This window comes from Garra rufa, chromosome 3 (assembly GCF_049309525.1).
Source record: "Garra rufa chromosome 3, GarRuf1.0, whole genome shotgun sequence".
NCBI classification, from domain to species: domain Eukaryota; kingdom Metazoa; phylum Chordata; class Actinopteri; order Cypriniformes; family Cyprinidae; genus Garra; species Garra rufa.
This window is the reverse complement of record NC_133363.1, coordinates 36306230-36378318: the sequence shown is the minus strand read 5'-3', so window position 1 is coordinate 36378318 and position 72089 is coordinate 36306230. Positions and strand designations below refer to the sequence as shown.

The 72089-nt window shown below is 37.0% G+C and overlaps 2 protein-coding genes across 3 annotated transcripts; one reads left to right on the top strand and one right to left on the bottom strand.

Moving 5' to 3' along the window:
• Window positions 1-49453: 49453 nt before the first annotated feature.
• cebpa (CCAAT enhancer binding protein alpha) lies at window positions 49454-51643 on the bottom strand. Its single transcript, XM_073837026.1, has one exon. The coding sequence runs from the start codon at window positions 51422-51424 to the stop codon at window positions 50558-50560; it is 867 nt and encodes a 288-aa protein (XP_073693127.1). The 5' UTR covers window positions 51425-51643; the 3' UTR covers window positions 49454-50557.
• A 1023-nt stretch (window positions 51644-52666) lies between these two features.
• cebpg (CCAAT enhancer binding protein gamma) lies at window positions 52667-57854 on the top strand. 2 transcript variants are annotated; one of them, XM_073836057.1, is made up of 3 exons: window positions 52667-53590; window positions 54607-54846; window positions 55851-57854. In XM_073836057.1, exons 2-3 carry the CDS (start codon window positions 54730-54732, stop codon window positions 56244-56246), a joined length of 513 nt encoding a protein of 170 aa, XP_073692158.1. In that variant the 5' UTR covers window positions 52667-53590; window positions 54607-54729; the 3' UTR covers window positions 56247-57854. The 2 variants fall into 2 exon arrangements, with proteins under 2 accessions (XP_073692158.1, XP_073692159.1); XM_073836058.1 differs by lacking the exon at window positions 52667-53590 and adding an exon at window positions 53614-54497.
• The last annotated feature ends 14235 nt before the right edge of the window (window positions 57855-72089 follow it).

Here is a 72089-nt window from a genome sequence, read left to right as displayed (position 1 = left end):
TTTTAAAAATTGCTTAGAAGAAAAGCAAATCAATCAAAATAAATTACTTTTTTTAAAAGACTGAGCAAAATGCATAATGGGAAATAGTCACAATGCTTTAGTGATTGACTAGTTAGCAAGGTCATCTAGTTTTTGATTAATTAATTATTTTAAGATTTGATATTTTAGCAATGACAGGCTAATTATTCTTAATATGCATTCCTTTTAAAACATCACAGCAACAATACAGTTCAAAAGTTTGGGGTCAGTATGAGGGTTTTTTAGTAAGGAAGCATTAAATTGATCAAAAGTGACTGAAAAGACATTTATGAATGTTACAAAATATTTCTATTTCAAATAAATGCTGTTCTTTTGATCACTGTATTTATAAAAAAAAGCATTTTCAAAGAGAATTTTCTTTCATACTGAGGAAAATTAATCATGCTTTCCACAAAACGTATTATGCAGCACATCCATTTTCAATTTTCGCCACTGATAAAAATATATAAATAAATAAATAAATGATTTCTAAAGGATCATGTGACACTGAAGACTGGAGTGATGGAGTAATAGGAAACAGTTTGTTTAAATTTGTACAAATAATTCAGTTTAATTAGTATTTTTGATCAAATATACAAATTGTGTGTGTGTGTGTGTGTGTGTGTGTGTGTGTGTGTGTGTGTGTGTGTGTACCTGGTATTCATCACGTTGTGGGGACCAAATGTCCCCACAAGGATAGTAATACCAGTAGATTTTGACCTTGTGGGGACATTTCTTAGGTCCCCATGAGGAAACAGGCTTATAAATCATGCACAAAGAGTTTTTTCGAGGAAGTAAAAGTCTCCTGTGAGGGCTAGGTTTAGGTGTAGGGCGATAGAAAGTACGGTTTGTACAGTATAAAAACCATTACACCTATGGAATGTCCCCATAAAACATGTAAACCCAACATGTGTGTGTGTGTGTGTGTGTGTGTGTGTGTGTGTGTGTGTGTACCTGGTATTCATCACGTTGTGGGGACCAAACAAGGATAGTAATACCAGTAGATTTTGACCTTGTGGGGACATTTCTTAGGTCCCCATGAGGAAACAGGCTTATAAATCATGCACAATTAGTTTTTTGGAGGAAGTAAATGTGTGCACAATCTCCTGTGAGGGCTAGTTTTAGGTGTAGGGTAGGTGTAGGGCGATAGAAAATACAATTTGTACAGTATGAAATGTATGTTGATATGATTCTTTAGGGTCTTAATGAAAAATCTCTAATATACTTTGGTTAAAAATTCTCAATAGTACTGTAAAAAAAACACTCTTTTACCTTGTCAAAATCAGCTCTGCAAAATATCAGGTCATTTTATCGCATGGGTCCTTTAAATGCAAATGAGCTCTGCTCGCCCCGCCCCTCTCTGCTGGGAGATTACGAGCTGTAATGTTTACTTTAGCCGCATTTAGCCACGTTTAGCTGCATTTAGCCGTGTTTATTGGCAAAACTTGCCAACAAGCACATAAAGGCCATTTGCAAAGATGCATAAAAAACCCTTATACTCACTTCTGCTGTGGGTGAAACTGTATCACAAATGATTCACACGAACATAGATGCATATGTAGATTGGGATCGGCGCTTTCCTTTTAAAAACGAAAGTAACGACTTCCGGTTTTTCCACCTCCTAAATGGCCGTGTTTTGAAGCAGCTCCGTGATGGCAGACTCCAAATGTAACTGCTGAACGAATAAAAAGGATGACACATGAATAATATTATGAAAGACAGAGTCAAAGAAAAGGATGAAACAAGGTAAACGCAACAAAAAGGACGAAACTAACATTGTCGCTTCTGAAAAAGACTCAACAGTGAGCGCGGATATGGCGGCGGAAATACTAACGGAGATGAGGGCCATGAGACAAGATGTTGCCGGTAAGCTAGAAAAAATAGACGCCTCTGTGAAAGAAGTGAAGGAAGCGGTTAAAAGTCTTGAGAACAGAATAGAAGAATCAGAGCATAGGATAGGCGCATCGGAAGAACGAGGGGACAGAACTGAACGATTGTTAGCATACATGCTAACAAAACAGCGTCAACTTGGAGAAAAATGTGAGGACTTGGAGAGCCGATCGCACAGGTCAAACATCCGCATCTACGGAGTCAAGGAAGGGGCCGAAGGAGAAATGACCATGACAGAATTTACAGACAACTTGTTAAAAAAACTCCTCGAACTCCCCGCTGACCGAGATTTGGGCATTGAGCGCGCTCACAGGTCTTTAATCACGGCTCCGACAGATCCTAAAGCGTCACCCAGGTCAATTGTTGTAAAATTCCTTCACTTTCCGACCAAGCAACAAATCCTGTTTAAGGCATGGAGAAAAAAAGGACTAAAGTACCAGGGCAACATCATCTCATTGGACAATGACTACTCCCTAGATATTCAGCGCAGACGCAAGGAATATAGAGACATAAAAAGGCAGCTAAAAGAACGGCAAATAAGGTTCAGATCACCGTACCCGGCGATGCTTAAAGTTTCCCTGGAAACCGGCGAGAAGACCTTTCACTCCGGGTGGGAAGCGGCGGACGGACTGAAACACCTGGGAATCACAGCCAATCTCTCAGAGTGAACTGATCGAAAAAGAACTTTCCCAGTTAGGATGGCTCGCTCAAGGACAGACCAGAGGCAGGCACCCCTCGCGTGCAGTACTAAGCGACATGAGAGCGCTGACTACGTAGGACGGCTGCGTTTCCTTTTGTAGTAAAAGAGATAATATACTTGTAAGCTACGCTCAATGTGCTGATATTTAAATTAACATTATGACTCAGTCTAAATAAGGGAGACATATATTTATATTTATTTAATTATTTATTATTATTTTCTCTCTTTCTTTTTCCCCCCTTATATACATTTTTTATAAGAGGTTCAGCGGTTAGAAAAATTTAGCCCAAACTGTTTGTGTTAAACTATATGTGCATTTATTTCATCCCTTTATTTTAGAATTATTATTATTATTATTATTATTATTATTATTATTATTATTATTATTATTATTATTATTTTGTTTTGTATTTTTCTACCCTTTTTTTGTATTTATTCTTCTATATATTTTTATTCATTTATTGTTTTCTTTTTTTTTCTTTTTTCTTCCCCCTTTAGCTTTCACTTTCTAAAGGGCTGGTAGTATTCATATTAGGATGAATGAGCCTGCCATTAATGGTAACTGTTACGGGTTCTGGGAGGAGGGGGTATTATGAGATGGATAAGCTTACAATAGCTACGCTGTCCATTTTTCTTAGCTGCAAATAACTCCTTGCAGTCGAAGGCCCAGGCCTCAAAGATTAGGTTCTGGATTCTCCTTCAAACTCTGCCTACAGTACTGCTTATGTCCTTGGTTTTCTTTAAGTCGAGTATTTGTCTGTGGCAGGGAGAAGCCACAGGGTGGATTCTTTTTGTGGAAGTCCAAAAGAAGGAAAATTATGTTTTGTGTATAGTTAGGAATTGTTCATGTTTGTTTGATGTGTTCTACGAATCAGCGGATGGGATGTTTTTTTTTTCTTTTTTGATGGAATTACTTAATGTTTCGCAACCCAAAGACATATTAGTCTTAGACACTGTATTATGACTTCAGTAAAGATAGTGAGTTATAATGTCAAGGGTTTGCATAGCCCTATAAAGAGAAAGAAAATTTTAAATCAGCTCAAACAAATGAATAGCCAAATTGTTTTTCTGCAAGAGACCCATCTCTCAGATACTGAACATGAGAAACTGGCTAGATCATGGGTCTCTCAGGTATTTTTTTCCTCGCACTCATCAGGACGTCGAAGGGGGGTGGCAATATTGTTTCATAAATCAATACAATTCAGTATATGTTCAAAATATACAGACAACGAGGGGCGATTTGTCTTGGTTAATGGCTCTATATCTGGGGCTATGATATCACTGTTTAACATATATGCACCCAATGAGGTTAACACTAAGTTTATGAAAAAAATGTTTAGTCTGGTCAATGAAAAGGCAAAGGGTCAGTTGCTTATGGGAGGTGACTTCAATTGTGTGCTGTCCCCACTAGATAGAAATCCCTTTTCGCACAAACCTCTTTCTATAATGAGTAAGGTAATGAAGAATAACTGTGCGGAATTAGGAGTAATTGACATCTGGAGACACCTACATCCTAGAGATAGAGACTTCACTTTCTACTCTCATCCGCATAACTCATACTCTAGAATAGACTATTTCTTTGTTTCTGGAGATGAAACATACAGAGCTATTGACTGCAAAATTCATAATATTACATTGTCAGATCATGCGCCAGTGTCATTAGTTTGGGACTTAGAAGGGGAAACTTATACGAAATTGTGGCGGTTAAACACTTCTTTATTAGGATATCTAGCTTTTCAAACATATATTGAATCAGAGTTTAAATATTTTCTAGATATGAATAACACAGGAGATGTTACTGCAGTTACTTTATGGGAGGCTGCAAAAGCAGTTCTGAGGGGTAGGGTGATTGCTTATGCATCTGCTCTAAAGAAAACTAAAATAGCTAAACGTACCGCATTAGAAAATGAAATCTGCAAGAAGCTTTGCTTGCAACACAAACTGAACATTACCGCAGAAAATTTTACTTTGCTTGCAGAAGCAAGAAAGAAATTAGATGAACTGCTCACTGACAATGTAGAGCGGAATTTAAGATTTCTAAAACAAAGTTTCTATGAGTACGGCTCTAGGGCTAGTAAACTCCTTGCATTCCAACTTAGGAAAAAGAGGGGGCTTAACACTGTTCAAAAAATCAGGAGTGGGGATTCTAATAATCCTTTTTTTTTTAAACCTAAGGAAATAGCAGATGCATTTGCTTCATTCTATAAAGAGCTATATTCAGAAAATAAAGATGAATTGGATCTAGAAGAGATTGATATTTATTTAAAAGAAATACATCTAACCCAGTTGAGCATTACTGACTCAGAAGCAATGGATGCTCCTATAACTGTGCAAGAGATTAATGAGGCTATTTTACAATTGAAAAACAATAAAAGTCCTGGAACTGATGGGTTTAACAATGAATTTTATAAGAAGTTTAGAAGTCAAATTTGCCCAATGTTAGCAGAGGCTTTCGATGATGCTCATAAAAATTGTAATTTGCCAGAAATATGGAAAGAAGCTATCATATCTGTTATTCATAAAGACAGAAAAGACCCAACGGACTGTGCTGGATATAGACCTATAGCTCTGCTTAATACTGATTGTAAACTGCTGACTTCAATTTTAGCAAAAAGAGTGAATACAGTAATTACATCTCTGATTCATAACGACCAAACTGGATTCATAAATGGCAGGCACCTACAAGATAACATCCGTAGGTTACTTAATATCATGTCTTATAGTTTAACTCTCTCTGAACCCTGTATGGCACTGGCGCTCGATGCTGAGAAGGCTTTTGACCGAGTGTCATGGCCCTTTCTGCTGAAAGTGTTAAAAAAATTTGGATTTGGTCCTAACTTTATTCAGTGGGTAAGGCTTCTGTACTCTGCCCCAAAAAGTATGGTTAGAGTTCATGGGTATATGTCCCAACCTTTTACACTTGAGAGGGGAACGAGACAGGGATGCCCACTGTCCCCTCTTCTTTTTGCTCTGTGTATAGAGCCATTGGCTGAGATAATTAGGAGTAACCCTGACATTCAGGGAATAAGAGTAGAAAGAGAGTTACACAAAGTGTCATTATACGCAGATGACATAATTGTCTATATTTCTGATCCTTTACACTCTGTCCCTAAATTAATGGAGTGTATCAACAAATTTGGTAAACATTCAGGTTATAAAATCAATGTTGGAAAAACTGAAGCTCTAGCCATGAATGCCCTTATTACAACACAGATAAAGTCCTCCTTTTCTTTCAGATGGCCTAAAGAGGGGATTAAGTATCTAGGTGTGGCTATACCCTGCAATTTGAATAAATTATATGATGGCAATTACACAAAATTATTAGAAAAAATCAGTTCTGATTTAAGGAGATGGAGTATTTTACCTTTTTCTTTATCTGGAAGAATAGAAGCCGTTAGAATGAATGTACTACCACGGCTATTATTCCTTTTCCAGACCCTTCCATTGTCCCCCCCGGTATCGATGTTCTCTCGTTTAGATAAGTTGATTTCTAGATTTATCTGGCAGGGGAGGCGTCCCAGAGTCAGATATAAAACATTGCAGCTACAAAAGTTTCGAGGGGGCTGGGCGTTACCGAACTTTAAGAATTACTGGATAGCATCACAGTTGCGAGCCATGATAGTCTGGTTGTCTGATAATGTGGGAACTAGGTGGTTGGAAATAGAGAAATTTAATTCCAGACCTTACTCATTAGCAGCCTTTCCATTTAACGAAGAAAAGAAGATGAGTATATATAAATTGGGAAATTGGTCAGAGGTTACTTGTTTAGCGTGGAGAGAGGTGCAAAAGATTTATAATCTTCCTATGGGTCTTTCATTGTTAACAAACATTACTCAGATAAAGAATTTCACTCCCTTAAAAATGGATACAGGTTTTAAGATATGGGCCCAGAAACAGCTGCAATATGTTCATCAACTTTTTGAAGGAGAAACACTTAAAACATTCGAACAACTAGCTACTGATTTTGCTCTCCCTAGGACTGATTTCTACAGGTATCTCCAGATTCGAAGTTACCTTTTTAAACATCCAAATTGGAAAAGGTTAAAAACTACCCCATCAGCAATTGAGATTTTGTTGATTAACGCTCAAAAGGGTAATAAGATTGTTAGACCAATTAGCTGTATATACAGAGCTATGGAAGACATGAAGAAAGACAACACGCATTATATTAAGTTAAAATGGAAGAAGGAGCTCGGGGTAGGGATATCGGACAAGATTTGGGCTGAAATGCATACTAAAACTCATAGAATAACGTGTAGTAGAATCTGGAGAGAATATCAATGGAAGGTGACAAATCGTTTTTTTCGAACGCCCCAAATCGTAGCCAAATTTAATTTAAGCCAACCCAGTGCCTGTTGGAGAGAGTGTGGAGAACAAGTAGCCACACATACACACATATTTTGGGACTGTCCTATTCTGCTTCCTTACTGGACAAATATATTTCGTCTCATTAATACAATTTTTAAGGTTAATTTGCCCAGAGACCCTTTAATAGCTATCTAAGGAGTTAAAACAGATTTAATAAAAAGTGAGAAGAGTAGATATCTCCTACTTGCAGCAAAGAAGAACATTACAATTAAATGGCTTCAGAGAAGGCCTCCGACACTTGAAGATTGCTTACAGACAGTGAGGGAAGTATATGGGATGGAAAAAATAACGTACAGTTTAAGACTTAGAATGAACCGGTTTGTTGAACAATGGAAACCCTTAATAAAAGAGATGGTTGAAACATGGGGAGGAAGTTTTTAAATACACCCCATATATATTTATTTTTTATTTATTATTATCATTATTATTATATTATATTTTATTTTATTTTCTCTTTAAATAGATCGGCTGGTGAATTCTGTCAATTTTGAATATTTTGATCCCATCCAAAGCTGTTGTTCTGTGTTTATTGTTTTAGATTGTGTTGTTATATATATTTTTTTCTATTGTTCTTCTTGTCATGCTGTGAAATGCAATTTTGCTATAAAACTTTGTGAAAATCTAATGTGAAAAAGAATTTCATGAACGAATTAAGATACTTTGTTATTCTCATCTCATGTCTTGCAAGAAGATGTTTGTTAATAAAAAATAAGTAAAAAAAAAAAAAAACGAAAGTAACGTTGTCCTCTGCCTCTTAAGCGGCTCAGATGTCAGGAGTAAATGACTACTGCTATGTTCATTATTACATCCAACAACAGAACACCTCAATCGCTCAATTAGAGTTTTCCTCTGCACCTGAGTCGCACAATGGCGATTGTATTCGGATTGTTTTAGCTCGGTGAGGGCGGGTCGAAGGTAAGGCGCTCATGTCAATCAACTGTGTTTCGTCACAACGACAAGAAGCTGAGAATGACCTGATTTTAAAAAGGAGATATTACTTTTAAAGATTAAAAAAATACCACTGGGTGGATTTTTATCATTGTAGGGTGGTTGTGTACACAAACTGCCAACACACGTTAATGTTCAAACAACATGTAAAAGTTAGTTTTGCATCCAATGACCCCTTTACTATCCTAATGATTTTTGGCATAAAAGAAAAATCGATAATTTTGACCCATACAATGTATTGTTGGCTATTGCTACAAATATACCTGTGGTACTTAAGACTGGTTTTGTGGTCACATATATACACACATTTTTTAATGCGCCTCAAGACCTCATGCATTTTGTTTAGCTGTTACTGAAAGAAACAATGTGTCTTATGTAAACACCCCCAGGACTTTGTTAAGATTAATTAGTTAACCAGCTGATTTTAATGTAGTTTTGCGCATCCCTACAATAAAATCACAACCATACATCTTGCAGAAGTCTTCTGAGGGTGTCTGTGTGTGTGGTCATCTTTGACTAATTATCTGTTAGTCGCACATGCACAGATGCACTTCCTGAGATTTTTGAAAATGTATCATGTAGACGTGTGTAAGATTATACAAGATACAGGCCTACATTGAGATCTGTGAAGATTTTCTAGCAGATATATCTCAGAGGAAGTGTCTCTACACTTAAGGTATATAATAAGTAATGCATAAAGGTTCCAAAAGAGAGTTTTCACAGTGATGCCATAGAAGAACCACTTTGGATTCCTCAAAAGCCAGAGTTCTTAAAAGAACCATTTTCCTTAATGTTAAGAACGTTTTAATGATCTGAAGAACCTTTTTTTGCATTATAAAGAGCCTTTTGTGCAGTAGTTCCATGGATGTTAAAGGTTCTTTATGCAATGGTTATGAAAATTTTAAATATACATTATTATGATTACATTTGCCTTAAAGGAACACTCAACTTTTTTTTGGAAATAGGCTAATATTACGGCAGCAAACTTCCTTGACTATTACACCGGAATGGGAGTGTAGTTCCTAATCTTATCGGCCTAGAAAATCACAACTTTACATTTTCCGCCGGTCTTAGTACACGATATAACTGCAGAAGTGTCAAGATTTAAATAGGACAAATACCGAAACTCATTGGTTATTTTTGAACGCAATGCTATTGGTCTAATAGGATTCAATGATCTATGCTAAGCTATGCTATAAATGATATCGCCAGAACAGGAGAACGGCTGAATGGATTTCAAAACGGTAAAACTCAACTTATTAACTCGGGGGGAGTTGGAGAATGAGCCTATTTCCAAAAAAAGTGGAGTGTTCCTTTAAGTGAATGTAATCTACATAGATTCTGCATAAAAGCAGCAATTCTACACTGTTTTTCTTGACTTTAAACGGATTAGTTTACTTCCAGAATTAAAATTTCCTGATAATCCACTACGTCATTCAAGATGTTCATGTCTATCTTTCTTCAGTCGAAAAGAAATTAAGGTTTCTGAGGAAAACCTTCTTTTTCTCACCACATAGTGGACTTTAATGGTGCCCAACGGGTTGAAGGTCCAAACTGCAGTTTCAATGCAGCTTCAAAGGGCTCTACATGACCCCAGGTGAGGAATAAGGGTCTTATCTAGTTAAATGATTGCTCATTTTCTAAAAATAAATTAAATTTATATTCTTTTTTAACACACTCATCTTGCACTAGCTGGACCTCACACGTGACGTAGGCGGAAGTATTGACCCAGTGCTTACAAAGTGGACAAAAAGCAAAGAAAGTCAAACGGCCTTTAAAAAAATGTTGAAACGATGATGGACAATTTTGAAGTTAGAGGTTGGATGGAGTTTTTTGCCCTACCCTACATTTTTGAACCAAAGTACACAGATGAAGAACTAATGTGACTTTTCCAGCATGATTACATGTAAGACGAGCATTTGTAGTTAAAAAGTACATAATTATTATTTTTTTAGGAAATGGCCAATCGTTTCGCTAGATAAGACCCTTATTCCTTTGCTGGGATCATGTAGAGCCCTTTGAAGCTGCATTGAAACTGCAATATGGACCTTTAACCTGTTGATAACCATTAAAGTCTACTACATGGACAAAAAAAATCCTGGAATGTTTTTATCAAAAACCTTAATTTCTTTTCAACTGAAGAATGAAAGACATGAACATCTTGGATGACATTGGGGTGAGTAAATTATCAGGAAATTTGTATTCTATAAGGGAACTCATAATTTAAATGCTGTACAAAGTTGGCTTAAACAACTTATCATGCATTTTCCTGAACTGCTGTCCTATGATTGGAACTTCATTCTAGAATCATGGAATTACTTCCCTCTCATTTATGCTATGATTTAATGTTTAACATTTTGAAACGGTTTCAAATGCTAATGTTAATTTTTAAAATGCAATCCTGGACTTGGTAAATGACAGAAATCTTGAAAAATGAATCTTGAAAATATTTCAGCATAGAAAAGGATAAATAAAGAAAGTAGTATTTAAGAGAGTTGATGTAGTGTGGTCTCCATCAGTGATAGGGGCTATTTGTGTTTCATGCTTTACAAGATTTGCGGTGTGCCACAAAGTAGAAGTTGTCAAATCAAATTATCACACTTTTAGCTATCACCCATTCTGCAGTGTAGATTTCTAAACTCTAGTTCTCTATCTTAATGACAGTTGCTTATAGTCATGCCCTTTAGTGGCCTTACTAAAGCACAAGACCTTTGACGATATAATAAGATCCTTCCTTGCCATGTCGCTTGTAAATACAGTCTGCCTCTCAACGGAGTGTCCCAGACAGCGGAAAATAGGAGATCTGAAACAGGAACAGAGTTACACAAGATACACACATATATCCATCTTGTAGCTCAAATAATACATACAAATTACCAGACATACTTTGAACAGAGACAAGAAGGCTGCTGAACTCACTAGAATATATGCTGAAAATGCGGTATAAACCTACTAATCAAACAATATTTTACAAAAAAGGCTATGAAGCAAAATAATGGAAACATTACTAATGAAATAATGTTAGCAAAAATATGCAGTAACACTTATAAGATTCCATTAGATCTTATAGCACAATAAGGTTCCAACTAACCTGAACAAACAATGAACAATACATTTATTAGTATTTATTATTCTTAGATAATGTTAGTTAAAGAAAATACAGTTGTTCATTGTTAGTTCATGTTAGTTCACAGTGCAATGTTAACATTTAACTTTTGATTTTAATAATGCATTAGTAAATGTTGAAATTAACATTAAGATTAATAAATGCTGTACAAGTATTGTTCATATAGTTCATGTTAACTAAAGTGTTAACTTATGAACCTTACTGTAAAGTGCAAATATGCTTACACTACCATTCAAAAGTATGGTCATAGTAAATCAAAAGCTGTAGTAAATGCATTATAATGTCACAAAACCATTCTATTTCAAATAAAAACAGATTTTTTAACCTTCATATAGAATCTGATGTGTGGTAATAGTTGCTGAAATTCAGCACAGAAATACATTACATTTTACAAATGGAAAATGGTAAATGGTAATAATATTCGGTTTTCTTTTTTGCTCAAATAAATACAAGCCCTCATGAGAAAAAGAAACTTTTAGCAGTTAATATGCTGTACACTTTGGGAATAGTGACTTTACTTGTGGGTAAATTAATTTCTAATTAGATTTAAATGTGATCTTCCTCATGTAAATTAGATTTCACAGTGATCAAATTTGTAATAATTCTCTACGGTCACCACCTGATAACCATTTTGTAATTTACAGCAATTATTAAAATAAACTTCGAACATCACTTTATTTTCTGTATAGTTCTGTTGTGCAACTTCAGAGACACATACGCTAGAACACATACGCTGAAATTATAACATAAAAGAAAATGCAATGCTTGATCAAACATGCTCCCACCACCCAAATCCTGTATATCTCTTTGAATTTGGAGGCAGGGGACAGGAATGAGCTCATTTCTTTAATTAAACCTTAGATGTATTCATAAAACTATGCTTCTCTGTGGCATCAACAGTGTCGTATATACCTGGCATTCTGCCACATCTGCCTGAAGCACTAACCAAATGAAAACATTCTTTAGCTCAAGTTTTGAAATGTATATGTTACGTCTTACACACACAAGGATGCACTGTGCAAAAGGTCAGGAAGCATAAAATGACCCGAGTGTCCTGCATCTAGAGGACGACTCCTCATTCCCAACATCACAGACCTCAACATTTTCTCCTTTTCTCTTCATATTTATGTCGAGAAGTGAGAACCTAAATCATAAACCTGTGGGCGTTATCAAATGAGATCATCTCTCATATCTGCTGGTCTACTGAGAGCAACTGTAAATCATCCCTAACAGAAAAGCTCAGAGGAATGAGGCAAAAAAAAGTCTCGTATATAGAAATGTGTCTACGTGCACATCACAAACACAGGTGTGTTTTAACTCGTGCCTGCTTTCAGACCCATAATTACACACACTATATGTGTTAGCATGTTCATGCTCTCTTGCCCTCTCTTCAACTTTTCTTACTACGTAAATATACATCAATAAATGGCAGTTGATTTAAGGACTTGAACCCTGTGACTTTGGTCAGAAAGCATGTGTTTCTTTGTTTCTTTATTTGTTAATGTTCTCAAAAGATTTGGCTCAACGGTTCCAATTAGTAACAATTACAGTGATATAATCCACATTTTTTCCAAACGTTTGCAAGCAATTTCCTTTCACTGCACACTACACAGGCCCTCTCGTATATCGGACATGCGAAGGTCTTGAATAATAGACTCTCTTGATTAAAGGTTATAGGGTTACAGAAATCTAGCATGTGGCGCTGCGACACAAAACGTGCTAGTGATGTCAGCTCTGGTTCAACCTGAGTGTCCCATCTTCCTCCGGGATGGTTTTTTGGCAGGAGGTTGTACACACGCAAGTAATATAAGTTCAAGCAGAGTTTATACGAGAGGATAAAACTCCCAGCATGCACCTCTCACATCCCACCTTTTCTCTAATCAGATTAGCTATTATTCAAGCATTCCGCCACACACTGGTGAACTGAATTCACACATGGAACGTCATTCATTTTATACGAGCTATCAGGAGCTAAATCACTGGCATTAACACAACAATAGCATCTAATATGTATTAGAACCTTACAATCTAATCCTAACAGTAAGAAAACTGCATGAAAAACACACACGCACACACCCAAATCCAGGCCACAGTGTTCATGTCCTCATATGAACCACAAAATTGTTACAGATTCCCGCAACACAGCATTTTATGCATTAATCTGTTCTCTGAGGCCTGAGTATCTAAGCATGTGTCATTTTTTAAAAGGCCATATGTAGTGAACAGTATTTTAATCAAAAGTCCTAGTTGTTAGTCCTGCAAGGAGTAGTGAACTGGTCTCAATCAGTTTAAAAGTCTGTGAAGTAAACCTTCCAAAATAATTATATAAAAAAAAGAAAACTGAAAGTAACAAGTCACAAAGTCAAAATAAAACCACATTGGGATACTACATAATCTGAATAAACCAGATGTGGTCACTGACATTTTAGAGTGAAACAGAGCATTGAATATGAAAAAATAGAGGGCTTCTCGCCATCTCTAGCTCACAGCAGACTGACAGTGGGAAGAGAATGGTTAAAGGATTAGTTCACTTAAGAATTAAAATTGACAATTTACTCACCCCCATGATGTCATACAAGATGTTCACGGCTTTCTTTCTTCAGTCGAAAAGAACTAAAGGTTTTTGAGGAAAACATGCCATGATTTTTCTCCATATAGTGGATTTCACTGGTGGCCAATGGGTTAAAGTTCCAAAATGCAGTTTCAATACAGCTTGAAAGGGCTCTACATGATCCCAGCCAAAGAATAAGGGTTTTATCTAGCGAAACAATCTGTCATTTTCTAAAAAAAAAAAAAAAAAAAATGCTTTTTAACCACAAATGCTCATTTTGCACTAGCTCTCTGATGCGTGACCAACCCAGTGCAAAGAAAGTCAAACCAAAGACTATAGAATACCCAAGACATGTCACTCGTGTAGTTTTGAATGGGGAAAAATGCAACGCTCATTATGGCCGCGAAGCCCCGCCTTCTTAGTGAAAGAGCCAATAGTTGATTAGAAAAGTCAACGCGTCACCGCAGCTGCCGTTAGAAGTCCCGGTTGCTATAGAAACAATCGGCGCTCTAAGACGTGCGCTCAGTACTGCGCATGCGCACTGGCTCATCTAGCCGGAAAAATAAGCGTTTTTTCACGCTATTGGAGCACAAGTAACCATATTTATGAGGCAGTTCTTGTTAGATTTCATTGGTGATTCCAAATATGAAATTTAATCGTAAGTTTGGCAAACAGTTTTGGAGAATTTGATGTTTCCCCATTCAAACAGATAGGAGCTGCACTTGTATGCCCGAGAGGCGTTTCAAAGATGGCCGCCGAGTGACATGTCTTGGGTATTCTATAGTCTTTGGTCAAACGGCCTTTACATTTTGAAGTTGGAAGAGAAAATTTGACGTTTTGAGAATGCATCAGATTCGCATCAGAGAGCTTGCGCAAGACGAGTATTTGTGGTTTATACTTTAGTGGTATATACTTTTTTTTTTTTTTTTAGAAAATGATTGATCGTTTTGCTAGATAAGACTCTTATTGCTCGGTTGAGATTGTGTAGAGTCCTTTGAAGCTGCATTGAAACTTGGACCTTTAACCCATAGATCCCCATTGAAGTCCAATATGGAGAAAAATCCTGGAATGTTTTCCTCAAAAACAAACTTTTACTAAAGATTAATTGTTCCCCATGATAACAACAGGTGTGTTCGAGCTCATGCTGCGCTGCGCAGAACGATCGGCGAGATTAGCCGAAAGCAGTCGGGGAGGAGCTGAAAACGGAGCCGTCAAGTCGGACAAGTTGGAGATCTCGTTGCTCCCTCAAACATGGCAGATCACGTGGCGTTTGCCTACTTTATTGCAGATGAACGAACTGGAAGCTATATAAATACCTTTTTTGTTGGAAGAAATGCAGCACATGCAAGTGAAGCAGCAACTACAGATTTCAGCATCAATCAATGTTGACCACATTACATTAAATGTCTGTGACATTTTAGTTATTCCATAAAAAATATTACTTAAATATGCAGCTGAATACTATAAGTGGTCTGTATGAAAAAAGTACAATAATAAACTTATGCATAAATCCAATATAAAGAATTTAAAGGAATAAAATGTACTGCAGTCAAAAGATCGTAAACTATTTACGAAATGGCATGCAAATTGATTTGTCATGCACGTGATCATCGTCATGTGGTGAATGTGGCCAATCATGAGAAGCTGTGACGTCATCACAGCCTGGCGCAGTCCCTTCTGAAATGCTGCGCTGGCTGAGTAAGCCGGCTGTTCTCGAAACGTTCTAGCGTTACTTTGATGCCACACGTGAGCGTCACGTGGCGTCGGCGCCGGTTCAAGTCGGACAAAATTTCTAACCGGCATGCACTACTTCAAGTCAGCCGCCGATCGGTCTGCGCAGCGCCGCATGAAGTCGAACCCACCTAATGTGTCTGCTAACTTTAACACCCCTTGGACTGTCTGTGTTGGTTTTTTCCTTCTTTTGCCCATATTTGGTCCTTCCTCTTCCTGTCCTCGCCATGTGCACTAATTGCCAAACACCATCACCTGTCCTAGTGTCATTAGCTTGTCTTTATAAGTTGGTTTGTGTCTTGTATTCATTGTCTGATCACAAGGTTATTTTGATAAGTGTTCACCCTACTTGTCTGGATTTACCTGTTTGGATTTATTAAAAGACCTGTTGTTGCATTCTCGTCTTCATTCCAACACACATCCGTGACACACTAAAAGTCAGTTTGGTCCATTTTGATTTCATGAAATGCAGACGTGTAGATTTATTCATTAGAATTTCTGATGGCCAAAACCATTTCTGGTGGTTCTTTTTTTTTAATGTTACTGTTTTCCATTTTTGCTGTTTCAATATTTATTTATATATATATATATATATATATATATATATATATATATATATTTTTTTTTTTTTTTTTTTTTGCTGAAAATAACCGATAGTAAAACGGCTTAAAATGGTGTGGTTGATGGCTTTGTAGTATTCTTTTCAAAACAGTATGAATAAACAGCAGGTTGCTTTTGTGGCAACTTACCCTGTACGGAGTGACAAAATGCCACACTATTAAATTGTTATCATATCTTTCTTTTTTCAGCGAAATACCAGTGAAATTGTTTTCGTATGTAGGGTCATGGGGATGCGCAGACCAAAGACAGGGAAAACCCCTTGATGGAAGGCCAGTCCATCTGAGGAACCAGAGAAAATATGTGACATCTAGCCTGGTCTCCCTACATCTTTACTCTTATCACAGGCATACGTCACAAGAATGAAAACATTTCTGTTGCATCTGCTTACAATCCTAAAGTTAGCAGCTTCTTAAAAGGATAGTACAATCAAAAATGTAAATGCTGTCATTAATTACTCACAAGACCTTCGTTCATCTTCGGAACACAAATTAACATAGTTTTAATGAAATCGAGAGCTTTCTGACAGCAAAGTAATTACCAAGTTCATGCCTAGTAAGGTAGTAAGGACATTGATAAAATAGTCCATGTGACATCAGTGGTTCAACAATAATGTGAAGCTATGAGAATACTTATTGTGCACAAAAGAAAGCAAAAATAACCACTTTATTCAACAGTTTCTTTTCTTCTGTGCCAGTCAACACGTGTCCACTAGTACCACAATGCATGAGGGTGAGCAATTAATAACAGACTTTTCATTTTTGGGTGAACTAACCCTTTAATAACATGTATATAAATTATTTAGTAAACTTAGCAACACTTGAAATTTTCTCCTCTGTTCTGTGGATAAACCGTAGGCAAAGCTGAAATGGTGATCGAGGTAGAGCTTTACAACACAACGCCGTTCTGTGGCGTACATGGTATCATTATTTGATTGAGAGGTTTTAAGGATGCAGAAGTTAAATCACTAGCACACATAGGCTCCGTCTTGTCGGGAGGTCACTGGGTTTTTTTTAACGTGGCAGGCTTGGCATAAATGGCCATCAAGACAGGCACCAGGTCTATTCAACAGGATCTATCTTTAGCTTTACCACACGTCTAATTGGACAGAATAATATCTAAATGGCACCAAAGTGACCGCTGATTGGTCAGCGCTGCTTGTGGAGGCTGTGAGCACTGTAAATAGGGCTGAATCGAGAGGAAGGGAGGGAGAATGGGAGATTGTGTTAGTCAGACCGGCACCAGAGGGCCACAGAGAATGAGCACAGACACACAATGTTTATACTGTAAATTACACATGGGCAAAAAAGAGAGGGAGCGAGAGTGAGAAAGAAAGCGGGAGAGAGAGTGTTGCGGATGCTCTCAGGGGAGAGTGGTCCCCAGTGCTGTGTTATTATTTAGCCATTGCGGTTTTTCTTCCTGCTGAATGTTTCTCTTCTAGCGGTCCATAAAATCACAGAACCCCAAAAGCTCTTCTATGTGTCTACGGGGGTGATTATATTCATAAACCTTAAAACCAAAAAACCTCAAACTCTTTTTTTTTCTCTCTCTCTCTCTCTCTGATGCTTTTTCCAGTTATGGCACGTCTCTCTCACACTGTCGCTGCCTGTAGTCCTTCATCGCTAACACTGAGTCAACATCCTCAAGCATCAAGCATCACCTCGCACATATGCGGCGAAATCAAGCGAGAATCTGATTCTCGGAGAGCACACCAGGCCTGCAACTTCCTGAAAATAGACACGCATACATCATTTTACAAACTGACAGACCTTGACACGGTAGCCCCATCCAAGCAAAATACTCATTTCCAAAAGAACTCCAAGTTTCTTCTAGAAATGAAACAATAATTAGGGTATGCAGATCTGCACTATATATAAATCTGAGTCCAGTTATATCTGCAGCTAAATCCAGTGCTATAGAGTCTTTCAGCAGAAAAGAACAAGCTAAAGAGAAAGAAAGAGAACAGTGTTGTAACTGAGGCAGTTTGTGGACTGATGATGACAGGTTGTGGCTTAAGCATTACAGGAATTCATGTTTGTTGTCTCAGGGACAGTAGATTGTCTAAATTCATGTGCGCTGTATGTAAGCGTGTTCATGTCCATACATGTGTTAGTGTGCATGCATGTATGTCATTAAATAACAGGCTGAGGACTGTTGCCAGACAAAAGGTCCTCCGTTAAACATAGGTGTAATTCGTTAAACAGAGACTGCATCAACATTTACCAAAGGAGACATAAAGTACGACAATAAGGAAGTGGCAAAGAAAAAAAGAGAGAGGCAAGACATCTGTATGCGTCGTGTTTTATCACGCAACAAAATCTGAGGACTGGATCAAAATAAGATAAGATAAAGGACTAAACTTACACAAATGAATAGCACAGGAAATTATTTTATAGAGGTGACATATTTCAGATAAAAATATGATAAGTTCTTAAAAGGGATAGTTCACCCAAAAATGAAAATGTGATGTTCATCTGCTTACCCCCAGGGCATCCAAGAGGTGACTTTGTTTCTTTAGAAGAACACAAATGAAGATTTTTAACTCAAACCGTTGCAGTCAGTCATATAATGGCAGTCAATGGGATCCATGTCTTTGAGAGTGAAAAAAAAAACATACACAGACAAAACCAAATCAAACCCTGTGGCTCGTGACGATACATTGAGGTCTTAACACACAAAACAATTGGTCTGTGCAAGAAACCGAACAGTATTTATATAATTTTTTACCTCTGATCCACCACAATGTTCAACTGTCCTGAGTGTGTTCACAACAGCTGGCGCGTGACGAAGAGCCCCCCAAAAATGATATAAATACTGTTCAGTTTCTTGCAAAGACTGATTGATTCGTGTGTTAAGACCTCAATGTATCATCACAAGCCGCAGGGTTTAATTTGGTTTTGTCTGTATATGTTTTTTTTTTCAAAGCCGTGGGTCCCATTGACTGCCATTATATGACTGACAGACTGCAACGGTTTGAGTTAAAAATCTTTGTTTGTGTTCTACTGAAGAAACAAAGTCACCTACATCTTGGATGCCTTGGCGGAAATCATATGAACATCAAGTTTTTATTTTTGGGTGAACTATCCCTTTAAAGAAACTATTTTAGGGTGTGTCACATGAAACACACAACCAAGAAATTAAATCCCCAAAAACAACTTTTAGGACAAATGGCAAAATATGTAAGTAAATACTGTCTAAACAATATTTGAATTTCATTTCATAAACAGTATGGGTTATTATACATCAAAATATAGTGGATTCTATTATAAAACATTATTAAAAAATGTAAGATGTAGAATAACAATCACATTATCAGATCAGACATTTGAATGAAACAACACCTTTCTAATGTGGGAGGAAAATATGATGATGAATGTTGAAAAATACCTGAGAACAGAGAAGGTCAGAGTTTAAGTACTGTCATTCACATTTACTTGATTTATTTGCTTGACAAGCTGAGACCTAAAAATAGCAATCAGGTTCTAAAAATAAATGCGGAGGGCCAATAGAAATGTAGCAACAATAAAACTGCTGGACTATCAGTAGATCAAGACCAGCTCAGGGTGGAGTAACACATCACTGACACAGCAGCTCTGGCAGCTCATGACTAACAGGAATGTTGAGACCGAGAAGAATTCTGTGCACTGACTCCATTACGTCTTCATGACATCATTTCCTCCCTCCTCTTTCTTCGGTGATGAGTGAGTGTGTGAGATGCTGAAACGAGGTGTGGTGCAGGATTGACATGAGCGCAGGTGTAACAGACACATGCTCTCAATTCGGTTCTCATCCTCAACAGAACAAAAAAAAAAAAAAGAAAGAAAGAGACATCAGTCTGCAAACATCTCAGCAATTTGCAAACTATGTATGAATGCGAAGGCAGTGGAAAAAGATAAAACGGGGGAAGGAAAGAGATGTTCCTGATTTCAGATCTTCTTTTTATCCATTCACTTCTATATTATTACCTGTCTTTTTTCTATTGCGTTAAAAATAATGTTTAAATCTCTTTAAAAGCGGATGTACCTGTAAAATTTGTATGGATTACAGATCTGTATAGCTAAAGAGTTATGGATGACTAGCAGGGACTGTGTAGAGAGGTGTATCTTTATGAGTATGTGTCACTGCCAAGACTAAATTTGGGACTATTTATCAACAGATATAATCTCAGTCTCCAGGGTTCTGTGGTTATATGGAAAAATAATCATGTTCTGAACTGAAACTTCCCCAGCTGGATCTTTGTGTTAATGACAAAAATCTGTTCACATTGCATGAGTCTCCTATAAACAACCTCTAAGCTCTTTTGAAAGAACCTGTCAACCATACAGTGACAGAAAATCTATCTATCCATCTATCTATCTATATTAAAGTAACTTATAATAATGATATAATAATTAACTTTTGAATGGTACATATACAGTTGAAGTCAAAAGTTTACATACACCTTGCAGAATCTGCAAAATATTAATTATTTTACCAAAATAAGAGGATCATACAAATGCTTGTTATTTTTTATTTAGTACTGAGCTGAATAAGATATTTCACATAAAAGATGTTTACATATAGTCCACAAGAGTTTGTCCTGAACAGTTAAACTACCTGCTTTTTTTCAGAAAAATCCTTCAGATCACACAAATTCTTTGGTTTTTCAGCATTTTTGTGCATTTGAACCCTTACCAACAATGACTGTATGATTTTAGGATCCATCTTTTCACACTGAGGACAACTGAGGAAATCATATACAACATATGCAAGAAAAAATAGGCAAAATAAGAAAAATGTACAAAAGAGAGTTTCATTTACTACATCGTTGTTCGTTTGTTTTGTCTGAATTGTGACATTTGTATGATCCCTCTTATTTTGGTAAAATAATTAACATTTCTGCAAGGTGTATGTAAACTTTTGACTTCAACTGTATCTATCTATATCTTACACCTTATATATCTTATAATATCTTATGTAATTGTATCTAATTCTGATGCTGGTATATTATATTTTGTAAATATTATAGGTCTATATCTTATATAAATATAGACAGCAATGCAAGTACCACGTTCAAGACCCAGAAAGGCAGTAAGGACATTTTTAAAATGGTGACATCAGCAGTTACTGGAAACTTAATTTTATGGAACTACAAGTATACTTTGTGTGCGCAAAGAAAACAAAAATAACAATGCTGGCTCCTGCATCCTGTGTGAACGTCCGTCGAAGACTGACATGGAAGAGAAGACATTGCTGAACAAAGTTGTTATTTTTGTTTTCTTTGCGCATAAAAGGTATTCTCAAAACTTTATAACATTACGGTTGAACCACTGATGCACATGTACTATTTTATCGATGTCCTTGCTATCTTTCTAGAACTTGAACATGTCAGTTGTGTTGCTGTCTATGCAGGGTCAGAAAGCTCTCGGATTTCATCAGAAATTTCTTAATATGTGTTCCAAAGATGAATGAAGGTCTTGCGTGGTTTGGAACGACTTGAAGGTGAGTAATTAATGACAGAATTTTCATTTTTGGGTGAACTATCCCTTTAAGGGCATGTCTATCAAATTACATACAAATGTGTGAGTGTCATAAAGCATGCATTTTGCTGACTGAATGTGTGTGCATGTGTATGTATGCACTGAATCTGGAGAGAACCAAGACTAGGACAGATATCCACAGTGGTGTACTAAAGCACAGCGACTGATTCGACTCTCAACATCTGGCAGCTATCAAAGCTAGAGGACCAAGTGTGTGTGTGTGTGTGTGTGTGTGTGTGTGTGTGTGTGTGTGTGTGTGTGTGTGTGTGTGTGTGTGTGTGTGCGTGTGTATATGTGTGAGTGATCAGCGGTGTGTTGTGGGGGTGTTGTTTGAGAAAGCAGGGTCTGCAGAGAGCAGTGTGAACTCCAAGTGTGTGAGTTTACTGGCATTCGGAGATGGCTGATAGCATCTCGCTTAGATAACCACAGCGAAACACAGCCCAACATTAATGTTCATTAATGAAGGTGTGTGTGTGATCCAGAGAGCAGCGTGCATGATTGTGAGCATGTACGTTTGATTAATCAAAGACTGTATGTTCCAAAGAGTGCTCTCCTTACATCAGATTGAGACTAAATGGTTTAAAATCAACAAAACCATTAGCACTAGGGCTGTTTGAGGTGAGACACAAAAACACACACACAGCAAATACAGATTAACACAACAGGGTGTGTGTGGGTGGATTTTCATGCATACATCTCAATAATCATGGAAACTAATCTCATGTTTGTGTGCGTCCCAAGCTGTAATATCCAGCCAGAGTGAGTCGACACTGGAGGTTAAGGTGTGTCCCCCTATTTCTCTACCTTCATCCCACCACACATACAAGCATAGACATACATTCATACACAAAAACACTCACTAAATCCTTACCTGAAACCAAATAGAACTGTTAAACTCTTAAAAATATGTGTTTGCTGACCTGTATTATGCTCCATTTGTTGCTCTTCCAAAATTTCTATACTACCTTTTTCACACTCCCAGAGTCAGCATGACCTGGCATTTAAGTGTTTTAAGACAAAACTGGGCCAGAATGGATTTTACTGCATATTTTGACTCTTAACTGGGTATTAAGACTTAGCTAGGTATTAAATCCTGGCAGGGTTTCGTCTAGAATCAGTTTCTTAACTCCCATTAGATGAGTCATTATGTAATGTCTTGAAAAACATTCAGAACTATGTTGAGCGGATATCTGCGCAGCTCAAGATTCTCTGAATCACTTACTATTGCATATCATAGCCAAACCAAAATTACCACAACTTGTCCATGAGTTTGGCTCATGTTTGTCCGTCATTACCAAACTTGTAATAAAATGTACAAACAGTCAAATGCAGTACAGATCAAGCGTTATTTATGTTGTAGATAGTCTTAAAGGATTACTCCACTTCCAGAATAAAAATTTCCTGATAATTTACTCACCCTTATCATCCAAGATATTCATGTTTTAGCTAAATAAGACCTTCGGCTGGGATTGTTTAGAGTCCTTTGAAACTGCATTTTTAACATTCAATCTGTTGAGCACCATTGAAGTCCACTATACGGAGAAAAATCCTGGAATGTTTTCCTCAGAAAACTTAATTTCTTTGCGACTGAAGAAAAAAAGACACAAACATCTTGGATGACATAGGGGTGAGTAAATTATCAGGAATTTTTTGTTTTGGAAGTGGAGTAATACTTCAAAATGTCAGGTACAGGACACAGGTATCAAGCAAGCCTGGTGTAGGAAGAAAAGAGGATGGATAAAGGTTTTAACTAACTAAATCTACTCTCAAACAAAATATGTAGAGAGCTAGAATGAGATCAAGTTGTCGGTAAGGGGTGGTGTTTAAGGAGAGCAAATAATTGCCTCATAAATCCAGCAATATGATCCAAACAAGTCACATGATGCTCAGTTACTCCATACACCCCTTCCTGTCATCTCTTTTTGTTTGGAGATGCTAGTCACCCATGGAGTTTATTTGCTAAAGCCCAGTTTCAGGCTAAACATAGCAACAGCTTTAAAGCAGGAGAGATGGGATTGATTTGTTTGTGTGTAAAACGTATCATTAAGGAATTCCTCAGAGCAAGTCAATGAGGGTGCAGACTTACACAAACACTTAGGGATCGAGGTTTCTTTGATCAGAAATCATGGCAAGTTAATGATATCAAGACAGAGACAAAAACAAAATACAAGACATAATACAAGTGAGATAAAGAAACCTTAGAAGAGTGTTATGAGGTCTCACAAAAGATTTTCAAGACAAATTTTGAATGCTGGTTTGACAATATTTCTTTGAAAGTTGAAAATATATTTAAAATATAATTAAATATATATATATATATATATATATATATATAATTAAAATATATTTTAATTATAAAAAATATATATATATATATAAAATATATATAAAAATATATATAAAATATATATATAAAATATATAAATTTTTACATTTTACATACTGAATATATTTCACCATATTTAATACATTTTAAGTTTGTCATCGGTAAGATGTTTTAATGTTTTAATGAAAAAGTCTCAAATTCCCACCAAGGCTGAATTTTTTTTGATAAAAATACAGTAAAAACAATATGACTGTGAAATATTACTACAATTTAAAATAACTGTTTTGTGTTTTAATTACTGCTGTCAAATGATTAATCGTGATTAATCACATCCAAAATAATGATTTTTGTTGATATAATATGTGTGTGTACTGTGTATATTTATTATGCATATATAAATACACACAAATGCTAGTATATATTTAAGAAAAATGTTACGTTTATATATGAAATATATTTATATTTAATATATAAATATATACACATGTAAATACATAAAAAAATATTTTGGATGCAATTAATCGCAATTAATCATTACATAGCACTGAATATAAATATATGGGTCAAAGACGAAAAAGGGTTTATGCATAAAAACAATAAATGTAATACTGCTTTAAATTGTTGTTTTTCCCCAAAAGAAATATATTAAAAAGTTTTCAGTTTATTTAATTGCATTTTTGTTTTTCTGAGCAAAAAAAAAAAAAAAAATCATACATTTTTCCCTAATTTACAGAAGACACACAATAAAATGTCATTCAGTGTAACAGTCTTGTCAGGGCATATTTACAACAAATATCAATTTATTACATATTAAAAGACAAATTACTTTCACCCCAAATACTAATTAGCTGTAATTCTAAATTTTTAAAATTTGCCACTATCCTAGATTTTGCCCATTTGTCAGTAAGAATTTTTACTAATTTAAAACACAATATGAATGAAGTTTTTTTATTATGAAGCCCTGTGTGAAAAAGTGTTTGCCCCCTAAACTTAATAATGGTTGGGCCGCCCTTAGCAGCAACAACTGCAATCAAGCATTTGCGATAACTTGCAATGACTCTGTTACAGCGCTGTGCAGGAATTTTGGCCCACTCATCTTGGCAGAATTGTTGTAATTCAGCCACATTGGAGGGTTTTCGAGCATGAACCGCCTTTTTAAGGTCATGCCACAGCATCTCGTTAGGATTCAGGTCAGGACTTTGACTAGGCCACTCCAAAGTCTTCATTTTGTTTTTCTTCAGCCATTCAGAGGTGGATTTACTGGTGTGTTTTGGGTCATTGTCCTGCTGCAGAACCCAAGTTCGCTTCAGCTTGAGGTCACAAACAGATGGCCGAACATTGTCCTTGAGGATTTTTTGGTAGACAGCAGAATTCATGGTTCCATTGATCACAGCAAGTCTTCCAGGTCCAGAAGCAGCAAAACAGCCCCAGACCATCACACTACCACCCAGGGGCGTAGCAACCGGGGGGGATGGGGGGGACATGTCCCCCGCACTTTTTTTGACCTAGCACCAATATTTCCACCATTGTTCTCTGATTTGTTACTTAGATTTGAGTGAACTAACATTTAGCCAATCACAGCGCAAATCTCTTGGGTGTCCTCAAATTGCCACTTTGTTGCTGTAAAATGCCCATTGTTCTTCTATTTAGAATTTATTATACTGTTTGAACATCACCATACTGTCCCCCCACTTTTAAATTGGCTGCTACACCCCTGCTACCACCGCCATATTTTACTGTTGGTATGATGTTCTTTTTCTGAAATGCTGTGTTACTTTTACGCCAGATGTAATGGGACACACACAAAAAGTTCAACTTTTGTCTCGTCAGTTCACAGAGTATTTTCCCAAAAGTCTTGGGAATCATCAAGATGTGTTCTGGCAAAACTGAGACGAGCCTTTATGTTCTTTTTGCTCAGCAGCAGTTTTCGTCTTGGAACTCTGCCATGCAGGCCATTTTTGCCCAGTCTCTTTCTTATGGTGGAGTCATGAACACTGACCTTAACTGAGGCAAGAGAAGCCTGCAGTTCTTAGATGTTGTTGTGGGGTCTTTTGTGATCTCTTGGATGAGTCGTCGCTGCACTCTTCGGGTAATTTTGGTCCGCCAACCACTCCTGGGAAGGTTCACCACTGTTCCATGTTCTCGCCATTTGGGCAAGTAATAGATCTCAATTACTTTCTTTCTCATTTGTTCCTGAATTTCTTTGGATCTCAACATGATGTGTAGCTTTTGAGGATCTTTTGGTCTACTTCACTCTGTCAGGCAGGTCCTATTTAAGTGATTTCTTGATTGCGAACAGGTGTGGCAGTAATCAGATTTCTCAATTTAGAAAATCATTCTAATATGCTGATTTGGTTAAGAAACATTAAGAAACATTTCTTATTATTATCAATGTCGAAAACAGTTATGCTGCCCAATATTTTTGTAGAGCATTTTTCCAGAAATCTTTGATGAACACAAGTTCCAAAGAACATTCAAAATATTGAAATATTGAAACAATAGAAATGTTTTTTGTGTCACTTTTGACCATGACAATATTCTACATCCCTAATTCCTAAACTTAACAACTACCTTACTAACTATTAATAAGCAGCAAATTAGGAGTTTATTGAGGCAAAAGTTGTAGTTAATAGTTTGTTAATAGCAAAAATTGGGCCTTAAAATAAAGTGCGACCAAAAAAAAAATCTTGTTCAGCACACTATGACCTTTCAACCCCACAACCCAGAGTTTGTCCGAGCCCAAAGCCTGTGTGTTGATAGCATGTCTATGTCTGTGGTATGTCAGCACTGTTTTGTCTCTTTTTGTTTTGTTGCTCTCTTGAATATTTATGCCCTTCAAAATGGGACAAAGGGACAGAACCCAAAACAGCTGAACGGCCCACCAAAGGCACACACACACATTACAAATAAAAAATAACCCAGAAAAATACACAAAGCAGCTAGACATTCTGTGGTCAAGCTGGACTTATTTGTCTCTAGTCAAGCTTTGAAATATTTCATGTGTCATTTTATGAACAGTTCTTCAGAGATTAAGTAAACAGCGTGGACAGGGAATGTTGCTGTTTCTCTCTCTCCACTTCCTTTTGTTTGATTAGACAAACATAAAAACAGTGGGGTATGTAAACATGCGCTGCGCTCAACCAGAGGATGAGTTTACAAGACTCGAGAGGTGGGAAATGATGCTGATCGACCCGTTTCTGTAGGGATGGAGAGAGCGAGAACACACACATTGTCTCAGACGTCGCTGTAAAGAAATGACACCTACAGGCTACAGATGGTCTGTATGGACTGTGGTGACCTGTGTGAAACCACTTTCTGGGTGAGACGCATGAGGTTTCTCACATGGAACCTCTGCAGAACTTGTGACTCACTTAGTGTGAAAGCCCCTCTGAACCACATGTAAAGGCAATGAGACTCTTCAAAGCACCTCAAGCCTGACCTTTTGAGAAGACTACAACTGTAACTGTAATAGTACACCAGCTTTTCCAACTAAAAAACTGATTAAAGTCACAACAATAACATCTTGCCAAAGTACATTTAGGAAGCAGTTACACTTGCTAAGGGATGTTGTTTAGCATTTTGAGAAATAATTGAGCAGCAAAACATCATATTAGAATGATTTCTGAAGGAACAAGTGACTCTGAAGACTGGAGTAATGGTTTCTGAAAATTTAGGTTTACCATCACAAAAATAAATTACATTTTAAAGACTATTTCTGTTTTTAATGTAGCTCTGATCATATAACAGCAGACTTGTCAAAATGTCCTGCACATGCTAGTCCATATAATGGAAATGCTTGGCAATCAACGTATCAACATAAATAAATTTCACATAAAAGATGTTGTCCGCAAGAGAAAATAATAGTAAAATTAATACAAAAAACTAATTTAAAAGCTTACATACACTTGATTCTTATGATTCACAGCTGTGTTTTTTAGTGATAGTTGTTCATGAGTCTTTTGTTTGTCCTGAACAGTTAAATTGCAAATTCTTTGTTTTTTCAGCATTTTTGTGTATTTGAAGCCTTTCCAACAAGGGACTCACATGCAGCTGTTACAGAAGGTTCAAACGCTCACTGATGCTCCAGAAGGAAAAACTATGCATTAAGAGCCAGGGGTGTAAACTTTTGAGAATGAAGATGTGTACTTTTTTCTTATTTTGCCTAAATATATATATATATATATATTTTAATTTAATACTGCCCTTCAGAAACAGAAGATACTTACATGTTTTCCAGAAGACTAAGTCAAATTTACCCTGATCTTCAAATTCTAAAAGTTTTCACCCCTGGCTTTTAATGCATTGTGTTTCCTTGTGAAGCATTTTGAGCATTTGAACGTTCTGTAATAGTAGCATGAGTCCCTCAGTTGTCCTCAATGTGAAAAGATCTCAAAATCATACAGTCATTGTTGGAAATGGTTCAAATACACAAAAATGATGAAAAACCAAAGATTTTTTTCTGAAGAACAGCGGGCAGTTTAACTGTTCAGGACAAACAAAAGACTCATGAACAACTATCACTAAACAAAAAAAAACACAGCTGTGGATCATTCAGGTAACAACACAGTATTACGAATCAAGTGTATGTAAACTTTGAACTACAATTTTCAATTGTGGACTATGTGCAAACGTCTTTTATGTAAAATCTTATTCAGGTCAGTACTAAATAAAAAAATAACATGCAATTTGTATGATCCCTCCTATTTCTGTAAAATAATTAACATTTTGCAGATTCTGCAAGGTCTATGTAAACTTTTGACCTCAACTGTATATAATTCTCAGCTGTATGCATTCTAAATATATAAACATTAATATGTAGTCGGTCTCCTCTTTTGCAGCTACAACAGCTTTCACTCTTCTGAGAAGGCTTTCCACAAGATTTTGGAATGTTTCTGTGGGAATTTTTTAACCATTCTTCCAGGAGAGCTTTTGTGAGGTTAGGCCCAGTTCCAGTTCATCCCAAAGGTGTTGGATGAGGTTGAGGTCAGGGTTCTGTGTGGGCCAGTCAAGTTCGTATGTCTTTAAGGACATCGTGTACACTGGGGCACAGTCATGCTGGAATAGAAAAATGCCGTCCCCAAAGTGTTCCCACAAAGTTGGAAGCATAGCATTGTCCAAAATGTCTTGGTATGCTGAAGCATTAAGATTTCTCTTCACTGGAAGAACCCCTGAAGACCAGCCCCATAACATTATCCCTCTCCACCACCAAACATCAGCTGGCATAATGCAGTCAGGCAGGTAATGTTGTCTTGGCATCAACCAAACCCACTGCCCTTTTAGACTGCCAAGAACACACAAAACATGTTTCCACTGCTCCAGAGTCCAGCAGCGGTGTGCTTTACACCACTGCATCCAACGCTTGCCATTGTACTTGGTGAGGTGAGGCTTGTATGTCGCCGCTTCTCCATGGAAACCAATTCCATGAAGCTCCCGCTGCACAGTTGTTGTTTTTTTTGTGCTGATATTAATGCCAGTGGACATCTGGAACTCTACAGCTATGGAAACTCAAGAGCGCTGGTGACTTACTAGAGTGACCATACATGCTCTTTTTCCCGGACACATCCTGGCTAGGATTTCTATACTGCCTAAAATATCCAGGTTTTGGCTTTGTTTTCTTGTTTTCATTCTTGATTTTGACTTAAAGCAGTGCTGTGCAGACCAACTGGTGTAGGACATTAAAGTCCCGCGAGAGCTATAGATGGCTCCTTATGCTTTCAAATTACTCTTGCAGTACTTTGATGTCAAGCACTGATCAGTCTGCATATCGCTGCTTCAAGTCAAACACAACACATAATATGTATGCGTATTTGCAACGCTTTGATGGTTCACTGTAGATCCCACCTTGTCACACACCGCGATTGGTCGATTATGTACAATGCCTGCATGTTATTGGTCAAACTACATTTCAATCATTCCTTCAGCAATTTTGAAAACAGAAAAACAAAGCCAAAACCAGGATATTTTAGACAATATAGAAATCCAGGCCAGGACATGTCCGGGAAAAAGAGCATGTATGGTCACCCTATTTTTACGCACAGTGCGCATCAGCACTTATAAGCATACTCTGGCCTCGTTTACACTGCAAGTCTTGATTCCCAATTCTGATTTGTTGCCTATATCCAGTTTTCTTTGACTGTCTGTTTACACACTCTGTCAATTGTGACCCATATCCGATTCATGTGTTTACACTTGCCATGCCATGTGAAACATTGGGCATGCTTAAAGGGGGTTCTTGCACCCCACACTAGCCAAGATGGAAGAGCGTGAAATATCCATGATGCTAGCTCTGCGATATATGAGAAGTGCCAAACATCACCATGATGTTGTCATTTACCGCCTCCACTTACTGTATGCTTTCTGCTGAGAATAATATCACGTCATTAAATCAAGGAGAAGTACCAAATTGTCACAGTTTTAATACGTACAGAATGCAATGCCTCAGAAAATCCAATCTGCCCGTTTACATGCCAGTCGCATTGGCACATATCTGATTTAGGCTATATCTGATTTATTTTCACATATGAAAGAGGCCTACAACTGATCTTGAAATATCCGAATGTATGCATTTTTTTCCTGTTCACAACGGTTATAGAACACATCCGATCTGTGTCACATATGAGCAAAACACCTGAATTCAATAATTAAACTAGAAGTTCACTTCCAGAACAACAATTTGCAGATAATTTACTCACCCCTTGTCATCCAAGATGTTCATGTCTTTCTTTTTTCAGTTGTAAAGAAATGATGTTTCTTGAGGAAAACATTTCAGAAATGTTCTCCATATAGTGGACTTCTATGGTGCCCGCGAGTTTAAACTTCCAAAATGCAGTTTAAATGCAGCTTCAAAGGGCTCTAAACAATCCCAGTCGAGGAAGAAGGGTCTTATCTAGGGAAATGATCGGTTATTTTATTTAAATAATTACAGTTTATATACTTTTTAACCTCAAATGCTTGTTATGTCTAGCTCTGCGATGTGCATGCGAACTCTGCGTACTCCGGTTCAATACAGTTAGGGTAGGTCAAAAAACTCACATCTCATTTTCCGACCCAGTGATTACAAAGTGAAAGTGCAAAGAAGGTCAAACGCCCTTTACAAAAAAAAAAAAAAAAGGTAAAACACAGATGTCGGAAGATGGGAGTTTTTCAACATACCTTAACTGTATTAACCCAGAGTACACAGAGTACGCATGAGCATTGCAGAGCTACATAAGACAAGCATTTGAGATTAAAAAGTATACAAATTGAAATTTTTTTTAGAAAATAACTGATTGTTTTGTTAGATAAGACTGGTGGTGGTTGAGGAGAGACCCCCCCCCCCCCCCATATGACTGTAAAGCGCTTTGGGTGTACGGCAATACACAATTAAAGCGCTATATAAATGCTTCATTCATTCATTCATTCATTCATTCAAGACTCTTCTTCCTCAGCTGGGATCATTTAGAGCCCTTTGAAGCTGCACCGAAACTGCATTTTGAAAGTTTAAACTTGTGGGCACCATAAAAATCCACTATATGGAGAACATTCCTGAAATGTTTTTCTCAAGAAACATAATTTCTTTTCGACTGAAGAAAGAAAGACATCTTGGATGACAAATTATCTGTAAATATTTCTTCTTGAAATGAACTTCTCCTTTAAGAGGTGTGTCCCAATAATAATGTCCTTACTACCTTTCTGAGCCTGGGAACATTTCAGTTACATTCAGTTGCTGTCTGAGGAGGGTCAGAAAGCTCGTTTGTTCTTTTCAAATTATTTGTTCTTTTCAAATTATTCTCATTTATGAGCTGCTTTGGATGAAAGTGTCTGCTAAATGAATAAATGTAAATGCAGCATTTTGAGAGGGCTGAGAATTGCAGAGCTGAATCCCCGAAGCAATAAAAGAGTGATTGCATGAGGTCATTAGAAAGAAAGAGCGAGAGCAAGAGAAAAACAAGTCATAATTCCATATATCCATCATATAAAATGGACATTCCCTAAAATAACACACCTAGCCCAACAGAGGGTTATTTTCAGTATGTTCTTGGTGGCTAACACACTAGACAAGCCTAACTGAAGCAGACCACCATCAGAGCGCCGTTGCATTCTGTTTTCCCAAAACATTCCAAGCATCGAAAAAGAAAAGAGAAGAGGAAAGAAAAGAATAATCAGAAGTACTGTGGTTTGTGTCAGCAAGGATGACCAGAACCTAAAACATCTTGTAAGAATAATAGTCGTAAACTAAAAAAAGGGAATGAAAAAGTGTTGGAATGGCTTTTGTTAGAACTGTAAATTCCATACCCGTTTCTGAGCCACGGTGGTGAGAGAGCAGGGATGCTATTCCCCTCTCTGTCGTCCTGGGGGTCTGACATGCACTTACACATACGCGAGACTGCAGGGAAAAGCACAGTCCAGAATGTACACGGCTATGTGGTTGTGGTTGGTATATGCTTGGACAGGATAATTCATAATTCCTTCACCTCTCTTTCTCCTTCTATCTTTATCTGTTTCTTGCTTTCACACACATACTCACAAAACACACTGGTACGCTTCAGAGATCATACACACACCAGCCTCATGCCAAAGGCAAACTGTGAAACACCAGCACCCGCAAAAACTCTCAGAGCAGGAAAAAGCCACATACCAGATTTCAACAACTTTAACACTGGGTGAATAAACAAGATGAATGCTACATTTTGTCTTTTTTAATTCTTCTCTTACACTCCCCCCAACCCCCTCCATCTTATTCCCTCTTGCTCTTTCCTTTAGAGACAGAGAGGAAAAAATAGAAAAAAAGAGCTGAAACAATGGTGGAGCGGTCCAAAACCTCCCTGGCTTAAAACAATACCATCAATCAAAGTAAGCAGAGAGAACAAACACACAAATTTATTAAGAAGAGCTCTCCAACGCTTGAGCGGTTTAACTCTTTACGGTCAGACACACACACAGGAAGTACCTAATTACTTTATCTGCACAGCAGAGGGAGAAAGCAGACACATGGCTTTCCACAGCTGAGGAGATTAACTTGAAGAACGGTGTTTAGTGTTCACCCAAGGCTCGGTTCATATCAGATCTTAGCCAAGGGCTCATCTTTATCTAAGCTCAAGGCAACAAGAGTCTCTAGCCTGGAGAAAAGAAAGTCTTCATGCATATATTAACCTAAATGGGCCTGTAGTGAGTTTAGCCCCAGGTCTTCTGGCTCTGAGTTCCATTGCAGAGTATATGCCAATTTTATGTGCTTAAATTTTCACAAAATAAGAAGAATAATACTAGGCTACAGTTATCGATACGAATAGTTGGCAGACATGCTCAGATACATATCTTCTTGTATTTATTGACATCTATTGCTAATTTCTGCCTGCCTACAAACATGCGACAATCATTGTGACTAAATCTAAAATTGGGGGCATTTGAAAGAAAAAAACTGAACAGTTGTTAAGAAATAATACTAAAATTGTTGTTATTTTGGTCATTAAAGTTTGGTCAAGTCAACCTCAGTCAAATTTGTAAACATCTGTTCAAGTGTGGTTTCAGAAAAACAAAGAACAGAAGAACAAAGCAAGGGCCAGAATCAACTTTAGTCAACAGTTCATCACCTTTACAATCAAGTAACTATCAGTTTTGCCAGAGTCAGTTTAAATAAAAAGCATGGAGATGTTACAATATAGTTATATATGATATATACACAATTCAAATACTAAGTATACAAGTAAAGTCATTTATTTATACATTAAATATTTGATTGCTATTATAATAATAATACATATATTAATAATATTTACAATATTATTGACAATAAAAATAATGTATTATTATAGAAATATATTAATTGTAATTTATGCTTGTTATTGTTATTATTATGGTTATTGAGAGTAATTTTAAAATTATGAATAGGTTTATTAATCTAAATGTTGTTATATAAATATATACATTGCTGTTCAAATGTTTGGGTTCATAAGATTTTTTTATGTTTTTTAAATAACTCTCTTATGCTCATCAAGGCTGCAAAAAAATGTAATATTGTGAAATATTATTACAGTGTAAAATAATGATTTTCTGTTTTAATATACATTAAATTCGAATTTATTCCTGTAATCAAAGCTGAATTTTCAGCATCATTATTACTCCAGTCTTCTAAAGGATCAGTGTCACATGATTCTTCAGAAATCATTCTAATATGCTGATTTATAATCAATGTTGAAAACAGTTGTGCTGCTTAATATTTTTTTGGAACTTGTGATATGTTTTCAGGATTCTTTGATGAATAAAAAGTAATAAACAGCATTTATTTAAAATAGAAATCTTTTCTAACAATATACTGTTAAAAACTTTGGGTTCAGTACATATTATTTTGTTAAGACAAGACACTGCAGGTGAATAGGGTAAAAAAAATAACTAATAGTTATGACCTTACTTACCCAGGTAATTGATTACATTGATAATTGCGAAAAAATTTTGTATTACAAGTTTTCTAAAATTGTAGGTTTGAATATGCAAATGAGGCATTATTTAATGAAATATGCGCTAATTTGCATACATTTCTAGTACAAAAATCTAAACACTAGATGAAGTCAGTCTCAAAATTCTTGTTTAATTTTTTGGACATATTAGAGTCAAATGTTTTTACAGAGGGGATTTTGGGAATCTCATATTGTCACACCATAATTCAGAAGAAACTTAGAACAGACAGAAAACAATGTATTTCTGCCTGCAGTGTCTCCCCTTAATATTTTTTATTCAGCAAGGATGTGTTAAATGGACAAAAAAAGTGATATCAAAGATTTATATTGTTAGAAAAGATTTATATATTGAATAAATGCTGTTCTTTTTAACTTTTTATTCATCAAAGAATCCAGAAAATAAGGATCACAGGTTCCAAAAAAAAATTTGCACAACTGTTGCAAACATAGATAATTCTAATAACAAATCAGCATATTAGAATGATTTGTGAAGGATCATGTGACACTTAAGACTGAATTACTAGCTGATAAATATTCATCTTTGCCAATTTTGTAAAAATTGTAATAACATTTCATAATATTACTGTTTTATTACTGTTTTAAATCCACCATTGATGAGCATAAGAGACTTCTTTAACAGCATTACAAGTCTAACTGATCCCAAACTTTTGAACAGCAGTGTTTTTATTAAATACTGATATACTGTATTTATTTATTGTTCGTTTTTATTCATTTTGAGTTGGTCTTTCAATAGCGACTTGCCCACCCTGCTAGGTAAATGCTCAACAAAACCGCATACTCAAGGTATTAATCACACAGCCCACCTGGGTGGTTCTAGAAATTTGATTTTATCAAAAAGCGAAAGTATTTTAACATCTGGTATGTTCCACTCACATACATATACAGTCATTTCAAAGCAAGACTGCTGAAGTGATTTATCTTGATGATCTCTTCTTGTTAGTCCTTTATTTTTTATGCCAAACAACTGTGTGTGTGTGGGTGCTAGTGTGCATGTGTGTGTTTTCAATTAACAACAACAGCAAAAAAAGATTAAACATAGTATTGCCACTGTAAAGACCCAGAGGTCACAAAGCTGAGCTGGAAACATCAATGGTTAAGTATTATAAAGTGCCCACAACTCCAAACACCAGATATCACAGCAGAAAATCCCTGACCGCCTCGCTCTGCCTTTCCTCATAAATGAGAGTGAACCATGTAAGAGCTCTGGGATGCAGTCCTTAACAGCATTCAGCATTCCCCTTTTCAAATTGAGCATGGCTTTGCCTCGTTCACTCTCCCTCTCTCCTCTCCATCCATGCTGAGTGAAGCATGAGCAGGCATCACGCTGCCCCCCTGCTGTGTACAGAGCACAGGGAGCGGAGTACTCTAAACATCCTCAACCCACGTGCTTCAGTCAAGATCCTGCTCAGATTATTAGTCCATAGTCCAAAACTCCTGAAATCCCAGAGGCTAAGTCCACAAAGCTACGTGCAACCAGAGGTAGAATGTGGTCAGAAGCGGGACTGGTGAGGTTCGTTAAAAGCAATTATGTGTGAGAGGGCTCTGACACCTCGGCGTGCCGAAGAGGGGACCATCTGGATGTATAGGACGGGTGGTGGGTTACGGTACAGTTTGATTTCTGAAAGTGAGGAGGCTTACCCACAGAGAAAGAAATGCTATGCGCCTGCCAGGCACAAAAAAATCTGAGGCTTAAAGAGCTACATGGCTTTGAAATATTTGCTTGAAACAAGTCTCAATACTCACACATGCGAAATCCGAGCTCTCCCAACAAAGCTTCTGGATCTGAAGGCAACAGTTGGAAGCGGCTACGTTGGCGCCACATGTGAAACTGCATGCTTAGACGTCAAAATCGACAACTTTTCTTCTAGTGACAAGTTCGCAAGCCATCATCCAAATTTTCCCAAACTCACGTCTATGCTTGACCATGTACATAAACAGCCACATTTGAGGTATGGCTTCATACCAAAGGCCCACTCTGAAATACAGCAAGTGCTTCTCAGAAATCCCTATAGATGCAATAAAAGCTTCACTATAAAGGGGGCTTCATGTCTGATCTGGTTGTATAATTTTATCGTAAACTGAAATCTCAAGAAAAGCATTTTAATATAAAACTGTTCTCTGGGAGAGTGAGAGAAAAGGCACTGGAAATTACCTAAAGTACTTTGTGTCCACTGATGGTCTTAAAAGTTACTATGAAGAAAAAAAAGGTGATCATGATGTGATGCTCGGTTTGTTCTATTTATCAACTAAAAAGATTAAAAATGCAATTTACGCAAATTGTTTGACCTTTTTAGGAAAAGGTTACAGGTCCGGGGGTGCAAAGCACCCTTAAACTAATCAATAGAACCCTCAGTTAAAGTTGTAATAATGGTATTCCATTGCAGATTTTACATATCTAGTTATGGTTTGCACTAGGGGTGTGCAAAGCAGCCGGTATTTGTATCTTTATTTGTATTTGTGTATTTATTTTTTTTTGTGCGTTACACTTATAATTTACGTTATAGTGTAAGTATTCTTTAATTATATCCATTATAATAATTATGTATATGCAATATTGGTTGATGTTTTTGAACATGTAACAAGGAACGCCATTGAAAAGAAAATAACATAACAGCCATTACCTCATCCATGGTTAAACCAGCAACTAATAAAATACCATTGTGAACATTATGAACCCCACCACCACCCGTCCTTGTTGGAGGACGCTGAACAGACAGAATAAAAACAAATAATACTTAAAAGAACTGTTCTTCTTCTGAATGAACTTCTTTCCCGTGGCGTCTGCCGTTGCTAAGCAACCATGACCCGATCTCTCAATGAAGACTCAGAAGTTTCAGCAAAGCATAAATGGATTTCCAGCATTAAAAATCGCTTGCAGTAGCTCTGCTATTAAATTTCTGTACAGATATGATAAGCTGTTCCTCCAACTTGGCTGTTTTTCAATGTTATTAAGGGAAAGGGTGAAGCTGATTGGTTGGTTCTGGTCACATGACCTGCGCTGCGCTTGTGGCATACTGAAAAGTTGAGATGTACTTATCTGGATGCGGCGCGGATGCGCCTGGAAAAAACGAGCGCGTAGCACCGTGTCCGCGTCGTTTCCATTATGAGCGCGCATACCGCGCGTCTACATGTGAAACAACGAACTTGAGCGCGCATGTGAACAGCCCCTAATGGAATAATCTCCCGATCAAACTCTGCTTCCCAAAAGCTATAAACTGCCTCCAGAACCCAGTTAAGGTACAATAATCTATTCAACAAAAATAGTGATGCAGTGAAGTCATTTTTCACCCAGCCGAGTCTTCTCTATTGCTGTGTGTAGCAGCCTGTGTCAGTCACCTCTTTTGACCCCACCCCTTGACTCCTGAATGTCACTCACTCACGCGGGCATGCACTGACTGCGGTCTCATGAGGAAACGCAGCTTTTTGATATAAAGTTTTTCTTGTTCCCGAATACAAATATTTTTTAAAGTATTTGTTTGAAATAAGTATTCGTAAAAAACACGCTATTTGTGCCTTTCCGAATACCGTATTCGGGTTTTTGCAGCATTAAGCAATGAAGCCAATCACACACCCACCTGTTGATTTCTTGAACCCAACAGCCAATCAGAGGCGTTTAAGTTAGAATCTCCTCTCCTGAGTTTTTGATCAGGTGTTGTGTAGATGCAGATGCAATGTAAATAAGAGATTCATTTTGCAGCATAGAGAACTTCAGTGATTACAATGTAACTTTGTGAGATTGCGAAAAACTACACTCTTAAAAATAAAGGTGCTTCAGGATGGAATAAATAACCTTTTTGTCTAAATTGTTCCATAAAGAATCATTAACATCTTTGTGGAGAAAGAAGGTTCTTCAGATTAAAAAAAGGTAAGAAACAAATGGTTCTTTAAATAACTTTTGACTGAATGGTTCTTTGTGGAACCAAAAATGTTTTTTCTATGGCATTGAACCTTTTAAAGCACCTTTATTTTTTAGAGTGTTTGGGTGACAGCTTTTTAGTAATTATAAAGGGAGTGCTTTTTGTGCCATGGTAAAGGATGGTGCCATAGTAAAGCTCACTCATTTAAGAAGCACACTCAGTGATTTGATTCTGGAGCTGGGCCTGGAAGGGTAGCTCAGGTTGTAAAATGTCATGTGGTGTCAATCCTCAGAAACCTGTTTTTTAGACTTTTTTATTCAGGAGGGATGCATTAAAATAATGACAAGTGACAGTGACAGTTAAACAATTATAAGTAGACAATTAAAAGGGTTACAGAAGATTACTGTTTCAAATAAATACTTTTCTTTTTAACTTTTAATTTATCACATTCTCCTGAAAAAAAAAAATCATGGTTTCCACAAAAATATTAAGCAGCATTATATAAATCATCATATTGGAATGATTTCTGAAGAATCATGTGACAATGAAAACTGGAGTAATGGCTGCTGAAAATCCAGCGTTGCCATCACAGGAAGTGAAAATAAACATCAATGATGCTTTGCCGCAAGCAGGAACTGCAAGAAAACTATGGAGGCAATATTCTTGGAAGCCATAAATGGCAACGTGATAATACTGAGAATCCCTCTGCATCTTCAGCAGGTTCCCTTAGGTTCACGTGACAATGAAGACTGGAGTAATGACTGCTTCCATCACAGGAAATTACATTTTAAAATATTAAAGTAGAAAAGAGTTATTTTAAATTGCTATAATAATTACAATTTTTACTGTACTTTCAATCAAATAAATGCAGCCTTTGTGACCATTTCCTTTGAAAAAAATATTACCAACCCGTAACGATTTTTTTTTTACAATCCCTAGGATGCATTTCTCAATACTAATGTCACTTTTTCAAATCTCTTTACAGTTATCCTAACCATCTTTTAACTTGACACAGCAGTTCATTTCACATTCAAAATGCACTGAAACTACCAAAACACTTTGTTAATGTCTCAAATCATGTCATTCTTACATAACACTAACAAAAGTTTTTACCAAACAAACACACTTTATCACTCAGAACACAGAAAGCCTAAAAAAATCACTAACAACAGGTAGATTACAGTTTTTTTTACAATCGCTATAGGACACATTTCTTACTACTTTTCAAAACTCTTCATACAGCAAGCATAACATCAGTCTGTGTGGGATAAACTGTGGATCAATTATCATTGCTTTGGCACAAAATGCATTCATTGATGACATCTCAAATCACAAAATTACATTAATTCTTTTATCACTTCGACACAAACACCATCAAATCTTTATGTACCAAACAAGCCAATTTGCACGTTTACATACTGTTTTCAAAATTGTTAAACTGAAGTTCAAAACCTAGCACAGAAATGAATAAGATAGAAATTTGTAACATTTCTGCAATAATATCATATAGAAAAATACTCTGAATGTAATAAATCAAATGCTATCAAAGCAGTTGCATGTAGCTGAACATCTTCACAAGTGTTACAGTTTTTCACTTTCATTACCATCTATACAAAAGGGGAAAATTTAAGAATAAATTTGTACTGTAATGTAAACATGGACCATGTAACATACTGCAATGATTTATAAATGGTACAGAGTATAACTATAAAGAATTTTTTACAAAAGAAAACTGTATAATACCTGTTGTTAGTGTTTTTTAGGTTGTTGTGTTCTAAGTGATAAAGTGTGTTTGTTTGGTGAAAACCTTTGCTGGAGTTATGTAAGAATGAGTTGATTTGAGGCATTAATGAAGTGTTTTGGTAGTTTTAGTGCATTTTGAATGTAACATGAACTGCTGTGTCAAGTTGAAAGATGGTTAGGAGAACTGTGTGAAAGAAAAAGTTTTGAAAAAGTGACTTTAGTATTGAGAAATCTGTCCTAGCGATTGTAAAAAAACTGTATACAATGTTTTCTTTTGTCTTCTTTATTAAACAAGAACAATACTCTCAACTGAGCTGTTTATAATTCACTGCAGTACATGTTACATGGTCCATATTTACATCACAGTACAAAAGTATTCCTAAGTTTTCCCTTTTTGTACAGATGGTAATGAAAGTGAAAGACTAACACTTGTGTAATAGACTAACACATGTTCAGCTACATGCAACTGCTTTAACAGTATTTGATTTTTTACATTCACAATATTTTTCTATATGATATTACCTTCCTGCAAATTTCTGTCTTACACATTTTTGTACTGTGCTAGGTTTTGAAATTAAGATTTGAAAACAGTATGTAAACTTGGCTTGTATAGTACAAACCGTTTAGGTGGAGTTTGTGTCGAAGTGATAAAGAATTTGTGTAATTTGACAGATATCGTCAATAAACGCATTTTGTGCCAAAGCGATGATAAATGATTCACAGTTTAGCCCACATAGACTGATGTTGTGCTCGTTGTGTGAAGTGTTTTGAAAAAACTCTATTTTATTGATTTCATCAGAAGAATTTTATTCTTCATTAAAGTGAAAATGATGCAATACCATAAAAAAACCAACATGTGTTTTAAACTAGATTTTTAAAATATTTTCCTTTTCTTCCTATTTGTAAACATCATTGATCCAAAAATGAACCCAGTCGGGGCAGATATTTGTGAAGACTCAAGGCAAAACCATGCATCTTCCGAATGAAAATGTGGGGGAAAATAAAGACAGCTGTCACTTTAAGTTAGTAAATCTCTGAAAGTCACATTAAGCTACTAAATCTCTTTTGCAAGTGAACTGAAGTCACTCAATTGACCTCATTCAGATGAAATTCTAATTTGTATCTGATTATAACGGGCTGCCCTGAGGGACAGCTCTGTTTTCAGTCCAAAACAGCAGAATCCACAATGACCGCAAAAATCTCATCAGATCATTTCACTCAGAAAAGACATGTGGAACTCCTCAGCCATCATCCTCAATCTTATAGACCCCCCAGGTACACTCACACAAAAACACACGCAGATAACACATAGACCCAGAGCAAGAGAGCGAGAGAGAAAGAGAGGGGAATCCAAACCACATGTCAATTTAGTGCAACTGTGAAGGCTGTGAAAAGATCTATAATTCATGTACAAGTAACACTGTGGAACCACTCAAATACGCAAATCCTGGGAGGAACATTGATTGATATCATATGTCCATCCAACACTTTGAGTTCAGTAATAATAAGTTATCCTGGAAATCTCAAATGCTTTTGTCAGTCACACATATCAAAGGGAGAACTAGCAGCAGCGACTCACTAAACAGCATTTTGGCATCAGAAATTCCACTATAGATGAGAAAACTTACCTATCAGAGAGAGCAATCGGCCATTGGAAACTACCCTCATATCCAAACAAGTATGTGATCTCAGCAGTCTTTCATCTTTTGGCTACTGCCAGCGAACACACACACACACACACACACACACACACACACACACACACACACAAAATACTTTCAGTATAGTTCAAACAATTAACACTATTAATACTATCGTATTCATTTTTCTACAGTCTTTGAAACTCACCAGACAAAACCATATGCATATGACTCTGGGAGAAAAAAAGACAAATGTTGTGTTAACTTGTATATGAATCAGATAAAAATGTTTCAAACTATTAACCACACACACACACACACACACACACACACACACACACACACACACACACACACACACACACACACACACACACACACACACACCAGCAGCACCACAAGAGCTCCAGTGCGTATCTTTCTATCAGGCCAGAACAACAGGGCAGGACATGAAAGCAGCCCCATACAACCATGGTACATGTCACAGCCAAGAGAATGCGTTTAAAAAGTCGTCCACTGAAAACCACAAGAGATGCTATCAGGCCTGCACACGGCACTTCACCGTGACAGGAACAAAAAAGCATAGTTACAAAACTAAACAGAAATCACTCTGCATTATACTGCGGCATTCAGCACGATCACATTTGCCTCTCAGGCATATGCATATTAACACTGGCAATGTCCAATATGTATCTTTGGCATACTGAGAATAATGTAACTAGATTTAATCCACTATCAAACACAGTAAAAAGAATGGTGGTAAATTTAGAAACTGGTGTTAAATTCCGACAGAAATCGATAAACCAACGTTTAATTTGATTATATGTCAAATAACCAAAAAATAGATGGTTCTGCATGAAACTTTTTTAAATTTTGACATCATAAGATATACAGTGCCTTGCGAAATTATTTATTAGTCATACCCCTTCTTTTTTTCACATTTTGTTATGTTGCTGCCTTATGTTAAACTACTTTAAATTACTTTTTTCCCCACATCAATCTACACTCCCTACTCCATAATGGCAAAGCAAAAAATAGGCTTTTAACATTTGTGCAAATTTATTAAAAATAAAAAACTGAAAAGATCCCGTTGCATAAGTATTCATACCCTTTTCTGGGACACTCGAAATTTAGCTCAGGAGCATTCATATTGCTTCTAGATGTTACTACACTTCGAGTGGAGTTAAACTGTGGCAAATTCATTTGAATGAGTATGATTTAGAAAGGCACACACCTCTCAGAAAAGGTTTAACAGCTGAAAATGCATATCAGAGCAAAAACCAAGTCCTGAGGTCAAGATAACTGCCTGTAGAGCTCGGTGACAGACTTGCGTTAAGGCAATTATTAAAGCATTATCCATAATGGAAGACGATTGGAACAACTAGGACTCTAGAAAATGTCTGCCAGCCCCCATCCAAGCTGACAGAGCTTGAGAGGTGAAAATGTGAGGCAAAGAATGGCAGATAATTGACAAATGCAGATGTGCAAAGCTTGTCACATCATACCCAAAAAGACTTGAGGCTGTAAAGGTGCTTCAACTATGTACGGAGTTAAGGGTATGAATACTTATGCAATGTACTTATTTCAGTGTTTTATTTTTAATACATTTGTAAAATTTGCAAATCTGGTTTTTGCTTTGTCATTATTATGGTATATGGAGTGTAAATTGATGTGGGGAAAAACTAATTTAAAGCAGTTTAACAAAATGCTGCAACAAAACAAAATGTGACAAAAATGACCCAGATAGCAAGAAAGTTTGGGCCAAATGTGGCTGAAAGCTGTCACGTTTGGCCTAGGTATGGCATGGCTGAGCACATATGGGCCAAACTTGTACCATATTTGTTTTGCCATGGCTTTAGAATTGGAGGGAATTTTCATTTGGGTGACTTTTTGTATTAAGGTATATGGCCCATATGACAGTACACAGACAAGAGCCATATTTGGCTAGGCTATGGCACATCCTGAAATATGTTAACTTATGGTTAACATTTGGCTTTTACTTGGAAAAACACATATAACCTGCTATAGTCATGTGTGGCTGGTTTGTGGCAGTCCAAATGTCAGCCCATTCATTCATTCTTCCTGTATTCCTATTGGTGGATTACTGAAAATTTGAAAATATAAGGGGTATGAATATTTTTGCAAGGCACTGTAATCAAAAGCAAGAAAGATAAATTCTCATTGTGAGATCTGCTAAGGATCTCAAAATATTAGAGAAAACCTGCTTTAAAGCAATCGGTTTCAAATTAAGCACTGTATGAATAAAATTTACTTGACTAAGGATTACAATTAACAGTGTTATTAAATTACGGGTGTTATTACAAATCTTATCAAACCCAAACCTTTGAACAGTTGTGTGTATATACAATACTGACTGATACTGTAAATAAAAACAGCAATCACTGATAAATCTGTCCCTTAACTTAAATATAGTTAACATCAAAGTATTTTATACTGTTTTGCCAACAATCTAAAGCGCATTATAAGTGCTTCATAGGAAATTAAAGTTATATTTTGTTCTGTTTTTGATAATCACAATCACCAGCATTGGAAGCTTTAGAGGCCAGTCTTTCTGAATCTGAATCCAGTTCCAAAGATCTTTCAATTTCAGCTGCTGTTGTGGCCAACGCTAGAGCCAGACTGAGAGAGCTACATATTTATCTGTGAAAATAACACTGTTCTAACAAGTCTGTGTGCTTAGGGGGTGTGTGATGGTCTGACGCAGATGAGACGTCTTGAAAGGAGAAGAGAGGGCAGTGGCTGCCAAAATATAATAGGCTGAGTGCACAGGTGGAAAATAAACAACCTATTTTCGTTTTGTGATATGAGGAAAAGTAAAAGAGAAACAGAGGGAGACTGAAGAAGTGAGACTGTGAGAGGCACAGAGAGAATGAAGTGGTAATAAAGTCTTGATTTAAATAATATCCTGCAGTAATGCACTGCAACTAAAATTGTCTAACGCCCTTCTCAAAGTCTGGGCTGTCCACCAAATCCAAGCAGCTTATTTTCTACTTTTTTATTTTATTATTTGCTCCAGTGATTTTCAAAAGAACACTTTAACTGTGATGTAACCATGCAAAACGCAAATATTTCCTTACTTGAAACACAAGAGCACATAAATGCATTTAAACACTAGATCATTGTCTTGGAATTAATACACACACATACACTACCAGTCAAAAGTTTTTGAACAGTAAGATTTTAAAAGTTTTTTAAAATCACCAGGCTTGCATTTATTTGATCCAAAATGACAGTCAAATTTTGAAATATTTTTACTATTTTAAATAACTGTTTTCTATTTGAATAAATTGTAAAATGTAATTTATTACTGTGATCTCAGAGCTGAATTTTTAGCATCATTACTCAAATAGAAAGTAGTTATTTTAAGTAGTAATAACATTTCACAATATTACTGCTTATAAATTCATTGCAAAACAAAAAAAAAAAATTACCCCAGGCCACAACATTTTTTCTCTTATCCATTTATCAAAAAGGGAACCAGTTATTGTTCTGGCTAATTCAATATTTTGTTTAAATCCACACCATTATTACGTTGATTCTTGGATTCATTCGAGATAATTTATAGCACATGCTTTAGGATTCAGTCTGACGAAATATAAAATATTATTTATAAAAACATATCATTTAAAGTAAACACTAAACTGAGTTTGTTTTACACTTTAAAGTGTTTTGACAGCAATTTCCGATCATGTGACCTGCTAAGACATTTAAGCAAAATGGATGTAATGATTGAGTAATGACTAGAAGGATAAAGATAATTATTCTTGATGGAGATCTCTATAGCTAGGGCCGGATCACGGTCCCACGAGCCCCCTGGTACTCTGCATGCCAAATTGCCTCTTACAGTAATCTTTCCTTGTCCTTAAAATGCCTGTTTTATTTAGTTATGCTCTGTATTGTAAGCCAAACACTCAATGTGACAAAGCTGTTGTACCCAAATGTGCAGAGCAAATTGTTGTACATGCACTAACCACAAAAAAAAACAGTTTCAACCATGCATATAATATAATATAATATAATATAATATAGTCCCTTGTTTGTCCTGAATGGTTAAACTGCCCTTAAACTATTCTTCAGAAAAATGTCTTCAGGTCTCACAGATTCTTTGGTTTTTCAGCATTTTTGTGTATTTGAACCCTTTCCAACAATGACTGTATGATTTTGAGATCCATCCTTTCAAACTGAGTACAACTGAGGGATTCATATGCAACTATAACAGAAGGTTCAAATGCTCACTGATGCTTCAGAAGGACACACAATGCATTAAGACAGGGGTGAAAACTTTTTGAATTTGGAGATCAGAGTAAATGTAATTTATTTTTTCTTCTGGGAAACAAGTATTTTCTGTAGCTTCTGAAGGGCAGTACTAAATTATATATAGGCAAAATAAGAAAAATGTTCTGTTCAAAAGTTTACACCCCTGGCTCTTAATGCATTGTTTTTACTTATGGAGCATCAGTGAGTGCTTGAACCTTCTGTAAGAGTTGCATATGAGTCCCTCAGTTGTCCTCAGTGTGAAAAGATGAATCTCAAAATCATACAGTGATTGTTGAAAAGGGTTCAAATACACAAAAATGCTGAAAAAGCAAAGAATTTGTGGGACCTGAAGGATTTTTCTGAAGAACAGCAGACAGTTTAAGTGTTCAGGAGAAACAAGGGACTCATGCACAACTATCACTAAACAAAAAAACAAAACAAAACACAGCTGTTGATCATTCAGGTAACAACACAGTATTAAGAATCAAGTGTATGTAAACTTTTGAATGGGGTGATTTTTAATCAATTCAGCTGTTGTTTTCTCTTGTGGACTATATGCAAATGTATTTTATGTGAAATATCTTATTCGGGTCAGTGCTAAATAAAAAATAATATGCATTTTGTATGATTCCTCTTATTTTGTAAAAATAATTAACATTTTGCAGATTCTGCAAACTTTTGAACTCAACTGTAATATAATATAATATAGAAATTGGCACTTTAAAAATACAAAGTGGTCAGTTCACACTGTATGCACTTGAGGTCACGCAGACTAATGGAAGTGAGAGAGCGAGAGAGAAAGAGAGAGTGACATAGGTAACAGCTTCAATAAATTGCAGTGAGGTATGGACTGAAAAGAGTTGGTAGAGCTCCTGAACAGGGCAAGAAAACAAGCCAGGCGTAAATGAGACGTGAAACAAAACAGCAAATGAGAGCTTGCTGAAAAATGTTGCTCAATTAACTTAAGAATGCATCGATCCCTGTTTTTCTACAATCAATCTTCATCTTGACAATTCTCGCAGCAAAGAGCTGAAGCATTTATTTATTTCGCAGAGAAAAGACAGAGAGCGGTGGGAGTGGTTAGATCCTGTGTGATTTTTCTGTGCGGTTTAACCTCTTCTTGGTTGTCTTGGCAACTGTCAAGTCCAGGTTCCAGACTTCTAACGACCATCCCTAAGCAAACAAACAGTGATATACTTCCTTCTATTGCACTGGGCTCAGGTTTTTGTGGGGTATATTTATTATTGGGCCCAAAGTGAAATTTCTGGGCCTGCTGGCAGCTGGTGAAAGCACTGGACAGGGAGTTTTAAATCATATTGATACTGAAGGGATTTGTACTATACCAGAAACTCAAACTCAAATGTGAGAAAGTATTAAGCATATCTCATTTGAAGGGGAGATTCGGGAGTGTAGATTCTGGCTTCTGAAGTTTCTCTCAAAGGTCAGGTTAAATTTTTGTCAGACGACAAATAAGAAAAAGTGTATTATCAAATATCTTGGTTAAACACACAGACTTGCGTGCAAGTTTTCGCATACTTCCTACAAATGATAAGATACTGAATAAGCATAGTAGTTGGCTAAATACTAAGCTTTTGGTAAATTAGCTGCAATTTTAGCATTTATCCACATGAGAAAACAATGACAACCGAATGCTGAATGGTTAGACATCAAGTTGGCTGCAGTTTTTATGTGCATGATTTTTTTCTTGATTAACAAAACAAAAAACACACTTATTCTCACTTGGCTCTTGTAATTTACACTTGATATCATCTTAGACATTCTCAAGGTCTTTGACTAGAGGTAAAAACAACACACCCCAGCGAAGGAATTCGCAATATCGAAACACAGTGAACGTGAAACACAGCTGCACGAAAATACACATTAAGCTCACATCAAGTCAAGTTTGGATCAGGTTTGGCTTTTCTCAAACATGTCAAATGTTGGACAGAGAGAAAACAAAAGGGAATCATTGGAGAGTTCTCGCAGCTACAGGAAATAAGATGGCAAAGGAAGCATCCAGGTTTAGTGTGATGCTTTAATGTATTCCATTCAGGGAGGAGAGAGGCCATGTACTCACCCTATGGACATTATTCCCACACATTCCCTGAACTGGCTTCTGTAGCGCACCATATGTTAAAGTTTTTTATCCAGTAATGAGATTTCATAGATTAAATATACAATATATGGATTTTGATATGACTATTTAGAGTAAAAATGTAAGCACTCAGAGGTACATTTAAAATTAAATGCAAAGGAGGTCCTGCTGCAATGTACTATAATAAACTATTCATACCAATAAAAGATGACTATAACTATAACTGTTTTGGCATCCACACCAATAGATGATAATGCTCTGTTTATTATAAGCATAATTATGTAGTCTGCCACTTTAAATTCTAAAGCTCTTTAAAATGATCATTCAACAGCTGGAAAAATAAAAAACGATATTTTATCTCTGTGTCATTATCCATATAGCTGTGGTGTGAATTTCCTGTTATTACCTTAAAGTTTTACCTGAATTAACTTATAGTTATCATCTGCAGTGTTAACCGACCTTAAGAAAAAATCATATCCAATTAAAGTTAAACTTGTTACTCAGATTCCAGTCTTGTCGCACTGTTTTCATAAGGTTTTGTGAATCTCAGAAACATTAGCACAGTATCAGGACTTTCCCCATCAAAGTTTCATCCAATTCAGAATGAATATTATTAGGCAGATTTAAAGGGTGTTGACTTGTTTTTGGCGACAACATGGTGTACTGGAAGTATACAGGAACTTCTCTCTGAATTATGACAGAAGCAGTTTAAGACAAAGCAGATTATTCACAGGTGAAGCTGAATGAGGAAAAAGAGTTGGCAGCAAATATGAGAGACTGAAAGAGTTGGCCTGACAGCTGTGCTTGAACCTGGCTGGGGCAGATTCCTTGTGTGCCATCATTCTATCTACAACAGAGGTTTGGAAAGGGGGCTGATTTATTGATTCAATCATTCCAGAGCTGATAATGTAAAAACATGTCAATTGACAACAATGGAGTGAAACACGTTTCCACAGGTCAGAGGGACTCTCTCTCTCTTTTCTTCCTCTCTCTCCCCTGAAAAGTGTACTCAAGAGAAATGAAGCTATCAGCAGCACTCCACACTATCTCATTTAAGGATAAATTGATCAATTCAGGGCTGAGGGCAGAGACATTAATCAATGAGAGTGCTACTCACAAGTCCTTATCAGTGACTTTTACTGACATTGTGTTTAATGTGAACACTATTGAAGATTACTGTAAATATTTGGCACTGTAAATTACTGTTGAGGGAATGTTAACCATGACGCTCAAAAAAAAAACATGGAGCTGAATGGATCCTTCTGGAAACGCCTTCCTGTATTTACGTAATAAGTTAACATTTAACCTATAAACATGTTTCTTTTTACTAGTTTTATTCCAGTTAGTTCTGGTTTCCAGTTTTACTCACACGCTCGTTCAAAGATGCACAGATGTGTATGTGTGCATGTTGAACTCAAACGACTTTTGAGCGCCACCTATCGGTGTCGAACGAATCATACTTGTCAAACAGAGTAACTCAAGAAACCACACGACTGTGATGGAATCCTTCTAGACAAGAACGCGACAGATTACTGCAAAATATATACACATATAAACAGATTAAGTAATGAGAAGGCATCGGACCAGACATAAGTAAGACAATGTTTTAATTCATAATTTTTGGCATATATATATTTATATTTATATATATATATATATAATGTTCATTTTAAAACTGAAACATATTAAACATTCGTATAACATCTGCAATATGCCGTTTGTAAAAAAGTGCTTCCTTTTCCTTGCTGTATATTTCTGTCCAAAGGTTCAGTCAGTGATGACGATGAAGACAGGAAAACTCAAAAGGCACTGAAAGCGGTCTCTGCTCGAGTGTTGTTGTACAAAAAAGAAAAAAAAAAGTTCACATGAAATGCACACGCTTACAGAGCAAGACAGGACTTCACTGCAAAACCAGTGAGAAAGCACACGGTGATCGCCCACCGCAATTATTCTCATGACAGCAACAGACATTGCATAGAGATATGCACCCTTTCACATTTTTATCAATCATATTGCATAAATACAAAGCGTTTACTCTAAAAGCGTATACTGACAGGCGTTTTACAGATCAGTACCCAAATCATGGAAAATGTTCACAATGCAATGCGCTTCATCATGTCGAGTTCGGACGACATAGTGCATACAGTCTGTCTTATGAATGACAAATTGCCTACCACAGTAAAAACCAATTCCAGTCATATGCTTTGGCATTCGTCTATTGCCGTCCATGAAACAACCCCACCCACCCCCTGCAAAAAGTTTAAATCAACAATATCATACAGTGAATGTTATGCAGCAACAGGTGTGGTGGGAATACAGCCTGCCATGGCAGGAAAGTTTTTTTTCTGTCGCTAAAAGTGTAGTTCAGGTTCGTATGTAACCCAAGGGAGCAAGGAGGAGTACGAAAGCTGGTAACTTAACATAAAAAGTAGATTGACAGGGTGAAATCATGCCCATCAGCTGCACTGATATGCTTCGCGTAGCTAACACACATTCTTAACAGAACTACACACACCTACAAGCTTTTAGTCCAAATGTGTGAAGAGATGAGCTTATCGTTTGTTTTTGTACAAAAGGCACACATGTATACCGCAGCTGCCTGGCTCCTATAGAAACACTTTCAGAATGTGTCAGCGTTTATCCAGCAGACGTAAAAATCACGCAAAAGTTACTTCAAAAGTCCAGCTCGCTTCGTTAGGCGCAGTTCCCCATGGCTTTGACAAACGAGCCGTCGGGGAGCTGCCTAAAGATGCCCCGTAACGTCTCCAGTTCTCGCGTGAGGTGTTCTACCCTCTTGCGAAGTCTTTCGTTATCCGACGACAATTCGATCACTTTTTGTTGCGTCTCCACATTGCGCATTTTCGCCTTGTCCCGGCTCTTGCGCACGGCTATGTTGTTGCGCTCTCTCCTCAGCCGATACTCGTTGCTGTTCTTGTCGACGTGTTTCTTGGACTTCCCTCGATCGCCCATCTTCATGGAGCCCCCGGGCAGGTGGCTGTGCTGGTGATGAGGACTGGGTACTGGCGTCGGGGGAGGCGTGGGATGACCCGGCTGGAGGTGCATGGTGGTTTGCGCGCAGTGCGCGATCTGGTGCTGAAGGTACGACAGATGCGACGGGTGGTGCTGAGAATGGTGGTATGTGGGTGGCATCGAGTGGCCGAGCTCATCTTCCTCCCGGGGCTCTTGTTTGATGGCCACGGGTCGCATTCGTGCCTGGCTGTCATAGATGGGCTCCAGTTTGGAGGAATCCATGTAGCCGTTCAGGCAGCCGTACATCTGCGGGGGCCCCGGTGTGCCATTGGCGCCGTGGGGGTATTCGTAGTCTCCGCTCGCCAGCTTGAGTTTTTCTTGCTTGGAGCTATTGTGGAATAAGTCAGCCAGGAACTCGTCGTTGAAGGCAGAAGGGTCAATGTAGGCGCTGATGTCGATGGAGTTCTCGTTCTCGCAGATCTCGCTCAGGTCTCCAGCGGTGTCTTTGTAGGTATAGGCGTTTTGCTGACTCTGTACAAGGCTGGTCATCAGTGGCCGTGGGGCGACCTCGTAGAGGTTTGCTTGCTCCATGGAGTATCTAAAACCCGCCAGACATGGCGAAGAGCTCCGGGAATCCAGCTTGTTCGCAGTACCGGAGAAAGCCGCGCTGGCTCCAAAGTTTTCGGGACCGGCGAGCGCGCAGCCTGTAGTGGCTGTGTACTGGCAATAAAATGGATTTGCGTTTAAAGGCTGAAACACCACACGAGATCTCCTTTAAAATGACACTTACACCCTCAGTGTGTGAGCTTCACATCTGTCAAGTACTTTTCTGAGTGCACTTATATACTCATTGGAGTTTGGAGGGCGGGTGTGCTCTGGGTCCTAATGCTTCTCTGCATGATCTTTGCGCGAAAGCGCAGCGCACGCACTGATATCGACCTGGTCTTTATAAATGTAATTATAATTGATTTATAGGTTAAATCGTATGCAATCGTTTCATATAATTAATCACAAGTAATCAAAATAGAATGTTTACTTTTTAATGAAATAATTCTAACATTTTATCATAAAATATTTGAACACTTCATACGAATTGTTCGTTAGGTTTTGAGATTTAATAGGTCTAATATTGCAGCAGCCTTTGGAGGTGGGAATTGAAATGCATGTTTAAAATGCATAGGGGAAAAATTCGTAAAGAGAGGTGGAGGTGAGCGCAGACTAAACTGGCATGAGACCAATTGCAAAGGCAAAACGGGTACGGACATTATGTTTCGGATGATATATGAATTAAATACTAAATACTAACGTGGAAAAGTCTTTACATAACTAGTATCAAATTTTAGTTTGTGGCATAAAAGACAAAAAACGAAAGAGTGAACAAAAAAGAAAACATTGTCGCTGTTGCCTTAAAACTCAGTCACCTGCATTAAAACGCACCATGGAGCCTAATATGCCACATTAAAATTGTTTTGATTAATGAATAAGTTGAGTCAAGTGATTGGGCTCCACATTGAATCCCACGAAAAAGAAATAAAACACCCGCCACTTAAGTGTTTTTTTGTGTGTGTGCATCCAATGTAGATTTATTTTATTTTTGTGTATTTTATTTGCTGTGTTTATTCTTTTGTTTCCCTTTGGCCGCTGCTGCATTGTACCATCCATTATTTTCCGAGCGCTTGGTTGAATTTTTGTGCACAACAATGAATACGACTACTCTGCCAAAACAAACAGTGCAGCACACGTCTCACCTAGTGCGAGAGAAGCTGGAGAGCACACAGCAATCTTGAGGATTGCATGCGCTTAAGTTGGAGAGCGCGTATCGGCGCTAATCAGTGAGTGCGCAGTCTGGGAGCTCCCTCTATTGTCACAGCGAGAGCTTGGCACGTACCACAACTGAAAGAATGAGACGAGAGGCCAAAAGACATATAGCCAGCAACAGATAAGTTATGCATTACGTTTTTCTGTTTTGGTCCACCCTATTTTACAATATTAGAATAAGAAATTACCATATAGAGCCATGTGGTAGTCTATGTCTTGCATACCAAAGAAAATTAATCCTCTCATCAGGTCCAAAATGTTTGGTAAATTCTAAATAATATTACATTAAAGATTATAAGGTAAAAAAAAAATAAAAAAATAAAATGGAACTGAAAGATTTTGGAGGGCAAAGTAATTTAGGAGACTTTGTGCACATTTTGTGCTCTATTAGCCTATAAGCAAGTCGTTCACATAATCATATTTTTAAGCTCGATATGTTTCATTTCTTGGTGGTAGACTGATACTCACAATAAATTCCAGACGTCTAACGTGCTAGAATTGTCCCAGACTAGATGTCCTGTGGCTAAAAGTGCAAAATGTAATTATAACGAGAGTATTAGCAACAGTAACACCTATTACTAACACGTGTTAATACCTGCAATTTATATAACACAAAATGAGAGGTATATTGTTACCTTGTTTAGTATTCTGGACTGATCTCATGTTTTATTGTACGAAAACGCTCTAACCGACAAGTGCATTCTGAATGGTTTAGTGACATGTCAATCAAACAGTGAATTTCGTCATTTCTCCCAACCCTCTGATTTGATTGGCTGCGAGAGCAGATTTCCCTACATGGTCACAAGATTTCGCAATACTCCCAAGCGCCGCTTTACCAAACAATAACACCTCAACCTGTGCTTATTTTTTCGTGAACAAAGAGGACATTATTCTTTATTAAGTCGAGTGGATAGCTTATAAGCCTCGAACGTTGTCAAGGTAAGTGGTCTGGGTATATTGTAAGCTAGCTATACAGACTGTCGAATTTATTTTTGTCAATTGAACGGTGGCTCGCTAACTGAGAGGATCCGTGCCGCTCACTCGATTGCAAAATACCTTCAACTCCCGGATCTGAGGCCAGCGGGGGCTTCGTAACCCATGATTAAACACGATCGCGATCGACGGTGTCTCGTTATCCTTTCTTTACGTAACTTTTTATGTAGAAAGCAGCCTGTATGCGCTTTCGGTTCATTGTTAGATGCCTTACGTCATGGTTAGGAATGTGGCAGCTAATTAGCCAACCTGCTAACCTGCAGTAGATCCCAGTGGTTACAGACGCATGTAGACCCAAAGAAACACTTCTGTCAGTATTATGAGTGTTTTAAAAGGCTACGCGATAGATTACAACACTGGTTTACTAGATTTGCTGCCATTTTGAATATAGACATACTGTTGTTGAAAGCAAGTAAGCGGTATTCCCCTTCATTCCCACAGTTCCGTGTATGATGTAACCAGCCTGATGTGACTCAAAACATCATACATAACACCGCCCGGCTTTAAAATAATCGCCGATAAACTTTAAATTGCTTTACAGTAGCTTCACTATTCTGATGTTTGTTTAAAATGTTAACTTTAGCTCGACATAGTTCTGCATGACTACGGAGTTTCCCCTCTCCCGTGTACAAAGAAGCGGGTGGGAGCGAAAGCGATGATGCAACCCCGGGCAACATTTGAGCTCTCGCTCATAGGAGAGAAAGAAAATTTGCCACATATGCACATTGACATGGCAGCACGGTCGGATTACAACAACATAATGCTAACGGATGAGCACAAGCGGTTGCCCCGACTTTTAGGTGTTGCAGCATTTTGCTGAAATAATGCGTTTCTGCGCGGTGCATCTGTTCAGGTGGGAATTGTGTGCCATCAAATTATGCAGAAAGTGTGATGGAGTATGATGCTGATGTGTGCAGAGTACTTTGCCTAACTTCTTTCTCTCCATCCTGTCTCGTTTTTAGGCACACGGCTGCATTTTGGGACATTCAGCTTCTCATAATACCAGCTAACACCAACTCCAGCTCTGCTAAGCCCGACAACCTAGGTCGGAGAGGGAGAGAGAAACACAGTGGAAGTGGATCCAAATGAGCAAGCAGTTGCAACAGAAGATAACCAGCACAGATCAGAACGGCGTTAGTGTTATACAGAATCAGTCACATAATAGTGCACTGAACCCCGCAGGAACTGCAGGACTACAGCAGGTACACACATCAACAACTTAACCTACTTAGCCATGTATTTATTAATATTAATATTCATGTCTCTGTAAAAGCATTGCACTGTCATTTTGCAGTGCTTAAACCAACGTATGTATACATAAAGTGCATTCGACCATCGGGTTTCTCATGGTCTTAAAGGAATAGTTCACTTCCAAAACAAAAAAAAAATTACAGATAATATACTCACCCCCTTGTAATCCAAGATGTTCATGTCTTTCTTTCTGCAGTCGTAAAGAATTTCCTTAATTCAGTTGTAAAAACATTTCAGGAATTTTCTTTATATAGTGGACTTCTATGGTGCCCGCAAGTTTGAACTTCCAAAACAGTTTAAATGCAGCTTCAAAGGGCTCTAAACGATCCCAGCCAAGGAAAAGGGTCGTATCTAGCGAGAATTAGAAAATAACCAATCTTTTTTTTTTAACCACAAATGCTTGTTTTGTCTAACTCTAGCCCATCTCATGTTCTCCTCCAACTTCAAAATCGCCCTACATCGCTGCAGAAGTACCGGCAAAGTGTTTTGTACCGACAAAGTGAACGTGCAAAAAAAGATCAATCGCCCTTTACAAAAAAGGTAAAACAGCGATATAGGGCGATTTTGAAGTTGGAGGAGAAAAGAAGATGGGAGTTTTTTCGACATACTGTCTTAAATCGGATCGCACAGAGTATACATGCACATCGCAGAGTTAGACAAGATGAGCATTTGTGGTTAAAAAGTGTATAAATAATTTAAGAAAATCACAGATTGTTTCATTAGATAAGACCCCTATTCCTCGGCTGGGATCGCTTAGAGCCCTTCAAAGCTGCATTGAAACTGCATTTTTAACCTTTAATCCATTGAGCACCATTGAAGTCCACTATATGGAGATAAATCCTGGAAGGTGAGTAATTATCAGAAAATTGGTATTTTGGAAGTAATCATTTAAGGAATAAGATACAAAGAAGATTTGCAACCCAATAGTTGCATGATATTATATTAATTCTGACAGGTTCCTCAATTAGTTCCAGTGAGTCCCGGAGGTGGGGGTAAGGCCACACCACCCAGCAAAATGAAGAAGTCCCTTATGGATAAAAACAGCGATGAGTACCGCCAAAGGAGAGAACGCAACAACCTGGCCGTAAAGAAGAGCCGCATGCGCAGCAAGCAGAAGGCACAGGACACCCAGCAGCGCGTCAACGAGCTGAAGGAGGAGAACGAGAGACTGGAGGCCAAAATCAAATTGCTTAGCAAAGAACTGAGTGTGCTCAAAGACCTGTTTCTAGAGCATGCTCACAACCTTGCAGACAACGTGCAGCCCCCTGCTTCTGGTGGAGGCCCTGGAGACCTCTGTAACAATAATAACAACAACAACAACAACAACAACAATGGCAACAGCAGCCAGTGAGGGCCTGATGTTGGTTTGCAGTGTGCTATGCTGTGGGCTGTGTGGAGGCTCTCTAGGCAAATCATTTTACTTAATCGTATTATGCTTTTCTTTTTCCTCTCGTTCCTGGAATGTGTACTGTCCACAGTGTTTAACTTGTGTGTCTTCAGTTTGTACACTCAGATTCGGATTCTTTTTCACTCATATTACATCTCATGCAGAATGTTATGATCACCATAGCAACCACAGAAAATCCAACCCACGCTTTGATTTGATGTGCATGAGATAACTTTAATAACCTCCTTCCATTTGTGGAGCAGCATGTTTCAGTGTCTTGAAACTTTGCAATGTCTATGAAAGCTTTTCAATAGACAATCTGGCCAAAGCAGGTCACACAGTAAATATAATAATAGTAAATGTGCTCCATCAATCCACTCTAATGGCTGAAGAAAGGATTCAGAAATTCAACTAAAAGACAGTACCGCATTAGTTAAAATTATTCATTATGACTCATAATTAGGGCTACTAAAAATTACATAAGGATGTCTCCAAATGCAAAGAGCACCTATTTTGTATTCCTGCTTTTTTGCCTGTCAGCTCGGGTTGATTCAAACTCTTATTTGTTGACCATGTCTTATTATAGCAAAAACACTGTTGTATCTATGGTAACAGACTCAAGACAGACTAAACGTATTGCATCAGACTACAGACAGTGTCTGCATTACCAGTAGTCCCTAAATCCCTACAGCTAGTCCTTCAATTTCACCAAGGGTGGAGAAGAACTGATAGAGTTGAAACTTAGCTTTAGTGTATATGTTAGCGTGTTGGTAGGTACATGAACACAGACGTATTTCATAACAGTAACTCCTCTGTCTTTGTAAATACTGTTAAGGTACCTAGACTGGTGCTGAACATTGAAAGTCATCAATCACCTGACGTGCCCTAAAGTTACACTGAAAAAAAAATCCTTAACCGAAGAAGCTCTTTATCGAGCTATGTGAAGTTTGGGCCATTTTGTTTCCCTGATCAGTCTCCGAGCAGTATGTGTGAATGTACATCTGCAGCAGCAGGTGTTACTTAAAGTTATTGGAGCAGCCACATGACCTTTGCCCTCATTGAGTCTCATAGAGCTAGGTGTTCTTGGAGTCGCTGTAGATAGACTTTTGTACCTCAGGCTATTTGTCATAGCCTCACCAGACAGCCTTTACGATCTATATTCCTGTTGAGGAGGAAATAAAAAGGGGAGGATAAGAAAAGACAAGGCAATCTTGTAAGATGTCTGAAGCATCTTTAATTCTACTGTATATTTTCTATATCTGAAGTTTTAAACATTTAAAATAAGCATGAAAGGCAATGCATGACTAGCACTATTTAAGCAACTAATTCAAAGTTATGCTCTATAGAGGAATAGCGAATCGGCGACTGCGTACCTTTTGTATTGTTGTATCAGGCTGGGCTAAAATAAAGCTATTGTGTAAAAGTTCTTAAAAATGAGACTAAAGTCAATATTTCATGAATATTTGATTGGCATATTTTGCTTAAGTATGAGGGTTGCTGGGCAACTTGCTTTTTTACATAATGTATACTGGGTTTTTGTGCATTGTAAATTAAAATTGAATACAAAATGCATTCCTTGTGTTTGTGCTAACTGTGAAGAGGGGCCCAAAACCTAGACACTCATTTACCAAGTCAGCTGAGGTGCCGGCACAAAATTCTGCTGCAGTAAGAACTACACATAAATCTAGGTAAGGTTTGTTCTAACCGAAGCCAAACTGAACTCAAGTCAAATTTCAGAAGTGCCCTATTCAATCATATTGTGTCTGAAGTCCTCACCACAAATAAACCATTATATAACCACAAATATCGAATCACAAGATCTTGGCATTTGAAATCAAGGCTGGTTCAGAGTTTTTATGTCCTGTGTAGTGCCTCAACAACTGTGCTTAAATCAGCGTGTATTTATTGTTATGCCGAAACTCTTGCACAACCAGTCCACAACGGTAATTCACAAACTCCTGATTTAATTCGTAAACGTAGGCCATAATAACAAGGTACACCATCAGAAAAAAATAAATGTGCCCCAGTGACAATTTCTGTACATTTGTTTTCTGACTGTGTGCCATGGATATGAAACTGATGCTAATACCACTTCTGTAGGACATTCTGTTTCACTATACCACTGCACGTAGAGGTGATAGAACTATTACGCAATGTTGCATAGTGAACTCAGTCAAGCACATGGTAAACTACTATTTAAAGAAAGAGAGAAACTGAACAGAGTTGTCTCAAGCCAAGATTGTTTCCCAATGATTTCTAAGGTGTAAATGGTTGGGATCTGCTTAAGCTTGCAATGCTTTTTGGGAAACAGTCCTGTTCATAGGGCCCTATAAAATATTACATTTTCCCAAATTCTGTTTTATTTTTTTCCCAATTTCATTTTTCACCCAAAATTACTTTTTTTATTTAATTTTTTTCAGTTTTAATGGTCAAATTAAAGATATATTAACAAAATATTTTAAAATATTTAAAAAGCATGTCTAATTAATTTAAATCACTTACACAACTGAACAGCAATTTATTAGAAGATTTTTTTTTTTAATAAAAATTATATTGTATTTTTACCAATTTTTCTCTATTAAATTTCTGGATTTCTTTTTAATGGTTTCATTACTAATTTTATTAAAAAAAAAAAAAAAAAGGTAAAAATCATTTATTATAATTTCCCCCCTCCCCGGAAATATTGTGTTTTGTGTTTAAATTTTTCTGGTAAATGTTTTTTCGGGCAAATATTCCTTAAAAATAAGGTTTTAATAATATTCATAATTTGGCCTACATTAACTAATATATTTGTGTCACAATTTCTTCAAGGTAAAACAAACTTTTATTTTGACAGGTTGCTGTGAAGACCTTTAAATTTCTGTTTGTATATGATATAACATTATTATTATTATTTTTTTTTTTTTCAAAAAGTGACTCAAAGCAGTTTTAGAGAGATGTTTGTGTGTTAATAAAGTGAGGCGGCAGTGGCTGAAAACAGCAAGCTTCAGTAAGTGTAGTAAACAAAACCACATGTCTGCATCATTCATTTACACAGAGACATGCAAAACATGCAGGATTTATATTAAAATAGCATTTTACAACTTAATATTTATTAGTCCATAATGCATTTTGAATTAAGTGTACAGACCTACATTTGATATTCACCTGAAATTTGCAAATTCTGTGACATTTCGAGATATATATCGTCTGCGATATCGTAATTGGATGTGAAATTTCTCATGGAGTATATCCCGAAAAACAAACAAAACATACATACAGACTAGTGCAAGCATACATTAAGGGATGAAGTAGTCGTAAACTAGTGCATTTAGAGTGTATTCTTTCACTGCATTATTTAGTCTATTAAAATGCATTTAAAATGATCAAATAATTCAAGCTATGGGGGCAGAAAATTTATGTATTTTTATCATTTCACATAGTTAATATCGCACGAAGAGTGTTATTTTTTCTACAAAAAACATCCTGATTACAAATGTGATATTGATTTTTAACAACGGTTCAATAAACAAAGTTAACATAGACTTACGTTTTAGACACCATATTTACTGTTTTTGCTTTATCTTACCAACAAATATCATTCCAAACACAGACACAACACTGTGAGCAACATGACCGTCATGAATGAATCAACTATTTAAATGGTTTAGTTCAATCACAATGAATCACTTAACAGTGACTTGCTGTCACCTACTGGTGGTTTTATTTTTACATTTAAAGGATCTTTTCACTTTTAAATTATTTCAAATATCAGTATTTGACGTTCTAAGAAAAGATGAATTTTGTTGAGACTGATTTCATTTGCGTGGTAACAGCCCAAATGTCTTTTTATTGTAAATGACTGGTTAAATGTAAGAATTTAACTCAAAAGATTATTCGCACTTTTAGTAAAAATGGCTTAATAATGGTAAAAATGGACATAAAACGTAAAAATCTATTTAAACGTATTGGAAAAGATTAGTTTCTATCACTGCTGTGAACTTGCTACACAGAATATGAAGAACATCAAAAAATTCAGGAGTCATTTGTCCACAGCAGTCCTTAAGATACCAGAACAATAACACACTGAGCAAAATATCGTCTAATTATTGTTATCGATAAAATCCCAGAAAATATTGAGATATAATTTTTTGTGAATGTCGCAACCCCTAATTCCGTGTTATACGGTAAAGTTAATTTATATGACTGGATTCCGTGGTCCACTTTTTCCACATCAAGGAAATCATAAATAGATAGAAAGCCTTTTTCTAAATAGAGAAGAACCACTGACATTAAAGGCACAGTCATCATTTACTCACATTCATGCTGTTTCAAACCTGTATGATATGCTTCAGCAGAACATTTTAAAGAATGCTGGGACCAAACAACATTGAACCCCATTGACTTTCATTGTGTAGACAAGAAAACTACATTTTCTAAACATCTCTTTTTTTACACAAGGGAAGAAACGTATACAGGTTTGGAATGGCATGGGTATGTAAAGTATACTCTACTCCAGTGGTTCTCAATCCTGGTCCTGGGGGACCCCTGCTTTCTCCCTTATTTAACAAACCTGATTGAAATCATCAGCTCATTAGTTCAGTTTATGGATCTCTCTCCTAATGAGCTGATGATCTCAACAGGTGTGTTAAATAAGGGAGACCTGCAAAATGTGCAGAGCAGGGGTCCCCCAGGACCAGGATTGAGAACCACTGCTCTACTCCACTCTAGTCTGTCTGAATGCAGGAGGAACAGAACGTCATTCATAGCAAAACAGCAACTGATAAAAAGAGAAAAGAAAATGGTGCAAAAAGATTGTATGATGGGTAAGATGTTCTGACTGACAGAGAGAAGGTGTGTCATTCTGTACTTGGACTCTGGACTGCTGTATGTGCGTTCATGTGAGTACATACCCTGTTCAGTGAGATAAGATGTATGACGTGTATTGGAACACTGACACAGTTTCCCAGTATAGAGGAAGGACGTAGAACACCAAGTACTACAGGTACTTTCAGTTTTCTATAAACTTTTTTTCTTTTTGACCTATCCCCTCTTTCTAGAATATATATACAGGAGATGAACAGTGATAGGCATTTTACAAGTTACCTTTACAGCCCTTCCAGTAACTCCAGCGGAAGTACATATTTTCCATTTCACTGCATTTGAAGACCATTTCTAAATCTCTCCGTGAAGCCAACAGGTTACAGTAAAGCCGGTGCAATAAAGTGGCTTTCAAGATGCTGATGCGTTTGGTGACCTGATTTAAGTGGACAAGGCCGCAGACACTATGTCATTCCAGCTGGCACATGGCTAGAGACAAGAGATAGTAAAATGCTGATTCAAAAGTGAGGGACATTTACATTGCCGAGGTTACTGTAATAATCTGCCACGGCCCATTCGTTCTGTAGTTAATCTACAACTAACTGACATCAGCATCATCCGACAGGCAGCAAGGCATCAAGGTAGAAGTGAATATATTAACAGTTGGACTGACTCCAGTTTGGATATGCTGATAAGGTGGAGAGGCATGTAGACAAGCTCTCAGGGGCCCTACATAACCTCAAGGCCAAAGAACATAGATGTCAAGCTACAGATGCTGGTATTTACATTTCTTAACTTGAATTATTATGCTGCTGCTCCCACACCCACGGGTTGTTTTAACACCATTAGCTAAAAATAAAGTCTGATATGTTACATACAGGGTGAGATCATGCTTAGTCTTTAATGAATGAATATGGCACATAAAAAAACTATACTTACCTCCCTTGCAGGCATGCAGCGTTGGGCAGTCGCTACAGACAGTGAAGCTTTACGTTCATATCTCTCTCAGTAGCGAAATAAGAACACTAGCTTTTAAACTCTCATATATTTCTAGTAGTTTTTCGGTTTAATTAAATAATCGGGGTATGGATGATTAAAGTTGTAAGGTTAAATTTCCCAGCAATATTCAACAACCTTTTCTTTCGACCGTTTCGAATCTGAACTATCGCTGTCCGATTCGCAAAGGAATCTTTTGAATCATTTTTTTTTTTACAACGAATCAGTCACAACAAGGTCTGCGTACCAATGTGCATACGATCCATCCTAAATTCTAAGTAATTTTCAATACTATTTAGGGCAGACAGGGTGGATGGTATGCACAATGGGACGCAGGGAACGGATAGTGAAGCAGAGTCGATTCTTTTGAATAATTCACTCTGAATGATTCGAACAGCTCAAGCATACACTTTTGGCGCGGTTCGTGTCGAACTACAAACATTAAGAAGCCTAAACAAAACAAAGGACAGAAATGTCGCTGAATGAAATGAAGAAGCCTTTGTGAAGTGAAGAAACCTGCTTGCGAACAGGTAAAGGCATCTTTTTCACCACAAAAGTGTTGAAATGAAAGCACTTTAAGTACCGAAAAAATAGCATGTTATTGTTTGTTTTTTTTTAAGTTTAACATTTACCATGTAAAAAAATATCGGGTAAAAACAGCAAACCAAAAAACGTTACACATAGCTGCAAAATGGACAAAAATGTCCATGTCCAAAAACTATCATAAAAATAGAATTTACTATTTTTTTTTTTTCCACTTTCTGTTCTATCCATAGATACCAAACATTCATTGATTTTCAAAATTGTAACCTTTTAAATGCTGGTTTGTTTGCATTTGCCAGGGATTGTTTTTTTTTTTATGAAAAAAATAAAAATATAATTTCCATACACTAAATGCTGAGCAGAATTTTTTCTTTGCTTATTAGATTTTTTGGGTGTGTCAGTGAAGAACAACAACATTAACTTTGAGGCATTTATATTTTTATGTAGTATTAGATTTAAAAAAAAAAAATGTATATGCCAATTTTGAAAAAATCTAGTAAAAAATGGTAAAAATTTAAAATTTGAAGCATTGCCGATAGAATGAATGCCTATTAGCAAACATTGCATCATTTTATAGTCAAATGGGTTAAAAAATTGCAATGATTTAATGGGTTTCAATGTGGACATTTTTGTCCTTAAAGGTTGTATCAGCGATTCTAGGCTGAAACATAAAGTGTCACTTTCAGCTGACCTTTCTTCACGATCCGCTCGCTGCCTGCCCCATAAATTGTCTGTAAAAAAAACGCGTCTCTGTGGTCAGCCTAGGGTCCGAGATATGCCAAAAAAAACAATCGGTGCTACCAACGATTCCACAGCAAAACAAACAGTGTTCCGACCAATCACCGTCAGGGGGTTGGTGTTGTGGACTTTCGTACTGGTGCAGGGATGTGAGGGAGGCAGAGCGAAAGTCCACAACACCAACCCCCTGACGGTGATTGGTTGGAACATTTATTACAAAAAACAAAACTGAAATGGATAAAAATGTCCATAAGGTTGCACAAGGGTTAAACTAGTGCCTTTTCATTTCAAGTCTATTACTTGTGCTTGATAATATGCTTAATTTTTTATCTTTTTTCTCCACATTAATTCATATATGTGACCCTGGACCACAAAACCAGTCATAAATTGAGATTTATACATAATCTGAAAGCTGAATAATTAAGCTGTCCATTGATGTTTGTTATGATAGGACAATATTTGGCCGAGACACAGATTCTAGATAACTATTTGAAAATCTAGAATCTGAGGGTGCAAAATATTGAGAAAATCACCTTTAAATTTGTCCAAATTAAGTTCTTAGCAATGCATATTACTAATCAAAAATGAAGTTTTGACATATTTATGGTGGGAGTATCGAATGATTTTTGGTGTAAAAGAGAAATCGATTATTTTATCCCATACAATGCATTTTTGGCTATTGCTACAAATATACCTGTGCTATTTAAGACTGGTTCTTAATGGTCCAGGATCACAAACTTTATCCACATAGTTTGTAGAAGGCTATAACTGTGTACTTTATCTAAACAATAGTTGTCAGCTCAATTTAGATAATAATTTTGAATAGTTGGTAGCTTAGCGTGCCCAGCACTGCCAGCCAACACACATAACCTGTTTAAGTTCATCCTCATTCAGTGTAAATCAATCATTCAATGCAAATCAGGCGGTTCTGTGTAAAACTCAACATTTCCATTCTGCTCAACTGCACTCAGTTCCTCCCAACTGAACTGAACAGAACCATGATGAGTTTGGCTTAACTCCACTGCGCTCAGCAAAGCTAAGATTAAGTAATGTTTATTCATCCTCATGAACTGTTTGCATCCATCATGCAGACCGGGATAGATGAACTTTAAGTTAGCCGTCAACCATTGAAACACGTGCCATGTGCTTAAAAGTAGTCTATCACACCACAATGGCAGCTCCTAGAAGGGTTAATGAAAAAAGAAGTGGGTGTTTTAAGGTCAGAGTCAGCAGTCTGAAATTTATGGCTCAATATATCTCTTTAGGGTATTTTTTTCCCCTCTGAACAGTGTTGATTTCTTGAACTATGAATGAGTGCAGCTCTTAATCCCAGTAAAAGACTGCAGATGATCGTGTAAAAGGGAGGCAGAGAACAAACAGGGCTGGAGCTGCACTGTTCTGATTCATGTAGAGGAGTGGAATTCAGTGGGTTTACTCTAGGAATTTCAGCTATGCTGAGACTGTTTACTCTGTTGCTTCTCTCTCCATCTCCTGTTTTAATATGCTCATTAATATCAGCCACCACATCCTCCTCCCAACGGGCTTGACTTTATCTGACGCTCTGGACTGACACTGTTATCTCCCTGTTTACTGCTTCACAGTATTCACCCATCATTATACAACAAATTCATCAATCAGTCTCATTACCTCACACTCGTATTCACATACCGCTTAAAACTGGTTCAGTTGCATGTGCCTGAACAGATTTTATGCACTTGAGGATTTGAAAATGCTGATTTTTTTTTTTGCATCATTTTTTTTGAATGCACAACAAAGAAACAGCATTAAATATTGTATGACAGTATGTTTTTTTCATGCAATGGTTATTTTTTTCTTTTTTTACTTGTTTACAAATCTATTATGGCAGAGTCCAAGGTTTTTCTGTTTATTATTTGAGCTTCAATAATAAATGCATCTATAAATATTATATTAATAATAAATTATTCAATTAATTAATATTGCATTATATAGTAATATACATTTCATGATCATTTTATTTATTTATATTTTTGTTTCTTTTTTTAAATGCAGCAAAATCCAGTTGATTTCGTCTGCTTCACACATTTGTCAGATAATTGGAAACTGATCCACAACCTTGTTTTTTCAACAAACTTTTCTTTTGACTCTTTCGAATCTGAACTAGCGGTGTCCGATTCGCAAAGGAATCGCTCTTTTCGGTCAGTTCTTTACAACGAATCAGTCACAATGGTTCAATGGTCTTGTCCAAATACCCACACTTGCAGTCTTTGCACTTGACAACTTATATGATGTATTTCCTGTATTTGGCCCGTGAGGATGAAGACCACAAGTATGTGTCGAACTTTTCATTACCTGATGATAGGACACAATTATAGTTTTGTACAAAAGCTTTATTTTTATTTTCAGTACTTCGCATTTTAAAATTTTGATATGTCTGTTCAGTAGTCCCTATAACAGATGACCATATTATATATTAATATTTAAATTACAGAGGAAAGGTTTCTGTGACCTCTCGCAAGATCTCGGCAAAAAGTCTCACAATTTATTTCCAAAAAATGATGCATGATGTATTCAAGATAGTGTGGATTTATTGTGCGTTAAGGGCACTGCACATTGGCGTGTTTAAGACCTGGGACAGTCTTGCGCACTTACTTCCTGTCATGCGCACACACTCTCAAGTGGCCAAGACCACAAATGTGGGTATTTGGACAAGCATTAGTGATAGCAGAGTCAATTATTTTGAATAATTCACTCTGAATGATTAGAACCTTCACTCACTAAACATTTTGCGTGGTTTGAGCTTCAATAATAAATGCTTATATAAACGTTATATTGACAATAAATTATCCAATTAATTATATTAATATTACATTATATAGTAGTATAAATATATACATTAATTTCATGATCATTTTATGTATTTATATTTTTGTTTATCATTTTTAAGTGCAGCAAAATCCAGTTGATTTCTTCTGCTTCACGCATTTGTCAGATAATTGGAAATTGATACACAGCCTTGCGTTTGTAGGATGGCTTGTTGGCTATCTGAATGCAAAAGTTCATTGGCTGGTTCAGGCTGGTCAACAAAAGGTCATTGGCTGTTGGCCCCTGTCGGACGATGTTATTGGCTGTTAGCCCGCGTGGGAGAAGGTCATTGGCTGGCCATGGTGTTTTGGTTGCCAGGTGTCTCTGGCAGAATCCTCCCCTGATAAACAAGCATATCAGATTCCTCTTCAATCACACAACTGCGTTCAAACTCGACTTAACACTTTAAAGAACCACGTCAGTGCTCAGGGAACCTCATTCAGCTATTCTGTTCTTCAATCCTAATATTAAGACTGGGATTCCTTTGATTTACTTGCATTGTTAGTATGAAAGCACATGTTTTGCTTTGACAGCCATTAATGACCCCATATGTCATAATAATGGCCTGGGAAGCAGTTTAAACAGGCTTTGGTATTCACAAATGAATGACAGTGGTTTCCGCATGCTCGTTGTAATGGAAAGAAGACAGCATGAGTAGTTATGATCGTAATACAGATTTTCCTCGGCAGAGAAGAATAAAATATATTTTTCCCACAAACTGCAAATATTGACATTATGTTTCACTTCGTGTTGCACGTTTCCTAACAGATGGACGGTCGAAAGCATCCAAAACCTCCACATAAAAATGAGCGATGAACCTTTTGTAAAATCACCCTCCTTTTCCTTGCTGAGCACGCCAAGATACGTTTGTTTAAAGTAAACCTCCTCGAAGATCTTGGCGAGAAATGTCCTGCAGCAGCACATCTGGAAAACATGCCCTATAGAGAGAGATTTTATTGTTTGTCTTTTAAGCACCAAAGCCCCCTAATGGTTTTCATAATTTAGCATAAAGTAAAGGATATTAGTTTCAATAATCTCTTATTCATACAATCTTCCCATAAAACACAGAGCGGCGGAGATGTCAGCTGTGACTGAGCACCGCACATGCGCCAAGAACATTCAGCCTCATTACGACAGGTCAGATAAGGCAAGAGAGAGAGAGAGAGCAGAAAAAAACGTTTGCACTTTTTCACTTTTCCAGATTTTGTGTCATCACATGCGATACAGAGTTCAGATACACCATGCAGCCTTCCATATTTCCTGAGGGTGTGTGTGTGACGGAGAGAGACTTTGTAAATCTCTGTGTGAGGCTTGTGTTCTCACTATGCTGCATTGTTTTCTTCCCATGGTTTTCCTAGTTTGTGCATGTGTTCACATTTTCCACAGATTGGATGACTACAGTGTGACTGCTTTTCAGAAACACCAGACGTTAAAAATTAAGTATAAACAGCCGTTAAATAGAGAGCTCCTTTATAGCATGCTGTCAACATGCATAGGTATACACACGGTCCCTGTGCTCATACATGATCATCCGTCAAGAAAACACTTTCTTTCTCACACACGGTACGGACGGACACACACATTCATTGATGTGAGGAAGAATATGCGCACTAAGACACACACCACTGGGCCTCTCCTCCTACTGTTCCACTGCCAACAATGTTAAATTTGTGCAGGCACAGCAGAGAAGTTGTGGAAGGATGGATAAATCTGATGCAAGCTACTTTCTCTTTCCTTTGCTGCTTCTCTCATGCTTGTCTTCCTGTTTATCTCTCTTTTTGTCCAGGTTTTGACAACATGGGAGAAAAAAGGAGTCTAGTCTCAACACATGAGAAAAGACAGAGGGAGAGTGAGAAACCAAAAAGGGGAACACATCTGAGATGACAAGAAGCATGAGATCGACATTTCACATCTGCTCAACACCCCCAGGCGAGACTGGCTTTGTTTCCAAATATCATTTTTTTGTGTGTGTGTTTGCATGTAAGGCTGCGTGAAAGTACTACAGTCTGTGTTTGAGATCACCACATGGAGTGCGTTTAGTTCTAGGATTAAATTAAATTAAACTATGTTATAGAATTTTAGTTCCTGGGTGCTGCAGACCACAATTACATAAATGATTTAGGGTAAAAAAAAAATGCAGCTGGAGTTGTCAGAAATGCATCATAAAAAATGCAGTTCCATGTTTCAGGCATTATGAGATCACATGTGACCCTAGGCCTGCATTCATAAAAAATCAGTGCAAAGAGTTGCTCCTAGTAACAAAATTCTAAGAAAATTCTTAGACATGTGGGTGTTTCCTCTTAATATTAAAGAAAAGATCCTAGTAAAGAAAAAAGTAATTCAGAAAGCATCTTAACCCTTAAAATAGGTCTTAAGGTCCAAAACTGTTAGGAGTACGGGCAAGGACTTTTAAGAGGCTTAAGAGTTTCTTTAGCAGTGGAGAAAATTGACAAAACATGAGGAGGGCAATGAAATGCTTGGCACACAATTCATGACAGTGAGTTAATAAGATGCTACACATGAGATTGTGCAGGGATAATGTTTGTGACTGATTTTATTAGAGACATGCTAACATCTCTGACATAGTGCAGAAATGCCATAGTGCAAAAAATAGAAGTAGTCACTAAATTTATTACATTAACATATTTGGCAACTGGAAACAATGCAACTATGCAGCAGTGATGATTTGAGTCTGTTCACCACCTTCTATAAGCAAAGAGATCACACAAACAATTACAGCTCTTTCAGAATCTTAATGTGTTGCTGTTCATTTCCTTTCAAATGCATTAAATACAACATTAACAGCGTGGTAAATTAAAAAATATATAAACATATATTGTGTGTGTGTGTGTGTGTGTGTGTGTGTGTGTGTGTGTGTACCTGGTATTCATCACGTTGTGGGGACCAAATGTCCCCACAAGGATAGGAATACCAGTAGATTTTGACCTTGTGGGGACATTTCTCAGGTCCCCATGAGGAAACAGGCTTATAAATCATGCACAATGAGTTTTTTTGATGAAGTAAAAGTATGCACAATCTCCTGTGAGGGCTAGGTTTAGGTGTAGGGCGATATAAAGTACGGTTTGTACAGTATAAAAACCATTACGCCTATGGAATGTCCCCATAAAACATGTAAACCCAACATGTGTGTGTGTGTGTGTGTGTGTGTGTGTGTGTGTGTGTGTGTGTGTGTGTACCTGGTATTCATCACATTATGGGGACCAAATGTCCCCACAAGGATAGGAATACCAGTAGATTTTGATCTTGTGGGGACATTTCTCAGGTCCCCATGAGGAAACACGCTTATAAATCATGCACAATGAGTTTTTTTGATGAAGTAAAAGTATGCACAATCTCCTGTGAGGGCTAGGTTTAGGTGTAGGGTAGGTGTAGGGCGATAGAAAGTACGGTTTGTACAGTATAAAAACCATTACGCCTATGGAATGTCCCCATAAAACATGTAAACCCAACGTGTGTGTGTGTGTGTGTGTGTGTGTGTGTGTGTGTGTGTGTGTGTGGTAAAACAGAAAAAAATATGCTAATAATTTTAAAGTGAAGGCTTATACCAGACCCTACACTTAAAATTGCTCTTTTATTTCCTTCTTGGACAACCAACCAATCACAGTCCTCAAAAGGCTGTGTCATAGCGAGCAATGGCATCAACCCCGCCTCCAAACTAAGATAAAAGTTTTTGTTTTTTCTTCGCTCAGAGTTGCTCTTTGATTGGTCCTGAATCACTCTTAAGCTAAGACTCCTACATAGGAACTTTTAAGCTAAATTAGGAGCTTTCTGAGAGGATTCTTAGAAGTTTTAAGAATACGGGCCCTGGACCACAAAACCAATCTTAAGTATCATGGGTACATTTGCCCAAAAATACATCGTATGGGTCAAAGTTATTGATTTTCCTTTCATGCCAAAAGTCATTAGGATATTAAGTAAAGATCATGTTCTGTGAAGACATTTTGTAAATTTCCTACCATAAATATATAAAAACTTAATTTCTGATTTGAAATATGCATTGCTAAGAACTTCATTTTGACAACTTTAAAGGCGATTTTCTCAATATTTAGATTTTTTTGCACCCTCAGATTCCAGATTTTCAAATAGTTATATCTCAGCCAAATATTGTTCTATCCTAACAAACCATACATCAATTTCATTAAGTGCTGTTAATATACCAATCTGCTTGAACTTTCAAAAGCTGCTTTCTACCCTAACCATGTGAAGCCTCTAATAAGCCTCTAATTTTTAATTATTTTTAAAAATAGAACGGTTTATTGGAACTTTTGACAAAATATAAAAGACATATACATATATATAAAATAAAAAAAATTACAATATTGTGAGAATATGAAACTCACACATCAGTTTAATTCAGAAGACCGAACTGAGCACAAATATGCAATTTGGTGGAGGTCTTACAAATTCATCAATCAAATATGATACAGTAGGCTTTATATAGCATAAGCCTTTACCTACTAATAACCACCATAATAATACAAGTCGTAAAACAGACACCAACAATGATGGGTTAGAGTTCATATAAGTGGCCTGTTCATAAAACGTGGAGACAGTGTACAGGGTCACATGCACAAAGACAAAACACCATCAGGGTAACATGCATGACACAATAATGCAAGAAACATTAACACAATAAATAAATATAGAAAAAACTGTATTATTTACAGAAAATATGTTTTGTGTCATGCAGGGTATGACTTCTGGGAATGTACTTATACCGTCACTAAATTTTATGTCTATTCACAAGTTACTTCTATTCTGTTTTACATTATTTTACAATAAAATAGCGTGTAATGAAATGTTGAACCATTTGCAGTTTTTCACAGTATATGGTAAGGTGTTTTACAGTTAACAGTTACAGTGTATCATTTTTAGTCTTTTTCTTGATTTCTTTTTTTTATGATGCAAAGCTAGAGAATCAGAACTCTTTATTGAGCTCTTTATTGAGCTTGTAACATCAGACTGTAAAAACATCTTCTGGTTCTAATCTTCTGTTGCTCTGTTGATGTGTTGTACTGTTAAGTGCTCCAGGATAAATGTTGGCTGTTTTTGATGGACTGAACATTTCTTTGAAAAAGCACAACAATATCTTATCTTTTATTATGAAAGCAAAAATGTAGCATAAACAAGCGTGGGAGTAGTAGACCACTGTTATAAGAGTGGTCCAGCTTTCTCATGGCAGTGGTCCTAACTGAGTAACGTCTCACAAAATTAGAAGACAGAGTTTAAAATGCCTCAACTTCATTCAGCAATTCAGCTCTGCTTTTTTTTGGCTCTCTCGACTTAAATTGAGAAGCTGGAAGCGAATTATTTAGAACAGGCAATACCTGCCAGAAAAAAAGTAACTACATTTCTCTAGAGTGTGCATATGAGAGAGAGAGCGAGAGAGAGAGAGAGAGGGAAATGAAAGAGAATCCTATTTTTTGTTGATTTCTTTGTAGTTTCTTGTGTGTGATGCTGATGCTTTAGTGCCGCAAACACATTCTAGCCATTAGCATGAAGGACAAGATAAATGGGTGTGAAATGAATATCAATAAGACAGTTGACTGTGTGTTGAAATGAAAGACTTTACAAGAACACAATATATTCTCCTGTGAGTACATTGCCTTAATCCATGAGTGTCTGTTCTAAATGTGCTTTATAGTAAACTGCAAGTGAGAATCTTTTAAAACAAAAGTTTGTTCTCAAGGTTTGTCCTAGCAACAGGAGAAATGAGTGCCAGTATTGACGTCATATGTGAAGCCTCCTTTGTGGTCCATTAGAGAACAGAGAGGAGAGGCCAGAAAAAGTGAGTATTTTGAATGAGTAAAAACATTTTAAAGGAGTCTTGACCAACAATGCACAAAATCTAACTGGAATTACATC

Excerpts from the sequence above, each read along its gene's own strand:
- cebpa (XM_073837026.1), bottom strand. The coding sequence starts at position 51,424 with ATGGAGCAAGCAAACCTCTACGAGGTCGCCCCACGGCCACTGATGACC.
- cebpg (XM_073836057.1), top strand. The coding sequence starts at position 54,730 with ATGAGCAAGCAGTTGCAACAGAAGATAACCAGCACAGATCAGAACGGC. Across the intron at positions 54,847-55,850 it reads GAACTGCAGGACTACAGCAG|GTTCCTCAATTAGTTCCAGT; the intron begins GTACACACATCA and ends TAATTCTGACAG.